This window comes from Chrysemys picta, chromosome 5 (genome assembly GCF_011386835.1).
Source record: "Chrysemys picta bellii isolate R12L10 chromosome 5, ASM1138683v2, whole genome shotgun sequence".
In the NCBI taxonomy this organism is placed as follows: Eukaryota; Metazoa; Chordata; order Testudines; family Emydidae; genus Chrysemys; species Chrysemys picta.
In genome coordinates this window covers 52,418,286-52,490,374 of record NC_088795.1, presented here as the reverse complement: position 1 = coordinate 52,490,374, position 72,089 = coordinate 52,418,286, and the positions used below count along the sequence as shown (strand labels likewise).

Below are 72,089 nucleotides of genomic sequence, written 5' to 3'. Positions count from 1 at the left end.
TAAAGGAGCTGAGGAACGCGTACCACAAGTTGAGGGAGGGAACCTGAGGGAGGGAAACTGTCGCTCCAGTGCTGCGCCCCAGACCTGCCATTTTTATAAGGAGTTGGATGCTATCCTAGGTGGCGACTCTACCTCCCTGTAAAAAGCACAGTGGAAACTTCAGTGGGTCTGGAACCAGTGGAAAGTGTACCTAACCCAGAGGAGGATGTCGTTGATGAAGAGGTGGAGGCTGAAGATGGGGAACCCAACTGTCAGGAGCTGTTCTGTACTTCAGAAGTGTCTAGCCAGTCTCTGCAGTCGCTCTCAGGCGAGCCAGAAGCAGGAGAGCAGATCCCTGGTTTTGCTTTGTGAAGTTCTGAAGTGGGTTGAGGGCAGAGACATGTGGAAGGCTGGCTTTGCTTGTATGTGCTCGGCATTCCCCCACACGGCTAGGCAGTATGGCAGAACAGGGAGTTGATGCAATCTGAGATTTCAAGGGAATCCTCAACAGAGATCTCTAGGAAATTTTCCTTTAGGTACACAGCAATCCTCTGCCATAGGTTCCTTGGCAGAGCTGCCTTGTTCCTTTCCCCATTGAAAGACACTTTCCCATGCCACTCTGCAATCACTTGGTCAGGGACACAAGCAAGCAATAGAGGGCCCTAGGTGGAAGCCACAAGCATGTAGCAGATGCACCCTTGCTTCCCTGCTTACCCTCAGGAGAGAGATATCTTCCATAATGACCACTACCTGTGGAAAATGGAACAGTTTAGAGTGTCGTCCCCCTTAAGTGACCTGCAACCTTTTCAGATTGCTTCAGTACAATAAAATATGCTCCTGCCCATATTTGGGGTCTTCTGCCTCAGGTGTGTTTGTCACTGGGAGGGTCACTGAGAGAAAGTGATAAGTATGTTACCAGCAGTGTGTTAATGTTACTGTTTCAATAATAGGTGTGTAGCTGACAATAGCTCTTCTGTTTATTGTGAACCATGTGTTTCCAGATTCCACCTTGAGAAACAACCGCCCTACAGCAGCTTCTGCGCAAGATAAGAAACCGGCCGAGACGGACCAAGGAAGATGTGTTCTGGATCGTGCTACAGCAGTCAGAGGCTGAAAATACTGAATGCAAGAAGTGGAGGGAAAGTGAAAAGCGGGAAAGAGAAGAGAAGGATTCTTACAACAGGGATGCCACAGAGAGGCTGATTAAAGTTCTGGAGCATCAAACCGACTCTCGTAACACTGCAGACTGAGCAGATGCGTGCCCGCCTGCCCCTTCACAGCATTGTGAACTCTTTCCCATGCACTTCCAAACTCCCCCTGCTCATTCCTTTCCACCTTCTAGCACTTCACGCTTTCCTCTACACTCCACCCCCACAGACAGCTGTTTCAATGAAAGCTGGAGCTATACTCAACTATGAAAATCATCTCCCTCCCATTCCTTCCTCCCCACCAACTATGTGGATGGCTGTATGTGTCTGTGTGTTGGTGTGGGTTTGTCTGTGAATAAAAGCAGTGTTTTTATTAATACACACTCTTTCTTTATTTTCCCATAAGGGATGATACCTCATGTCACCATGCAAATCAGCCCAAACTTCCTATTTCGTTGTTTTTATTATAGCTAATATTCACTGTAGGCTGCTATTATGTGAACAAGGAGTGGCACTGTGAATATGAGAAACCAGCCAGCATATGAAAAGCTATATATTTTTTTGAAATGTAGTCATGCTCCCAAGCCTCAGAGTGAGTTTGTTTGAAATTTTCAAGTAACAAAATTTCTCCAAAAACTCTAGTAAGTTCATTGCTCAAATTGTGTCTCTAGATTTTTACCACTAAGTCAGTGGTATGAATCTAGCTGAGATAGTGAAATCTGTTACCATCAGACAGCTGCTAAGTGGTTTTAGAGCTGAGGCTGTAGTCTCACACCCATGTAAATCAACAATGACTCCATTAAAGTCCGTGGAGTTACACTACTATAAAATTGGTATCTGAAAAGAAGTATGCCTCGAGCTTGTGGTTAAGGGTTAATGCAGTTGTTCATATTACAAAACAACCAAGTCAGCTGCTGCTAATTGCCATTTTGGCTGTTAGCAGTCTTAGTGTGGAGTCCTAGGGTTGAATGTCAGGGTGAGTTTGACTGTTGTTACTCCTGTATCTGTTCCCTATATGGAGGACTATGGTTTTCACTCTAGCACACTTCATTAGAATTAGATTGACTTGGTTGTAAGCTTTTTGAGGCAGGAGCCATCTTTTTGTTCTGTACTTAGCCTAGCACAGAGTGGAACCAGTCTATGACTAGGCTCCTAGCTGCTATTGCAATATAAATAATAAGAAAAAGAAAACCTCTTCATCAAAATTAGGTCTTTGCCACACCAAGATAGTGACTTACGTGATTGTAGCTTGGTTTCAGTGGGTGAAAGAAGTTAAGGAAATTTTGGTTTCAAGTTTTGCTGTTGAGCTAAATTTAGCGGGAAAACTTCAATGCGCCTATCACTGCAGTATCTAAGCACTGATCAGACGTTGCAAACTGAAATCCGTACTCCTTGAAGAAAGGTGGAAATGAATGGATGTTTTAAAACTAAAGCTGACTGGAAGAAAAAAACATTCCGTTTGGTGGCAATTTTTGACATTTTGAAACTTGGTTTAATTCCTCATTTGAAAAAAACAAAACAAAATCTTTTGAGCATTTTCACAAAATATACGTGTTTGTGCATGTTTTCACAAGCATTTTATAGTCTAGTCATTAGGGTTCTATCATGAAATTTGGAAGAGCCAAGTTCTAGTCCCTGTTTCTGCCTCATTCAGCAGAGTTTTTCATTGTAGGGGGTGTTTCCTTTTGGACCCAAGCAATACATGATGAACTGAGAAGGGGCTGAGGAGAGAGTGCAGGGCTGCCTTCAGAATTGGTGCTGGCTTTTTCCTGGCTTTTCTTTTCAGGGATGGGTTTTGATTTCCATCCAACTTTTGAAAAATTGGCCCTAAGTGAAGAAATAAACTGGAAAAGGGTAACTCTCCACCAGTGCTTATCCCTGCACATGATTTTCACTTCTGTTCTTCTGCCCTAAGACCTTTTTGAATGATTAGCTGATCCCTCCTTGCTGGTGGCATTGGCAGTGGTACAATTTCTACCAGAGGTAGCCTCCGTGTTTTTCTACATGGGGAAACTAACTGGTAAAATGTGGGGTGTGTGTATGTGTATAAACTCTCACTCTCAGGGTTAAGGGGTACCGGCGAGTCCAATTAGCCCATGCTCTGGCACCTGGGGAGAAGACAGGTAATTAAGGACCCAGCCAGAGAGAACTAGACTGTGTAGTTTCCAGAAGGGAAGGAATGCAGGGCCTAGAGGGGAGGACTTAGAGAAGAGAGGTGCAGTGGGCAGCTTATACTTTGGGACTGACCCTGAAGGCGGAGAGGGCAGCAGGGGGAAGGGGTTCCAGGTGGCTGCCAGAGAGGCTAAGAGCCACCCAAAGAAAGCTCCTCAGCAAAAAACTGGGAAAAGCCACATGGAGAGAGGAAGCTCCAGGGAGAGAGACTTGGATAATGCAGCTCCAAGGCAAGGGCCCACAAGCAGGTAAAGATACAAAGCAGCCCAAGGAGCCAATAAGGGAACATAAACAGACCTAGATGCTTATCACTCGGACCTTGGGCTGGAACACACAGGAGAAGGCTGGTCTGGATTCCCTACCTTCGCCCTGAAGAAGGGGCACTATAAGCTTCAGGAAAAAAGGAGCAAGGTCTACTTAGCCCAGATCAGGTAGGTGGACAGGAAGGGGTTGCATACATGGTATGTTATTGCTTGGTAAGCCTGGGTGTGAATCTACATTGCACCAGCTTGTCGCACAGAAATGTCCTGTGCAGAAACTGCTGCAGTCTAGTGAAAGTCTAGGAGTGTAGCTTGGTTTACTACATTTTCAGGTGTGTTATAGCTGTGTTCACATGGGGAATTGCTGCATGGCAAGTTGGTGTGCTATAGATTCACACCCTGGCTTGCTGCCTAATAACTTGTAATGTAGACAAGCCCTTTAATTTTAGGTTGTAGTTTGGACTTTTTGTTACTCCAGAAGGAGTGATGTTCTAAGGATATGTCAACACTGCAATTAAAATCCTGTGGCTGGCCCATTCCAGCAGACTTGGGCTAAGAAGCTGTTTAATTGCAGTGTAGATGTCTGGCTCAGGCTGCAGTCAGAGCACTGGGACCCTCCCACCACCCAGGCTCCTAGCACCCAGGCTCCAGCCCAAATGTCTATGCTGCAATTAAATTTCCCCTTACCCTGAGTCAGCTGGTACAGACCAGCCATGGGTTTTTAATTGCAGTGTAGACATACCCTAAGTGGCCTAGCTGGAGGGCTGAGTCACAAGAAGGAACAGACCACTGCCAGCAGGGGGCAACAAAGACAGAAGGGCTGCCATTATGGGGCCTCCAGCCAGTGGCTGAATCTTCTACACAATTATAATGGTCTATATGCTGGTATAATACCCCATTTGGATACTGTATTCCAGGAAATGGACATACATGGTGTATCCAGTCTCTTTCTACCCTCCTTACCCTAATAGAAGATCTGTCTTTTAAAGATACTGAGTGATCCTTTAATAATCATCCAGGCAGAAATCCCTTGTGTTTGAGAACTGGGACCTAAAGTCTATGCTGGCCCCACAGCTGCAAATGGATTGTTTATGTTAGACATGAAATTAATGACTGTGTACTTGAGGTATGCCTGATTTTTATTTTAAAACCTAATCCTCTGGTTGGCCCCTTCCGAGAATGGGGAAAATATTTTTGAATATTTAGTGGAAAGTGGTTACAATGAAGATTCATTAATGCAGTACAGATTAATATTTAGATGCATAATCTGCATGGAAATTAGCAAAATGATGCTTAGGGCCTCTGTAGCAAGAGTTCTCTGTGATTATAGCTATTGTTACATAAAGAAAAACCGTTCCATTAAAGGATATGAGTCACAGGTGCTTCCTTTCTAAGACCCCCCCCCCATCTCTTGTTCATTACAGAAGTCTGCTTTTTATTCGCCTATTTACTGCCAATGATTGTGTGGGTGGAGCCCATTGATTTCACTGGAATACTTTGAGGGTGCTGGAATCTGTCCATTTGGATCAATTGGAGGACTGGGGCCGAAGGGCCTGATCCAAAGACCATTGACGTCAATGGGAATCTTCAATTGACTTCAATGCACTTTGGAGAAGGCTCCAATAGTTGCAGAAAGCCATTAAAAATACTGTTTTCACTGTTGTTCTCATTGTGAAGATTGGTAGTTTTGTGTAATATTTCAAGAGCAATGCAAGTTTCAGTAATTTTTCTGATGCTTAATTTTATCTAATTGTATTTAATAAAGCAATGTGCAACATGCTAATTAAGTGCATGTGGAGCATTTTCTTTGAATGTGCTACTGTTCTATTGAAGTATAAATAGAAACTTGTAATGTGTATAAACCAAAAAGCAAAACACCTGCTGCATACAGAACAGAGAACTGTGTGACTACTTTCCTTGTTGAAACCAAGTTTAAGAAGCATTGGCTTGATGGCCAAATGGGTATAGGCCATGGGAGAGACCATGGTTTTCTTGGAGATGGTGAATAATCAGAGCACCCTAAGCAACAGAACACTAGCAGATGTTGGCTGCTTCTATTCTTTGTCCAAGAAATCTTATATATTTTTAGACTGGAAATAACTTGGGATCCTCTGTATCCATATAATAGTAATGTAATACTTAATGTAGCACTTCTCATCCATAGGTCTTAGTTTGATGGATCTATGGTAAGTATAATGATAAGTATCATCTCCGTTTTGCAGATGAGGAAACTGAGGCACAGAAAGGAGACATGACTTGCCCAAGGTCACCAAGGGAGTCAGTGGCAGAGCAAGGAATGGAACCCAGGTCTTTTCACTCCTAGTCAGCTTCCCAGCCAAGGACGACCACACTGTCTCCCTACATTTTTCATCCTGTCCAACACACTTTGAATAATTTGGATGGCAATAAGTGTCTTATGGCTATAGAATTTGATTCTACCTAATCTTAGGCCATGTCTACACTACCAGACTATGTCGACCTAACTTACATCAGCGAACAGCCACCGCAGTTATTAAATCACTTGTGTGTTAGCACACTTGGCTCCTTGTGTTGGTGGTGCATGTACTCACCAGGAGCTCTTGTATCAATTGTATTGCCAGGGTAGGGCATTGTGGGACAGCTCCTGAAATCCAGTAACAGTCTACGTAAGCAATGCAGTGTCTATACTGATACTGTGTCGACTTGATTACATTGACCGTAATTTTATGCCGCTTGGGGAAGTGGTGTTACTTAATTGGCGTAGATAGGCAGTTAAGTTGGCGGGAACCAAATTTAAGTGAAGACACTTCCATGGCTAGGTCTATGCAGGCAGCTTACACTGACCTAACCATGTAGTGTAGAGCAGGCCTTAATCCTTAGGCAAATGTCATAAGCACTAACGTCACCACTACTAGTACTAATGAATGTAACTTTATACATTCAAAACTCAGCTGAGTGGAATTTCCCTCTCTTTTTTGGAACTTCATTATCGTCAATGCTTTCTGTGGGTCACAAATGAAATACTACAAATGTGTAACATTAGAAGAGAACTCAAGAGATCTTTCCATCTACTGTCACATCTCCAATCTCCTGTTTCTGGGCAAAATAATTGAGAAAAGTAGTAACCACCAAACTACAACAACATATAATAGATCAGGTGGGGAAGTAAAACCTTTTTCTTGGACTAACTTCTGTTGGTGAGAGAGAGAGAAGCTTTCAAGCTACACAGAGCTCATCTTCAGGTCTGCATGCAACAACATATGATATCAGCCAATATCCTGGATGCCTCACAGTCATGCTTCAGACGAGGGCACAACACAGAGAGCTCTAGTAACACTCAAAGATTAGCATCTCCTCATGAACAGGTGGCAATGTTAGGAGAGGGAAAGTTGCTTTTGTAGTGAGCCAGCCACTCCCAGTCCCTATTCAAGCCCAAATTAATGGTGTTAAATTTGCAAATGAATTTTAGTTCTGCAGTTTCTTTTTGAAGTCTGTTTTTGAATTTTTTTTGTTCAAGTATGGCTACTTTTAAATCTGTTATAGAATGTCCAGGGAGATTGAAGTATTTTCCTACTGGCTTTTGTATGTTATTATTCCCGATGTCCGATTTGTGTCCATTTATTCTTTTACATAGAGACTGTCCGGTTTGGCCGATATACATGGCAGAGGGGCATTGCTGGCACATGATGGCATATATCATATTAGTAGATGTGCAGGTGAATGAATCCCTGATGATGTGGCTGATGTGGCTGGGTCCTCTGATGGTGTTGCTAGAGTAGATATGGGGACAGACAGAGTAGGCAATGAGGTTTGTTACAGGGATTGGTTCCTGGGTTAATGTTTCTGTGGTGTGTAGTTGCTGGTGAGTACCTGCTTCAGGTTGGGGGTCTGTCTGTAAGCGAGGACTGGTCTGCCTCTCAAGATCTGTGAGAATGAGGGATCGTATTCCAGGATAGGTTGTAGACCCTTGATGATATCCTGGAGAGGTTTTAGCTGGGGACCAGTGGTGTTGTTTTCCTTGTTGGGCCTGTCCTGAAGTAGGTGACTTCCGGGTAGCCATTTCGCTCTGTCAATCTGTTTCCTCACTTCCCCAGGTCGATATTGTAGTTTTAAGAATGCTTGATAAAGATCTTGTAGGTGTTTGTCTCTGTCTGAGGGATTGGAGCAAATTTGGTTGTATCTTAGGGCTTGCCTGTAGACAATGGATCATGTGATGTGTCCTGGATGGAAACTGGAGGCATGTAGGTAAGTAGGTGGAAATTGCTGAAATCCAGGTGGAATTCTTCAAGGGCCTCCTTCTCGTGGGTCCATATGATGAAGATGTCATCAACGTAGCACAAGTAGAGGAGGGGCGCTAGGGGACGAGAGCTGAGGAAGCGTTGTTCTAAGTCAGCCATAAAAATGTTGGCATACTGTGGGGCCATGCAGGTACCTATAGCAGTGCCGCTGACTTGAAGGTATAAGTTGTCCCCAAATCTGAAATAGTTGTACGTGAGGACAAAGTCACAAAGCTCAGCCACTAGGTGTGCTGTGGCCTCATCAGTGATATTGTTCCTGACAGCTTGTAGTCCATCCTCATGTGGAATATTGGTGTAAAGAGCTTCTACATCCATGGTGGCCAGGATGGTGTTTTCAGGAAGATCACCAATGCATTGTAGTTTCCTCAGGAAGTCAGTGGCGTCTCAAAGATGGATAGGAATGCTGGTAGAGTAGTGTCTGACGAGAGAGTTTAAATAGCCAGATAATCCTGCTGTAAGAATGCCAATGCCTGAGATGATGGGGCGTCCATGCTTTCCAGGTTTATGGATCTTGGGTAGCAGATAGAATACCCCTGGTCAGCGCTCTGGGGGGGGGGGGGGTGTCCATGTAGATTTGTTCCTGTGCTATAGTAGGGAGTTTCTTGAGCAGATGTTGTAGTTTCTTTTGGTATTCCTCAGTGGGATTAGAGGATAGTGGCCTGTAGAATGTGGTGTTGGAGAGTTGCCTGGCAGCCTCCTGTTCTTAATCCGACCTGTTCATTAGACTACAGCACCTCCTTTGTCAGCCTTTTTGATTATGATGTCAGAGTTGTTCCTGAGGCTGTGGATAGCGTTGTGTTCTGCGCGGCTGAGGTTATGGGGCAAGTGATGTTGTTTGTTCACAATTTCAGGCTGTGCACATCTGCAGAAGCACTCTATGTAGAAGTCCAGTTTGTCCACCCTGATTGAATTGGCCCTGTCAACACTGGTTCTCCACTTGTTAGGTAGCTCCCTTCTCTTCATGTGTCAGTATAATAATGCCTGCATCTGTAATTTTCACTCCATGCATCTGAAGAAGTGGGTTTTTTACCCACAAAAGCTTATACCCAAATAAATGGGTTAGTCATTAAGGTGCCACCAGACTCCTCGTTGTTTTTGTGGATACAGACTAACACGGCTACTTCCTGATACTTGACATCTCCTCATGGCTATTCATAGAGGAAAGATCTGGATGCTTGTACTGCTGAACTTCTCTACAGCCTTTGACCCAGTGGACCACAATATATTAACTGTTACATGACCCAGCAGGAGTAGATAATCCAGCCACTACAGTGGTTCCAATCATCCCTCACCAGCAGAACTCAGAGTGGTGATGGGTAACAGCTCCTCCTCTCTGTAGGTCCTCACCTGTGGCATCACACAAAGATCCATACTATTCCTGCTTCTCTTCAATATCTACATGAGATGCCATGGATTTAGCTGCCAACAGCATGCCAATGACATTCAGCTACATATCTCATTCTCAACTAATGCAACCACCACTGCTACTAAAATGTCAGAATGCCTACAAGAAATCAGCTCTTGGATGAAGAGCAGCTGGCTCAGGCTGAACCCAGGAAAGACCAAAGCGATGCTAGTTGGAAAGGGGAAAACACTTGGAGACATCTTGACCAGTTCTTCTAACTTCCATCGAAGGCATGCAGTTACTATTCTTCAAATTGGTGTGAAATCTTGGGGTCCTGTCTGACTCCTCTCCAAGCGTGGATGACCAAGCATCAGTTTCCAAAATGCTTTCCTTCATTTCTAGCTTAGTATGAAACTTTGTGCCAGGCTACCTATTGGCAATGTCCCTTCAAGCATTACCCAGAGGAAAGACACCAATGTCACAAGTTTAATTTTTTTTCTGATCTTCAAAAGAAAAACTTTAGCTAGGCTCAGTCAGTAAATGGTATTTATTGCTGAACTGCAAATTAGATTGGAACTGCTCTGGGCAGGCTTTGTAAATTATACAGCTAAAACTGAGAGCTGTAGTAAATGCTTTGAATTTAATTTGAATGTTGGCAGTCATCAGTGGCTGAAAGATTTCAGGACATCTGAGCTTTAATTCTTTTAATTTTTTTAGGCAAATGAAAGAGAAGGAAAGAAGGGTGCAGTGGAGCAAAATAAAACACTGGTCTTCTGTAGGGTATTCCAAACAGAATACATGAATTTAACACAATTTAACACATGAAAATGAATGCAATATTAATACCATAATCAAGGCGAATAAGCATTACAACTGTGCAAGTTTCACTTTTTTTCCTTAGGACTCATTACTTATAGAAATCGGCATGGCCATTCTGCAGTGTTTATTCTAGAAATGCTACTTTCCCCTGTTGTGCTGTTTTGCGTCCTTTTGCATGCTAATGCAATATTCTATTTCTAACCTGACTGTAATAGATTAGTGGATACATGAGGCTATCTTTTCTCTGCTAATGTGATTCCAGCCATGCAGAGAACCTGAAGTTTGTCTTAAGCAGGGCAACTCCTGAACATTCGTCATATACAATTCAATTTAAATAATTTCTAATTTAAGGGTCTACTCTGTTTTCTATCTTATAGCTTTGATGAAGTGTTCTCTCTTGCAGGAATACTTGGAAGTTTTCCTTTTAGGTGGGGAGGTAGAAATCTGCTGTTTGGCTTATTCAGCTAATTGTCTCAATGTTTGTTTTTCTCCCCTTGAAGATGAGCTGTAGTTTAATTACTGTATGAAAGATTTGTCTTGATTAGATGGGGAAGCTTCAATGCTGGTTAAAGAGCTTAAAATGAAGAGTTCTAAAGTTATTTTGTTTTTTGGCTTCCGTTTCTTCTTGCACATCTGCAGAGCTGAAGCAGAGGTACAAAAGGAGAGGCAGGAGGAGATTACGGTGCATCCTGAAGCCTTGACAAAGAAGCATGTGTGCTGTGCCTCTACTGAGTTGTCACTTCCCTTGTGCCTGAACACCAGATGGTGTCTGGCGCTGCAAAACTCTTAACGGACTGGGTGTCAGATAAGCATACTGATGTGAACAGGTAGCTTCCTGTTCTACTTTAAGAGGCAGAAAATAACAAATATCAATGGTGTGTAACCCCTTAGGTTCCAGCTACACAATAACTTTAACCACCATAATGTAATTCCATTTTGTAGCATACCTGGGATAGTAATTGTGTCCCCTAAGTGCACTAAAGCCTTGGATGTGACCAGAGGCTTTTGTGTGGTTTATGGACATGGTTAAAACATCATTTGGGCCCTTTTGCAGTACAGAATGGAACTAACTGAAATCTGGCCCCTTTATGCTACTGAAGCTGTAGAGCCAGATTTAGGTGCCTAAATGTGAGATAAGCAGTTCTGAAAAATCTTGCATGTAGTTCATAATGGGCCTTGGTGGCAAATATAAGAAATTCAGGGCCTGGGCCTCTTTCTATTGAAGCCAATGGTAAAATTTCCATTGACTTCAGCAAGAGCATGATCAGTCCCCTGTAGTCTAAGCACCAGGGCATCCAACTTCACATATGTATTTAGAGAAGATGCATTTATTTGCTATAGGTTAGACTTACGATGAGATATAGTGGCTTACTTGTATGAGGACTGGAAAAAAAATGCTATCCTTCAGTTGCACTATACTGTATAAATAGAATCATCTCATTCACAAAACATCTTTATACACTTGTATTTTTAAGGTGACTCTCTTTGTCTATTTCTATTGTTCATATCTCTGATATCTGGGTGTCAGGAACGTTCCAGAAAAGTTTACCTTACAGCTGAAGCCAACCATATAAAACTTTAGCTCCAAAAAGAGAATTTTTTTTTTAAGTTCTGATCAAATAAAAATATGGATTACATTTGAAACTGTCCTGCAAATTTAACTATAGCTTTAGCTACCAAGTGAATGATAGAATCAGTAATGTCCTATTTAGTCACTATCTACAGCAGGAGCCCAGCTGTGTTATAACATGACTTCTCCTTGCCCACGTGGGGAGAGAGTGCAATGTTAAGGAGCAATGGTTGAAATCCTGGGCCAGCTGAAGTGAATGGGAATTTTGCCATTGACTTCAATGGGGTTGAGATCCTACCCTATATTTTGACCAGGGTATCGACAGGGTTTAAACACTGTTCTCTACCAGGTTTGCAACATTTAATTTTTATTTATTTGGATTTCTACAATTATAAAGTGATGCCTATCCAGAGCTCTAAGTATTACAGAAACAAATACAATTAAACAATGGCTTATTCCTCCCCAGCAGAGCTGAACCTCTGACAAAACATTAAGATGAAACTCTCCTCCCCCATGTAGATCTAACTCCTGTCAAACCTCACTCCCTACAGCAGTCCATGAAAATAGATATACTTTGTAGCATGCTCTGAAGGCCAGCAGACAGGGGCTGTTTCAGTCGGGGGAGGATCTTGTTCTTGAGCTGAAGGTCTTTTACAGAATACATGATACCCCCAAACTCCTGTCTCTCATATTGAGAGGGTTCCAGCTCAAGCACCTATGCTGATTGCAGATGTGGCAGCGTGGGAATGTCCACACAAGCCAGGGGAAAACAATTATATCAGAGCAAAATGTTTCACAATTTGTGTTTAACCACATTTATTGCAGGGTCAATGGGCTTTGAGAGTGGAATAGTAGAACACTGTGTCTGCAGCAAACTTTAAGCGGCCTATTCACATCTTAATTTAGAAAGAGAAAACATGAAGAAAAGATGCAGAAGCCACTGAATTAAAAACGAATGGTGTGTATTCCACGTGGTGTGTATACTCTCTGGACAGGATGTTGAAAATGATTTTGCCCTGTTTACACTAGTGAATAAACTGTTTTCAACCCACAGCCCACACTGAGGCAGGGCTATCTTCCTTTTATGGACGGGGTCTAGAGGTCAGCTTCCTGCCTGTCTGCTAAGTGGAACAAAGTGACAATAGCACGTAACTATTGTTCTGTGTCTTACATTGGTTGGCAGCCAGTATAAAGTTTACAATCTTGTGGACAGATCCTCAGCTGGTATAAATCAGTGCCACTCTGATTCAATGGAGCTAAGTTGGTTTACACCAGCTAAGGATCTCTCCCCGACCTTTCTTTGAAAGACCTGAATGGGCTAGGAGCAAGTATATGAAAGATGGCTTGTCTCTGCCCTTCTCCATACAGCAGCATTCCACAGAAACAGTATGGTTAATAGGTTTCAGAGTGGTAGCCGTATTAGTCTGTATCAGCAAAAAGAACGAGGAGTATTTGTGGCACCTTAGAGATTAACAAATTTATTTGGGCATAAGCTTTCATGGGCTAAAACCCACTTCATCAGATGCATGCAGTGGAAAATACAATAGGAAGATACATATACACAGAGAACATGAAAAAATGGGTGTTGCCATACCAACTCTAACAAGACTAATCAATTAAGGTGGGCTATTATCAGCAGGAGAAAAAAAAACTTTTGTAGTGATAATCAGGATGGCCCATTTCAAACAATTGACAAGAAGGTGTGAGTAACAGTAGGGGGAAAATTAGCATGGGGAAATAGTTTTTACTTTGTGTAATGACCCATCCACTCCCAGTCTTTATTCATGCCTAATTTAATGGTGTCCAGTTTGCAAATTAATTCCAGTTCTGCAGTTTCTCGTTGAAGTCTGTTTTTGAAGTTTTTTTTGTTGAAGAATTGTGACTTTTAGGTCTGTAATTGAGTGACCAGGGAGATTGAAGTGTTCTCCGACTGGTTTTTGAATGTTATAATTCTTGACGTCTGATTTGTGTCCATTTATTCTTTTGCGTAGAGACTGTCCGGTTTGGCTGCAGAGGGGCATTGCTGACACATGATAGCATAGATCACATTGGTAGATGTGCAGGTGAACAAGCCTCTTGTGGTTAGGTCTTATAATGGTGTCAGTTTAATAGATATGTGGACCGAGTTGGCAACGGGCTTTGTTGCAAGGATAGGTTCCTGGATTAGTGTTTTTGTTGTGTGGTATGTGGTTGCTGGTGAATATTTGCTTCAGGTTGGGGGGGGGGGCTGTCTGTAAGCGAGGACTAGCCTGTCTCCCGAGATCTGTGAGAGTGAGGGATCGTCCTTCAGGATATGTTGTAGACCCTTGATGATGCGCTGGAGATGTTTTAGTTGGGGGCTGAAGGTGACTGCTAGTGGCGTTCTGTTACTTTCTTTGTTGGGCCTGTCCTGGAGTAGGTGATTTCTGGGTACTCTTCTGGCTCTGTCAATCTGTTTCTTCACTTCAGCGGGTGGGTATTGTAGTTTTAAGAAAACTTGATAGAGATTGTGTAGGTGTTTGTCTCAGTCTGAGGGATTGGAGCAAATGCCATTGTATCTTAGAGCTTGGCTGTAGACAATGGATCAAGTGATGTGGTCTGGATGAAAGCTGGAGGCATGTAGGTAAGTATAGCAGTCAGTAGGTTTCCGGTAAAGGTGGTGTTTGTGTCCATTGCTTATTAGCACTGTAGTGTCCAGGAAGTGGATCTCTTGTGTGGACTGATCCAGGCTGAGGTTGATGGTGGGATGGAAATTGTTGAAATCACGGTGGAATTCCTCAAGGGCTTCTTTTCCATGGGTCCAGATGATGAAGATGTCATCAATGTAGCGCAAGTAGACTAGGGATGTTAGGGGACGAGAACTGAGGAAGCGTTATTCTAAGTCAGCCATAAAAAGATGTTGGCATACTGTGGGGCCACGCGGGTACCCATAGCAGTGCCACTAACTTGAAGGTATACATTGTCCCCAAATGTGAAATAGTTGTGGGTGAGGCCAAAGTCACAAAGTTCAGCCACCAGTTTGCCATGACGTTATCGTGGATACTGTTCCTGACGGCTTGTAGTCCATCTTTGTGTGGAATGTTGGTGTAGAGAGCTTCTACATACATAGTGGTCAGGATGGTGTTTTCTGGAAGATCACCAATAGATTGTAGTTTCCTCAGGAAGTCAATGGTGTCTCGAAGACAGCTAGAAGTGCTGGTAGCATAGGGCCTAAGGAAAGAGTCTACATAGCTAGACAATCCTGCTGTCAGGGTGCCAATGCCTGAGATGATGGGGTGTCCAGGATTTCCAGGTTTATGGATCTTGGGTAGCAGATAGAATACCCTGGTCGGGGATCTAGGGGTGTGTCTGTGCAGATTTGTTCCTGTGCTTTTTCAGGGAGTTTTGTGAGCAAATGGTGTAGTTTCTTTTGGTAACCCTCAGTGGGATCAGAGGGTAATGACCTGTAGAATGTGGTGTTAGAGAGCTGCCTAGCAGCCTCTCGTTCATATTCCGACCTATTCATGATGATGACAGCACCTCCTTTGTCAGCCTTTTTGATTATGTTGTCAGAGTTGTTCCTGAGGCTGTGGATGGCATTGTGTTCTGCGCGGCTGAGGTTATGGGGCAAGTGATGCTATTTGTTTACAATTTCAGGCTGTGCACGTTGGTGGAAGCACTCTATGTAGAAGTCCAGTCTGTTGTTTCGACCTTCAGGAGGAGTCCACGCAGTAGTAGTGTTGATAGGAAGGTTTCTGTTGATTAGTGTGCTGTTCAGAGGTGTGTTGGAAATATTCCTTGAGTCGGAGACGTGAAGGCTGTGAGCCAGTGACAAGGCACTGCTGGTGGAAGCTGTGGTTGTGGGATCAAGTCTTACAACCTTCAGACTGTTATACAGACCCTTCTGTTCTGACAGGATTTCCTTAACAGCCATGTTATGAAGCAGTCCAGCATTCATCTGGACTCTGACCCTTAAATACAAGTGGCTTGATGAGGAAATTTGACTCCTCCTGAAGGATCACTGCTGCCCATTTGAATCTATGTAATGAGTGCTAAGATACTATGGAGATGCATATTATAATAGTAATAGTATGGGTTGTAGCTAGAGCAGGGGTCAGAAAATCAAGAGAACTGGGTTCTCTTAACCAAGTCTGCCACTGATTCACTATGTGACTGTCCATGCTTAAGTCACTTGAAATCTCTGTGCTTCTGTTTCCCTAGCTGTAAATGGCTATAATTATATCCATTTCATGGAGGTGCAAAGTATTTTCTCTCCTGCTAATTATAACTTATTTTCCCATGAAATGCTTTAAAATTATTACAGTAAGACATTGTGATAATAAAATACAGAGATATAGTAACAGATGGTCCTGTGGCACCTTTGAGACTAACAGAAGTATTGGGAGCATAAGCTTTCGTGGGTAAGAACCTCACTTCTTCAGATGCAAGTAATGGAAATCATTGATTCTCAGTCTCTCCCCCTCTGTTGTTTAAAGGCCTATTCCTAACAGTTACCATTGTCTTCAAAGGAGCAGAATGAGCCTTTACTTTTGCACAAGTGGACAGAAAGGAAACTGAACAAAATTTAAAATAAGATCAGTCAAGGATTGCACATACATTGAGTGACTCACTGTATAACTTTCATTCATCCATTCACTTCGCAATGAATTCTAGTTAAGAAAAGTTCTTAAAACACTGAAATATTTATTCACATCTATTAGTCCATTCAGTGATTTTTATAGCTTAATTGTTAGTGTCATACTTTTAATTAGGGGTATATTTTTATATTGACAAACTGATTTTCAAATTGCATTTAAATGATGAATCATATAGAAGAATTTTGGAACTCACAGATGTTATCATAAATAATAAAATACTTTATTTCACTGTTTTAACTGGTTAGCTTTTTAGTAGAAATAGTACTTTTCAGAATATGTTCTTTGCTCAATCACTCTTCCAAGTGGGATTTTTCTGTAATATTGCCTTGGCTATTTTTAATTTCCCCTTATTTTCCTCAATCTTTCCTTCTCTGAAACAGGGATGGTCTAGGTTTCCTTGGTCCTGCCACAGCGCAGGGGGCTAAACTTCTCCCCCTACATTTCTATGATTCTACATTTTTAAAAGTTTTGCAAAAGTGAGACTAAAAGTTCTATTATCTCAATGAGCACCTTTCACTTAACTAAGGCAGATGAATCTGTTGTGCCAGATTCTAATCTGATTGGCAGAGGAACAGGAAATATTTTGAGCTGTACAGTGATGCATGCCATGCATCTGATACAAGAATATGGGCTTGAGAGAGTCTAGATTTATTACTTGGTGATATTCAATAAAACATGTCAGAGTGGATTTATTTTTTAAGAGTTGATATATGAACACTAGGTCTGGGTTTTGTAGCTGTTTTATGAAATACAGTGATTTGAAAGAATATTAAAAAGTTTATGTAGTTAACATTTCCCTCAGTCAGTTTATAACATCTCAAAAAATAAATGCAAGTTTAATAGAATGACATTTCTCATAAAAACTGAAGTAATCTTTCTTGATTTTCAGATTCAGAAATGAGAGCTGACAATTCTTGGAGTGTCAAAAGCATCTGAGTTAGTTCAGACTGAGAAAATTCCTTCTGTGATTTTTTTTTTCCATTTTGTAGGCATGGGAAGGCAAAAGGTCACTGGAAGGACAATATTCTTCTCCAGCAGCAAGAGCTAATATTTTCTTTAATTAGGAAATTCTGGTTAGATTTAGATGTTTGCATATGAAATGCCAGTTGTTGGGTTTACTACATTCTAAGCCTCTAGGTGGATGGTGGGTAGGCAAGTAGGCTATATGAGGAGGGTGCATTCTTTCTCTGTTTGGGGACAAAATCCGAAAAATGATATTGGAATCCAAGAGAATCACTTGGTGCTTCACCATGACATTGAGGTACAGACTATTGCTTCTGATGTAGTCTTTCTACTTGGTAGTTCTGGCCTGAGTCCAGATGATGTTCTAAGATTCTGTCATATGGCCAATGATCAACCACTCTTAGTCTTCTGGCTCCCTAGCTGTCACCTTTCTTGGGCAGAGACCCAAGAGTCCTGGAAGGGGAACACATAGTGACCTGGCCGGAGGGATGAGTCACGAAGAGGAGGCTCCAGTTCCTGGAGTGAGAGGGGTCCGCAGGACAAGAGGACAATGGGAAAGACACCGCTGTAGGGGATCACAGCACCTGGAAGAGCTAATCCCCAGGATGGCCAGTAGGAGGCCCCACCAGGGGTAAGTGGACCCCATGACAAGGTGAAAGCAGTACTAAGAGTCCCCTCCCACACCCTGAACTTTTCTTTCTGGTCCTACTCGGGAGCCCGCATCCCCAGCCGGAGTCCACATCCCCAGCCGAAGCCCTTGCCCCCTTCTGCATCCCAACCCCCTGAGACAGCCTGGTGAAAATGAGTGAGTGAGGCTGGGGAGAGTGAGAGACAGAGGGGAGTATGGAGTGAGTGGGGGTTGGGCCTAGGAGAAGGGGCGGGACAGGGGCAAGGCAAGGGGTGGGGCAAGGATGTTTGGTTTTGTGCGAATAGAAAGTTGGCAACCCTAGCTGCAGGGGCCAGGTGGCAGGGCAGTGACAGCCCGGAACCCGACCCTGGACCCCCGCTGTGTGGGCTGTCCGGCTGCCTGCCCCGAACCCCTGGTGTGCGGCAGCCCTGCCTCCAGTGTGCTGGGCGGCGGGGCAGCCCAGATGCTGGGCAGCTGGGAACTTGGCGGGATCCTGGATTGCAAGCCACTCTTTAGCATACAGCTAAGCTGGGCCCCAGCTGTATGCTAATTGGGCCGCATGCAGCCTGGGGGTTGAGAGCTGCTGATCTAGAGGTATTACAACCTGAATTAATTTGCCTGATCATTCCTTGCTCTTCTTAGTTCCTGGACAAGCTGTGGTCACCCTCTCCCATGGAATTACAGACAGTCTCTGGCCCACAATGATAGATAAACTTAATGCAGTAAGATCTCCCAAAAACATTTCAGGAAATTGCCCAGTCTATCACAGTTGGAACAAAGTGTTTTAACCAAGTTAAAACATTTTGTTTAGAAATGGCTGAAATGAACCGTTTTGACTTTTTTTGAAAGAAATCCATTTTTTGTCTGAAATTATTCACTGAATTCGATCCTAATTTGCGAATACTTTGGGTACTCGAAAAATGCATTTTTGGGCAAATTTACTATTCACTGAAAAAACTTTGCCTAGTCCTACATGCATTATCTAACAATACAAAATGGTATCAATTGATTTCTTACCTCTCTGAACTGTATGAAAATCAACCAGGCCTACATAAATTGAAAGCAAAAGGGTAATATCATCACCTAGGGCATAATCCAATGTTTATTGAAGTCAAAGGCAGTCTTTGGATTTTCGATTAGGCCCCTAGTATGTACCACTTTTTAAATGTATAGCACAAAGTGTTCTTTTAAAAAAGAAAAAAGCAGAACTAGAAATCATTTGACTACAAAGAAACTTTAGCACACACAAGGTTAGGTCCTACTGTCTTTAGTCAATGGGAATTTTGACACAGTAAGGGCGGCTGGATCAAGCCAATCATTCCTATGTAACATATCCTTCATTTGTTTAGCATTGCATAACATTGATCCATTCAATATGTTCTTTCTGATGCCTGAAGCATAGAACCTGGCACTCCCACGCTCTGGAAGTGGATTTTTTTTTAGACTACTGCCAATTTACAGTAATTAATATGATAAAGGCAGCATCTGTAGCAGTCCCTAATTCTTTAATCTTAGAGCAGAGATAGAAATGGATTAGCTAGAAATAAATATAGCTCATGGCATTTTTCTCATGAGAACAAGCCCTTTAAAAATATTGCATTCTTGTAGCAGGACTGGGCAATGCAATGATGAAGGCAATTTTCCTTTGCCTCAGGGAATTATCCATGCTGGACTGAATGGAAAGAAAAGCTGTTGATTTATTTTAAATTAGACAGAAATAAAACTCTGCCTCCAGGCAATGGATATAGTTCTGTAGGTTGTTCCCATAGCACTCTGACCTCTGGAGTAAAGAAGTCTGTACATTCTAGTGCAGATGAATTTCCTGCACATATCAAATCAGTGATTAGGAGAGCAGGATAGAACAGGACCAGAAAATTGGTCCACATTCAGTTTTACTGACTGGGGATGCTGATTTTTAAGATGAGAGGTAAAGCTGCTTCAAGAAGTGAATGGGAAACTTTTGTAAACAAAAGATGAGAAATGTCCTTATTCAAATGAGCTAGTTGGCTGTAAAGATATGTGGGTTATTTAAATATTTCCAAAAGTTACCAGGAAATTACATTTCCTTTCAGATAAATGATCTGTTTATTGCTTGAAAATGTTTCTTGGATTATTTTTTTTAATGTCAGTGAATTTAAGGCTAGTGAAAGCTGCAAGACTGATAACACTGGAGATTGAAGTGTTTTGGGGGCACATGTGACATAGTCAGCACTACTGCAATCACCTCCATGTTAACATGTGCCTTAAATCTGACCTGGGGAGACATCAGATCTCGGTGAGAAACCAGTCTCTGTGCCCACTGAAACCTTGGCCCTTGCTGAGACTGCCACTGAGAATGCCGGTTGTGATGGTGGTTTCACCTGAGGTGGACAACTGTCTTCTAGGACAGGGGTTCTCAAACCTTTTCTTTCTGAGCCCCCCCCCAAATGCTAAAAATGTTCCACAGCAAGGGTCAGCATTAGAGGGTAGCAAGCAGGGCAGTTGCCTGGGGCCCCTGAAAAGCTACATTGCTCAGGCTTCAGCTTCAGCTGGTGGGGCTCATGGGCCCAGGTTTCAGCCCCATGCAGTGGGGCTTCAGCTTTATGCCCTGGGCCCCAGCGAGTCTAATGCTGGCCCTGCTTGGTGGATCCCTGAAACTTTCTCACAGCCCCCCAGGGGACTCCAGTCCCCTGGTTGAGAACCATTACTCTAGGAAATGGATTGAGACTGCCATCTCAAATGGATGAGCAGCCATCAGATGGTGGTGACGTCCAGTTGCTGAATGAAATGTTAAAGGGTGATCTATGGGGGAAAATTTCAGTAAATTTTCAGTCATTTTCATAAAACCAATTTCTCCTTGGTGGTTAGAATCAAGCCTAAAATGGCTGGTCCCAACTGTTCTGACAGCAGTCTAGGGCAGGGTAACCCCAGGCACATTCAGTGTTGATGTCTTGTCCTGATATCTCCCAAAAAGGTCAATTACATTTTATTGTCCCCAAATGTCAAATATAATTATATGTTAACCAAAATGTCCCAAACTGTCATGTAGTAATGCAAGAGAGGCCTGCCCTATTAGTCAATTCTCCAATGGATGCCATCAGAGAGCTCTTTCCAATGGAGTTCCTGCCATCTGCAGTTCTTAAGCAGCTATGGGCTGCTATTTCACCAATAGCTGACAGTATTGAGCTCCCTCCTTTCCAAGGCTTTGTGCCATATGGCTTACAAGCACATTACTGTTTCCTAGCATGCTCCTTTTTCATTGCTGTTACAGTTGCTGCAACCAATCCTTGGCCACCTAGGAGTTCAGGGCTTTAACTGCACGGCACAGTGTGATGAATGGTGAGGGTGGAGGTAGAACTTAGATCATCATGCTCCTAAATAGCAGGCCCCTGCCACCTGATCTAAAGAAGATTCTATGGGTATGTCTACACTTTGAGCTGGACGTGTAAATTTCAGCTTGAGGAAACATGCCTGCGCTAGCTTTGATCAAACTAGTGCATTAAAAATAGTGTACCCGTGGCAGTGGAAGTGGTAGGCCACCCCAAGTATGTATCTGTTCAAAGGTATGTACTCGGGGAAGCTAGCCCCTTGAGCCCCCATGGCTATGCTGTATTTTTAGTGAGCTAGATTGATTAGAGCTAGTGCAGTTATGTCTCCTTCAGCTGGAATTTATACCTCCAGGTCAAAGTGTAGACATACCTTGTGTTAGCTGTAAACAGTGTAGATCCTATGACAAATGCTTGAAAAATTTTGATTCTATCCAGTTAACAGCTGTGCTGTTTGTACATGTGTACTTTCACCTCCATCCCCACCATTACGGTATGTTATAAATGTGAGAGTTGGCCTATTTTGTGGAATGGTATAGATCGTTTTCACCATCCTGTAGGTAAATAGACTTAAAAAAAAATTCCTATTCAATTGTAATTTAACAAAGCATTTCAGAAATAATGTGCCGAAACATTGCATTCTTCCCATTAACCCTCCCTTTGTGAAAAGAAGTCCAGCTGTTACACGTTTGATAATGTTTATAGTAAAGATTTTGGACCTGATCTTGCTGTTCTTTCTCTGGGACCAGTTCCACTGAAGTATCACACAGCATGAGGTAGGGTAATAGAATAAAGTTATGAGTTATTGTCCTAGCCATGCCTTATACCAATACGTTTGCTGCTGTGCTGTGGCAGAATACAGGAGTGCCTTGATTGCAGCTTCAGCTTTTTAAAGATGCTGGCCTGCGAGCATATGGTTCTTATGTAGGGTAGAACTGAAAGCACATTATGTGTGGTGTACACGTTTGAGGCAGCAGCAAAGCAGTTAATGTAGATGGGAACCATGTGGCTAAAATGCTGTACTTAATTTGAAAACTCATTCAAGTTATTTACAGCCATGAACTTCTTTTTAGTGCCATCCCATAGGGCTTCAGCACAGTTTGTGAGAAACACAGTGTATACTGCTGATAGAGATACATCCCCCTGCCTTTCCATCCCAATACCAAACAAAAAGGAATAGAAACCAAATAGAATCAGACTGTCTGTTCACTGATTGAAAAATGTATGGCTATTTGTAAAAATACAGAAGAACTTGATCTTCTGCTGAGAAGCAAAGATAAGAAATAAACTGGCAGTGTTTCCCAAGGATTAGACTTCAATTAGACTGAGTCCTTCACTAGATGCTCATGGTGACATGTGACAGGTAGATTCCTTTGTGACTATCTGACCAAAATCTCCTCCCACTTTCCTCAGAGGAGATGCTTGTGACTTGTGCTATACACATGAGAGCAGATTCAGACCCTGTGTTAGCTGAGAATTAGTGGAACCAAGATTTTTTTTTTCCCCACAAGGTAGGGAAGGATTTGGGTTGTCTGCATGAGTTTTGCAAAACTATTATTATTTAGTAATGTTTGTATTATTTAAGCATCAAGTGTGAATGCTTAAGGAGAAATCGTGGTGCATTTCACCAAACAAGATATTTGTAACACACTGAAAGCTTTTAAAAAGTTTATTAAATCTTGTTTTCCTTTTCTTTAAAATAAAACTTTTCTAACTTAAAATCTAAAAATACGTTTCTAAAATAATGGAAATCTCTCTTTATTTATATTACTGTAGTGCCTGGGAACCCTAGTAATGGATCAGGTCCCCATTGTGCTAGGTGCTGTACAAGCACAGAACAAAAAATGGTTCCTATCCCAAGGAGCTTACAATCTAATTATAGGACAACAGACAGCAAATGGATACAGACTAATGGCGGAGTTCCTTTTCTCTCTCTATTCTGGGTGGCCCATTTTGAAGTTCTTGAAGATTTCAGCTAGGTCCGCCTTTGGATCTTCTTTAGCTAAAGTGATTATAGGGGAGTTCAAATGGCTATGAGCATGTGGGCCATTTGTCTTCATTGGGAATTTGCCCTGATTTCAGCCACCAGTGTTACTGCACTGGTGCAAACCCCTACTACAAACAAAACAAAGGTATTTGCACCTGTGAAGCTTGCCCCAGTTGGCAGTCAGTTTGCATCTTTGCCTTGTCTATGCAAGGGATTTGCACCGGTGCAGCTACAACAACGGCTAAAATTGGTGCAAATTTCCAACGTGAACAAGACCTTACAGTGACACGAAAATGTCCTCTCTGCAAATACATGGACATGGACTGCATTGTGCCCCTGTGATTTGCAGACCAATGGCAAGTGGTGTGTGTAGCTTCCATTCGAGCCCAAGGAAGTAAACCTTCCTGAGAGTTAACAATATTTTACATGAGGCAAGAAAGCTGGAGTGGGAAGGAGGGTTGTTGGCCATTAGGCCCCAGGAAGGGTATGTGAGGGCCATCTGCACACTGCATCTGCAGACTGCTGTTGACTTCCTTTTGCCTGCCCAATGTAGCAACACATACCTATGTTGTTAAAACACCTAACAGTCCCTGGCTCCCCTTACCGTCATGTTTGGAGAAAACTTGACATGTTTTCCCATGTCTGGCATTTTTGGAAGCAAGAGTAGAAGTTTTTGCTTCCCCTCTGGCATCTGGCAAGGGAGTGGATTCCCTTGCCACTCACTCACCCGCTCTGATATTCTGTCACCCTCACTTCCCTTTTCCTCCTCTTGGAGTTCTCTCGTCAATTCCCCACACTTCTTGCCTCCTTCACTCAAAGATGCCCCATCTCTCTTAATACCTGACTATGTGGTCTGTTCTTTGCCCCTCTCTTTCCTTGTTCTCTCCCCCACCTCCAGTAATCTCCAATTAGTATGCTGAGGTTGTTTGGGTGGCCCCATAAAGAACAATCACCAGCCTGACTATTTGTTGAGTGTCTAAGAAAAGAGTAACTTGATATATTCCATAATTTATAAGGAACAACAAAGCAAAATGATTTTGGTGCTCACATGGCAACCTCCTGTATTCGGCAATGCAGCGTGCTCGCGTATGGATATGTGCGTGTATGAATGTTGTACAGTGGACCAAATTCTGCCCTCAGTTAAACAGCAACTAATGAAAACTCCAAAATTACACTCTGAAGCCTATAATTATAATGGGCTAGAATTATAATACGCTACTATTATGTGGCTTTTAAATTTAGGTAATGCCTTTTGTAATCAAACTATCCAAAAAGCACATTAGGATAATGACTTGGATACTAGTAGTGCACTGATTGTGTAGGCAAATAGAGCAATCACTGTGTACTCAGCAGTAGCTCATACAACTTTGGACACACAACACTGGGTTATCTGCTATTCTTTTTGAAAACTGCAATGGTATCTTTAATTTTCATCTGGACAGGCCACCAGAGACTGGCTGAATGGAACTTAGTTCTGTATCTCTCTTGAAAAATGGTACCTTTAATATTAGTGGCCTATCTAGAGTCAGCACTAAGTCATGCAATGGGACTTGCCTCCACCACCTGACTCACAGACTACTTGGTAAAGTATTATGTCAGTGGATTACAGTTATGCCATGTTATGTTACCATTCCTACTAATATGGTAACTATATTTTAATCCCTCACTTATTCTTTGAATTATATGTGTGTTTTGTTTAGAACCTGACCACTTCAATATTCTTCCAATATATCCTCCCCTCAAACCAGTTTACAGTCTCACCACCCCAAGGGGAAGGGGTGAAAGGCCAGCCAACCAGAATAGAGAATATCAAAAAGGTCATTGTATTAGAATACATTACTGTTCACAAAATATATTAGGCAAGAAAGTCCTGATACTTGTTTTCATTGCAAAGATTGTACTAATAATATAGTTATTACACAAAATTAGTCTATTCTTTTAACAATGAACATGATATATCGAAAACCTTAGCTGGTTCTTCTAACAATGTCAATATTAAAAGTTTATAACCTCTTTTAATAGCTATTATACCAGTAGCAGGGCAACTATGACACAAAGCTTATGTTTAATTTTCATTTTAATGTGCTAATTAAAAACATGGGAAGAACAACTTAAATCAATGTAGTTCTGCAGACTTTAAATTTGGTGGGCCTGACCAAAGTATTTGGTATAGGTCTTGAATTAACTTACCGATGTTGCATTTCCTTGTAATAATCAATAAATAATATAAATATTTCTATATGTTAATAGGTTAGGGTTTTTTTTTTTGGAGGGGAGGACAAGTATCTGAGAAATTTAAATTGGGTTTTGGTTTTTCAAATAAATGAGGTTCTACTGACTGAAAAATGAGTGTGTGTAGGGGGGTTTAAGATTGGGGAGAGGAGAGAAAAATGGGAAATAAAGTATCACCACAAGAATCAGAAAACAATGAAGAAAACATTTGGAACAAAAAAAAAAGGAAAAAAAATCACTAAAATGAATGTAACTACAAAAAGCATGAAGTTGGTCCACTGTTTATAAATTAGTTGGAGCGATGTCTTTTTGGGGAATATCCCTTTTTGTTTTAATATCTTATATGAAGAAATAGATCAAATGTGGGGGAAGTTATTTTGATTTCACATTTTTCGCTTTTAGTATGAAACATTGTACAGATGGGATTGCTATGTGCCATATAGAGTTATGTGATGTTATCTAGAAATAAATGGGATAAATATAAGTATTTGAGTACTAATTCTCTTGAAAAGTCAAGCATGCATACACCCACATCTTGCACTAAAATCAGATCACTTTTAATCCTCCCTTTAAAAGGAAGCTCAGATGTATACTTCCTTGCTTTAGTTGTTCAGGATGCAGGCCATGTCCAGTTATTATAGGGAGCTTTAACAACCAACACAGCCTTTATCTAAACCTCCATATGGCATCCCAGTGAAGTACCTAGATATGTGCACTTTTGTCTTTGGTCATTTCATACTAAAAATACAATTAGATTTGGCTGTCAAACAGATGAAATCTGTCATATTCCTCCTATAGGACCTGAACTTGGTCCAGATCAATAAATACAAAAACACTCGCCCATAAAATTACAAGCTAAGCCTGTAATTTCAATACATGTGGGTTAGGATTCTGTGGAATCTGGCATCCTCTGTTTGCTGGCTGAACAGTCTGTTTCTGTGATTAGTATGGTTTAATTGCTTTACCACAAAACAAGGCTGAAAACAGTTGCAATAAAGTAGCAGATGGCTTTGCTACACCTTCCCTAAAAGGGCAGTTCCCACAGAAAAAGGGACTTTTGTTGCTTTCTGTTGAAGACCGCTTTAAAATCGAGATAAACTCAAATTATTTCCCAAGTATAACATCACAAAGTTATGTTTCCCCTTCCTTCCTTCCTGCATTTTTATACTTTCTTTATTTGTAACATGCTTTGTCTGGACATGAACTATCACGGGGGAAAAATATTTATACATAGTCTTGGCCAAACATTTCATACTAGAAAAAATATGTATTCTTTAGATTCAGTCCATTTTCCTGTTCTTGAATTATCCAAAAACAGATAATGATTTTTACAGATTTGATCACTCTCCTTGTAATTATTCACATCTTCTGCTTGACCATCTTTAGTTGGTGGATTATTACCCTCAAATGAACAGTGATAATGAATTCGATACTTGGAATTTACTCTTTGAGCTGTGTGGATCACCTAACTCACATACAGGTGTGTCTGCTCCCTGATTGGATGACCATTGGGTTTTTATTTCTTTCATTGTGATAGATAGGAGCATTTAGGGAAAGCTTGGCAGGGAACAGGCCTGGGGAATTTTAAGATAATTATCACCATCTATTTAGCGAACTGAACATCCAATTTTCTCTATGACAGTCACAAAAACAAGTAAGTTAATATGAACATACAGTCTTATTTACAAGGGGTGCAGTCATGGGCCCTGGTTTCTATTGTTCAACGAATTGCCTCAGTGTCCAAGCCCCAGCCGAGGTGGTTTGGGGAACTGTTACGTATTCCTCATCTCAAATAGAATATGATATTTCATATAGTAAATTGAACAAGTGCATGGGCTGAATTAATTGTCCTTCATTCTCTATCATCACTACAGTTAGTAATTGCATGTGCAGATGCAGTCAGTTTGTGCAGGGTGCCATCACCTTTCTCATTTTGGGCCCAGCAATGTATCATTTAATGTCCTGACCCCATTCTATACTGTAAACTACAGCTGAGCTAATAACTGACTTATTTTTTGGTTCAGTTGCCAAACAAACAAAAAATTTCTTGCCAACAAGAAAAACTGAAAAATTGTGTTTTGGCTCAAAATGAGATGGGTCACTTCAAAAGTGGTATTTCGAAATGAACAGCTGCATTTTTTTTTGAGTTTTTATTCAACTGAAAGCATTCACCAAATTTGACCCAAATTTGCAGAGTTTGTCAGCCTGAAACTGCATTTTTTTTTTGGTGAATTTACTATTTGACTGAATTTTTTTGCCCAGTATCAGTATACCTACCACCTACCTGGACTTGAATTTGGTGGTTTCTGTTTTCCACTTGCTTCTCTACAATCGCTCTGCTATAGAAACAATTTCATAACCACGTATGCTGGATAGTTGCAGCAGTTACATATCTTTGCGTGTTTCATTTGATTAATTACATCAGTGCATTGCCTCTAGCCAGAGGAATGGGAAATACATTGTCTCCCGCTTCGCATATGGAAGTACTCGATACATCTATCAAGTGCATTTTTAGAATATACTTGGGGTGACCAGATGTCCCAATTTTATAGGGACAGTCCCGATATTCGGGGTTTTGTCTTATATAGGCAACTATTACCCCTTACCTCCTGTCCCGATTTTTCACACTTGCTATCTGGTCACCCTAAATATCCTGCTCTTCATCTTCTTTTACACCTGTTACAATCCACCAATTACTTTAAAGAAACAATTTAATCAAGTGCATGTGTGTGCTTACTTGGTCAGAGCAGTGAAGGATGGGGTCAGAGCTCTGTGATAGCTTGTGTGTTAGGGTTCTGGGGCACGAGTCCATTCCCTCGCTGTGATATTTGTAATGCATTTGATTGCAGGTTTGTATCTAGCCGAATTTCTGTATGTATATAAGATCTGCAAAATAGTGTGTGGGAGAGGACCCATTTTTAAATGTTCCAATTTATTGTCTTTGGTAACCTATAGTGCCTCCACTTTCACTCACAAATCCTTCAAGGCATGATAGGTGCTAGCACCTGTGAAATGTTGCTTTTATCTCCCAATGCCCAGTATCTATGTTTGAAAAATTTGACTGTAATATTTTTATTCTCACGACACATCTGCAAGGTGTTGTTACTATCTGATGGCTTTTTTTTGAATGCCCTTGTAATAGGAGTTTTGTCTTAGGGCTTGTCCGCACAGAGACTTAGTGTGCAGCAAGCCCGGGTGTGAACGTACAGCTCTCTAGTTGGTCACGCACTAACTGGCTGTGTGGACCATGCTGCTCTGCACTACGAGTTACAACAGTATGTCAAGTGCACTATGTAACTTGCAGAGCGCAGAAGGGTCCACACAACCAGTTAGTGCATGGCAGGCTAGAGTGCTGCACCTCCCCACCCTGGCTCGCTGCGCACCAACTGACAGTGTAGACAAGCCCCAAGTTCAGTTCCAGCAACCAAGTGTCCACATCACAGAAAACCACCACTACTATTTGTGATTATTGGACCATTTTCTGTCAGCCTTTCCAGAGAGGCCAAGGGCTGACTGGGCATGTAGAGGGAAGGACCCCTTCATCTCTAGATATGGTCCATACACATTTGGAGCTAAAACACATTGGAAGCACAGCATAGAGAAGAACTGCTGCTTTCTGTGCTATATCATTCTGTTCCATAGACTGAAAGCTTTAATCTCCAGGGCTGCTGTTCCAGCACCTTTCATGAACACCAAATCCACTAACAAAATCAGAGGAAAAAAACCCCTGTGATAGCTTCAGAAAAATACATGGGGTTACTTCCGTGTCTAATGTCATGTTCTTATCACTTGGCTACGTCTACACCATGAGCTAGGGATGTGACTCCCCTGCTCGTATACATGTTCTTGTGCTAGTATAAGTGTAAAAGTATCAAGTATAAAAGTGGTGTCACTATAGTGGCATTGGAGGCATGGCTGAGCTGTGCTGAGTCACCTGCCCACCAGTTTGAGGCCATTTTGTACTTGGCACGGTTCAGCTGTGTCTCTGCTACCATTATCCATGCTACCATTGGCTATACTGCTATTTACACTCACGCTAGCTTGATGAGAGCTGGTGTGAGTATATGTACACAATCAGGGGAATCACACCACTAGTTAGTAGTGTAGATGCAGCCAAGCGGTAAGAACATGACTCCAGGCAAGGGAGTGGCCACATGTTGTATTTCTTGCATTCATGCTGGTGACTAATTAGTAAATTAATTAATTAGTAAATCGTTCTCTGTTCATATTTCTCATTCAGCTATGAGGCATATAATTTTGTCTATAAGAAAGGAATCACATTCAGGCTTTATTGTTCTGTCAAGGAGGAAAATGGAATCTAAGAAATAATTCACATCTAGTATGCCTGGAATGTTGACATGGTTAAAAGCGGAGAACAGCGGGATGTTGTAAGATAATGATGCATGCAATTGTGGCTAATTCACAGCCCAGTACTTCCTTCTTTTTATAACACAGTATCATGAAACTGAAGTCCAGCATCCAGCCATCACTAGAGAACTTTGCAACCTGTATGACAACAGTATCAACAAAACTGAAGGGCTGGGAGAGTCGAGTCCAATGATAAGCTGTGAATACAGCATAGCAAACAAAACCAAATGTGCCTAGCTGACTTTCTCTGATGAGAGCGCTTTGCATTTTGCTTTGCACTCTAATTATTACAGTTGTAACTTGTGTCTTCTAATTTTCAGTGGTATCAAACCAAAGGCTTCTTTCTGATAAAGGAAACAGAGCAAAGAGTTGCTCTCTTGTTTTTTTTTTTTTCTGATGCTGGAAACTTTTTTAAAGATTACTAGTCTAAGATGCTATTTCAAGATTCAGACATTCATTCCACGCACCATTACCCATGGAAGAAGGGAAAAAAATAGAAAGACTATCATAACGGTAAATGCAACTTTCAGTAAGCTAATGGACAGTATAAGAAATTGTGTACTGCATACACATACTATTCATACAGAGGAGAAGATGCTCATCTCTGACAGGCCTTACTCTAATGGAAAGGCAGTTAATAATATATAATACTCTCCCATAGGAGACGAGACATGATTGCCACCCACATATTTTTATGTGGGAAGAACAGATTGAATAGGGTTTGTGTGTGTGTGTCAGAAAGAAATACCTATAGGCTTCACTTAAGGGACATTTTGAAACAAGAGGGCTAGCAGGAGCATCATTTGTGTTTTACTGCTGATCAATTGAGATGGAAAGTGTGTGAATAAAATGAAATGTCCTTGCAAGAAAACAGCTCCGGTGTGGTAGCCTTAAGTAGCTAAAAGCATCTAGATTCTTGTCGTCATCCTGCCAGTAGTTTCACTTGTTTTACTAGCTGGCTTTCAGGGCAGTAGTGAACATGAAATATATACAAAAACTTTGTAGAGGCTTATGCTCACTTAGGACTTGGCTTGTTTAAAATGAAATAAAAAGAGCTGATTGAAGAGAGACCCATATTTGGCCATATTCCTATCACAGTTGTGTGAGATTTGCTTTCACATATTTAGCTTTTCTTCCCATGGCTGTTTTCATTGTACCTTTCCTTAATTCAGAATAAAGCTATCCAGATCCAGTCCTTTGTGTATATTTTTTTTTAGTTACCAAGCTTAGAAGATGCATTAAAAAAAAGACTTTATCTCGTGTGAAAGATGAAGGTAATTCTTCTTAGCTGTGCTTGGAATGGGCTGCCTTTAGCTAATGTGTATGTGCTGGGGCAGTAAAACTAATAGCCTCTAGGTTTAACAGTCTGAGGGCTGGTGGCAGGGTGTTCTCAGTAGACAGTCCTTGACTATGGTATTTATTTTCCTCATTGTTCTACAAGAGTCAGTCTGACAACTACAGTTTGATGCAAGTCCCATCTCCTCTCTCAGGTGATAGATCATGTCCAACCACTCTGATAAATATCATATATGTCATATCTACTTGGAATAATAAGCATGTAATGGAAACATGTCTCCAGTCTGACATTAATTTCAAATCCAAAACTAAGCAGAGACCAATCAGATATTTATCTTCAATGGGAGTTGTGGTTGCTCAGCAGCCTTCAGGATCAGGCCCAAAGGATCTGAATAAAAGTCTGCACATTTCAGAGGCAGGAAATGAATCAAAGCAGGTGCACAGGTCTAGACTTCCTGACAGGTGAAGGCAAGCTGGGTTTTTGGACAGAAAACCTCTCTCCTCACTTGCACAGCCCTCTCCAGTGGTGACCTCTTAACTCTTGATATTACCATTGCCAAGTGACATGCACTTAATTTTCAAAGGATTAACTCCAAGTGACCCTAGTAATGATAAGCAAACTTAAAGTCTTTGGAGATTTGGCTCACATAAGCACCTTAAAGTCAAAAATGCCTGTGGAAGCATGCCTCCCAGGCCAGGTAGATGGACTTGTGTTAGCTCAAGCTAGTTGTGCTGAAAATAGGAGTATGGATGTTGCGGCTCAGGTGCCAGCTTGGGCTCTCAAGCTCACCTAACCACGGCTCTGAGCTAAGTGTCTAGCCCAAGTTTCCACAAGTGCTGCAATGACCATACTGTTATTTTTGGTGCGCTAGCTTGAGTGGAGCTAGCTCGTGTCTATCTATCCAGGCTGGGAGGCATGCTCCCAACTACAGTGTAGACATACCCTAAGTGACTTAGGTTCCTAAGTCCCAATTTCAAAAACCACTTCAGAAAATTTTACTTTCTCTCTTTCTCTTACCTTCTTTTCCTCTCAATTTCTTGGCCTTGTCTACACTGGCAAGTTTCTGAGCAGTAAAGCAGATTTATGTGGTGTAACTCCCTAGATATACACACTGCCAAGCCACTTAGTACACAAAAACTGCGCAGTTGCAGTGCTGTAAAAAACCCACCCCAACGAGAGGCGTATCGCTTTCTGTGCCAGGGCTACAGAACCGCTGTGCCAGTGTAGACACCCTGGTCAATTACAGCACTGCAATTGGCCTCCTGGTTGATTACAGCACTGTAATTGGCCTCCGGCCTCCCACAATACCTGTTCTTGCCTCTCTGGTCATTGATTTGAACTCTACTGCCCAGCCCTCAGGTGACCAACCGTGAGCCCCACCCCTAAAATTCCTTGGGAATTTTGAAAGTCCTCTTCGTGTTTGCTCGGTGATGCGTGCAGTGGTCTCAGCGCATCTTTCCAGGTGACCATGCCTGATCCACATAACAGGCGATCCCCATGCTTGGAGCAATGCCGAGCTGCTGGACCTCATCAGCATTTAGGGAGAGGAGGCTGTCCAGTCCCAGCTGCGCTCCTCCTGTAGGAATTATGATACCTAAGGACATGACCGGGATACACTGTAGTGCAGAGTGAAAGTGAAGGAGTGAAGAAGCTGTGGATCACCTACCACAAAGTAGGAGGCAAACCGTCGTTCCGGTGCTGCGCCCAGGAGCTGCCAGTTCTACAAAGAGCTGGAAGCATGCCAGTTGAGAGTGGACTGAGCCAGGAGGAGGAAATCTTGGACAAGGATGGGGAGGGGGACCCAGAGGCAGAGGATGACTTGGAGGTCAGAGATGCATGCAGGAGCTCTCCTCTACCCCAGAGGAGGCTTGCCAGTCACAGCTGTCGGAGCTTGGCGGAGCTTGCCCTGGTAAGTGTTTTTTGATTTTAGAATCACTGAAGCGAGTTGTTGGGGGCAGGAGGGTTGCAGAAAGCAGGCTTGTGTCTGTATGATACACGTACCACCACGTGCCTAGTCTGAGCAGTGGAATAGGGTGTTGATTGACTCCCTCACTTCATTGGAATCTGCCTCAGAGATCTCCACAAAACTCTCATGATGAGAGGCAATCCACTGCCACAGGTTCTTTGGCAGAGCTGCTTTGTTTCTTGCCCCATTAAGGGTAACTTTCCCACACCACTCTGCTGACACTGGGCTGGGGGACCAGGACCATTGCTTGCACACAGGCAAGCTGCATAAGGGCCAGGGCGGAAGCCAGTCTTGGAGAAGAACCTCCCTTGATTCCCTGCTCACCCTCAGCAATGAGATATCTTCCCACATTTTCCACAGGCTGTGTTCATTATGGAACAGTAATGATTATAAGAGCCTACAGTGCTGGCTCTCCCCAAGAGCCCAGTATATAGCACAGTCCTGGAACACTGATTTCCCCTGCCCCTGTGGTTACTCACCATTTGGGGGGTCTTGTGGCTCATGTGTGCTTGCCTGGGGTCAGCCAGTTAGTGACAGATATGTGAATAGTGGCTATGTGTTAAATCATTGAATCAGTGGTCTGTGTGTTGCAAACAATACTGTTTCTGTAAAATGTTGCATTTTGGCTTCACGGATATGACCTTGGGAGCCCAGCCTCCCTCTTCGTTATTGCTGGCTGAACTGCTGCGCAGAATTAGGCTTGGTCCACACTGGGGCGGGGGGTCGATCTAGGAAACGCAACTTCAGCTACGAGAATAGCGTAACTGAAGTCGACGTTTCCTAGATCGAATTAAGCTTACCTACTGTGGGTCCACGCGGCGCAGGCAAGCTCCCCCGTCGACAGCACTTCCTCCTCTTGGTGAGCAGGAGTTCTGCAGTCGACGGGGGAGCGCTTCTGGGATCGATTTATCGCGTCCAGATGAGACACGATAAATCGATCCCAGAAGATCGATCTCTACCCGCCGAATCAGGCGGGTAGTGTAGACCAAACCTTAGAAAGTGTCTATGAAAAACTAACGAGGACTTTCCGCGTGATGTGATGATGCACTCCGTGGCCAAAAAAACAAGAATTGAAAGAGTGGTGGGACAGTGAGAAGAGGGACTGAAAGGAGAACATGGCATGCCAGACCAAAGCCATGGAGTGGCTCTTAAACGTTATGGAGCACCAAGCGGACATGCAAACCGAGCAGCTCCGCGCCCCCCTCCCCTGCAGCTGCTGTTGCAAAACTCTTTCCCATGCACCTCCCGGACACCGCTAACACACTCTTATCAACATCCTGGCTCCAGTCTGTACCTGCTGCATTCCACTCCTGCCCCATCACAGTCCAGCCCTGCGGACTCCCAGTACCCACTGTACTCAACACCCATCCCTCTGCAGTTTAGCCCTGCTGAAGTACAGTACCCGCTGCACTGTACTCCTTGTCCTTTGGATATGATACCTGGACATACACAAATATTTAACCATCGTGGGACCCCACCTCCTCCTGGGACCCTCCCTTCCTCCATCCTCCCACAATGCTGATGTGTTTTTTTTGTTTCTCTCTCCTCTGGTTCTTTTTTAATAAAAGAATTGTTTTGGTTTGAAAGCAATCTTCATTCCATTAATTGAAAACAATCAGAGCCCTGCAAAGCAACAGGCAGTTTCCCTAAAGCTTCATAGTGCATCGTCTGCACCAGTCACAATCACCTCCTAGCATTACAAGCACTGCACTCCTGAGCATCGTAATAAATATTAGTGGCTTTCAGCTTCAGATTGCTGCCTCAAGGCATCTCTGATCCTTATGGCCCCACACTGTGCCCCTCTAATAGCCCTGGTCTCTGGCTGTTCAAATTCAGCCTCCAGGTGCTGAGCCTCAGCGGTCCAGCCCTGAGTGAAGCTTTCATCCTTCCCTTCACAAATATTATGGAGCATATAGCACGCGGCTCTAAGCATAGGAATATTGTCATCGGCCAGGTCCAGCCCCCCTTATAAGCAGCACCAGCGGGCCTTTAAATGGCCAAAAGCACACTCAACAGTCATGCACTTGCTCAGCCTGTTGTTGAAATGCTCCTTGCTGCTGTCACGATGCCCCAGGTATGGCTTCATAAGCCACAGCATTAAGGGGTAGGCAGGGTCTCTCAGGATCACAATGGGCATTTCGACTTCCCCAATGGCGATCTTCTGGTCTGGGAAGAAAGTCCCTGCTTTCAGCTTCCTGAACAGGCCAGTGTTCTGAAAGATGCGTGTATCATGCACCTTTCCGGACCAGCCTGCGTTAATGTCTGTGAAACGCCCATGGTGATCCACAAGCGCCCGGAGAACCATAGAGAAATACCCCTTCCAATAAATGTACTCAGTGGCTAGGTGATCTGGTGCCAGAATTGGAATATGCATGCCATCTATCGCCCCTCCACAGTTAGGGAAGCCCATTTGTGCAAAGCCATCCACAATGTCATGCACATTGCCCAGAGTCACAGTCTTTTGGAGCAGGATGCAATTAATGGCCCTGAAGACTGCCATCAAAACTATTCCAACGGTCAACTTTCCCACTCCAAACTGGTTAGCGACTGATCGGTAGCAGTCTGGAGTAGCCAGCTTCCACAGTGCAATCGCCATGCGCTTCTCCAACAGCATGGCAGCTCTCATTCTCGTGTCCTTGCGCCGCAGGGCTGGGGTGAGCTTATCACACAGTCCATGAATGTGGCATGAATCTGAATGTTCTGCAACCACTGCTTGTCATTCCAGACGTGCATGACGATGTGATCCCACCACTCAGCTTGTTTCCCAAGCCCAAAAGCAGTGTTCCACTGTGGTCAGCACCTCCGTGAATGCCACAAGCAATCTCATGTTGTAGCTACTACGCATGGTGAGATCAATGTCAAACTCCTCTTGCCTTTGTAGTTTAAGGAATAACTCCACTGCCACTCATGACGTGTTAGTGAGAGCGAGCAGCATATTGGTCAACAGTGCGGGATCCATTCCTGCAGACCGAAGAGGCAGAGCGCGCAGTACACAAACCATTGACAGATGGTATGATATCATCAAATGTGGATGGGAGCCCAGGGATTGCTGGGATGCGAAGCAATGAATCATGGGGCATTGGGACAGGGCCTAGGATGCCCTGCGAGCCCCTCCGCCTTCCCACAACTCTTAGCAGCAGAAGAGGAAGAGATGCGCTGTACGATAGCTTCCCAGAGTGCACTGCTTTGAATATCGATGCAAGTGCCGCAAGTGTGAACACACTATTGCACACAGCTCATAGTGTGAACACACAACAGTGGTTTCCCTCCAGTGCTCTCTGAGCGGTGATGTAACTCTGCTAGTGTAGACATACCTTTTGTTTTCTGTTCCATACTCCTAATCTCCCAATGGCTGGCTGGTTCTTGCTCACATGCTCAGTGTCTATCTGATCGCCATATGTGGAGTAGGGAAATAATTTTTCCCTAGGTCCAACTGGCAGTGACCTTGGGGGTCCTCTGCAGCATGTAGGTGCAGGTCACTTGCCAGGATTATCTGGGTATATCTCATTTAATCATTTCTCTGCAGTGTCAGGGAACTTGGGCACTGAAGTATATTGGCCTGTGGCACATAATATTCCAGTCTCCTGAGGGTCCCATTTCCATTGTTGGGTTTAATGGGCAGGTGCTTGGAGTGGTGCTGGCCTGTGATATATAGGAGGTCAGACTAGATAATCGAGATAATTTAAGTGACATTAAGCTCTATGATTCTACAATCAGACCCTGCCCTTCTCCCCTTTCCTTCAGCCTACCCTTGTTTTCTCTGAAGTTCACCCCTAGTTCCCTCTTCCTGCATCTTCCTCACCACAGACTCCTTAATCTCCAGTTTCATTTGCTCATCAACCAACAGGACTTTTGGTTTCCCTGCTCAGTCTGCTTGCAAAACAACCCCCTGGCTCCCAGCCACGTCTCAGACAGGTATCCTCTTGCATCTGGGACTTAGAGATGTCTCAGCAGGTCTCTCACTTTCTCTATAGGGCTTTACCTGACTATTTAAAAAATAGTGCAAGTTCTAGTCTTTCCCTAGGTCACAAGGCCTTCAAATTAACTGTTTTCTTAATTCAAGGTGCAATCTAGAACTCATACAATATGAAGAGAGTTGGTGACTCAGCTTTGATTGCCAAATCGTACTGAGACCTTGCGAGAGTTTTCTTCCAGGGTGAGCTGGAGGCAGGAACACCGATGAGCTTCAGCCTGCCTGAATCCCTGAGTAAGGAAGGGAGTGTTCCCACCCTGGACAGTGGAGGCACAGGAGCCTGCGAGGAGACGTGGGGAAAGACCTTAGCACTAGAGGTGCAACTGTGAGGCAGAGTTAGGGTGACCAGACAGCAAGTGTGAAAAATCGGGACAGGTGGTGTGTGTGTGTGGGGGGGTAATAGAAACCTATATAAGAAAAAGACCCAAAAATCGGGACTGTCCCTATAAAATCGGGACATCTGGTCACCCTAGGCAGAGTCAGCCCCTTGAGCCTGACTGGACTGAAGGTTTGTTTATTTCATATTTTTGGTTGGACTTTGATAAAAGACTCTGAAGTCCCAGAAGGGGTTGGACTCTGGTGGAGGGCCAGGTTGCTCCTATGGCCAGAGTAGGTCTAAGGACAGTGGCAGAAACTAAGGCAGTAGTATCACTACATCTGGCTACAAAGAGGTGTGCTGGAGTGGCAACTGTACTACAGGTGTCTTAGGGGCTGGAAAAAAGGATTTGTCTAAACTTTTTTCCAGCCTACTGTGTGCATAGGTTCAGGTTTAGTTCAGTCTCAGGTTTGAGCTAATTTTTATTTTATCTGAATACATTCACCCATTTTGTTTATTTCACAACTGTAACAGAATTTAAGCTCAGCTTTTTGTGTAGAATTTAAAAGTGAATGACAATGTGACTTTAGAGTTTTGACTTTCTACAATACAGTTGATTTTTGAATCAGATGTTCAGGGCTTCTTAATGTATTCTTGTATGATATCGTCAGTAGTTTAAATCAGAGATGCACAGGGTTAAATACAAGTTAACTTGATTGAAAATTTTGTAAACTTCAGTAATCCTTCCCCAGGTTGTTTTCTGTGAGTAGTGCAGGCACTGGGATCTGATCATGTTTATATGCAAGGGAATAGTTCTTTTGTGTTTAAATTATGTTATCCACAGCCATGGCAATAGCCACTTGAAATCCACACATAAACATGCTTTGGGGTTTTTTTTTTTTGACCAAAGATATGAGAAACTGACTTGCAAAATTTATCACCGTAGTTAAGTAATAACGATGGTATGAATGCTGATCATAACACACAGGCTGTAGCATCTGAGAGCTTTGTATATCATGTTAACTAATTGCACAGTATATTAATTATTTTCTTTTTAGACTTATGTACATCATCTCCAAAATTATATCGCAGTACAAGAAAACTACATTCAGGGTGGGATTTTCCAAAGTGCTCAGGGTTGGGTCTGCTTCCATTGACCTCAACATTTAAACTATTGACTTCAGTAGGAGCAGAGATCGGCCATCGAGTGCTTTTTGAAAATCCAACTATTAATATTCAGCATGTGAGTGCTGAGGAAAAAATCCAGGAAATGTCAGAGTTAATATTGAGGTTGCTTCACTTACTTATGTGGCTGGGCCTTTTTTTTTATGACAGTGGAAAGTTAAATAAAGGACCATATGATATTGGTTATTTACACAAATTATGTGTGTGCGGGAAGCTATAGTTTCACCAGACCAATGGTGCTGTTTTATTCTGTGACTGTGACATAATGCACCCAAATTTTGAGAAGGGTACAATACAACCCAAAAGTACTTATATTCAAAGATTACATAGTTTTAATGTTTCCAATGTATTTTTCTCACATGGGCTGCTTTTCTATAGGTAACCATTACATTTAGGCAAGAGAAGACTGTATTAAAACAGGGGCTAGGTGACAGTTAATTAGAGAACTGGGCTTTCATTTCTTGGGACCTGACTTCACATTCTGGTTGACAACACAATGATGATAACCAGTGAAAAGTTCTCAGCCTTGTCTCTCATACACACTTGTGCATGCTACAGATCCAACCATATCATTAACAGGGGATGAGCCGTAGTAAATTCAGAGGCTTGATTTGATAGGCCCTCTAAAGTTTGTGGTTTTATGCATAGTCAACCAAATATTTAAAATGTTAGGTTTTTCTCTGTCCTCCCCCGCAGTCTCTATTGCTGATTGCCTACACTGTCTCTGTGACCACAACAGACCTCTGCTTCCCTCTCACTGTCTTTGTAATCTTACCACAATCCTCTCCTGACCCCTGCCCTTAGGTGTTGCCCAAAGAGAGTACACCAAATCTCACTGTTTCTCTGCCAAACTCTAGGCTGCTGCACTATTTGCATACAGTACGATGAATGATAGCTCTGTTCAGGTGTCCCTCACTGTATTTTGTACCTCTGACTGTTCCTGCTGTGAAAGCCAGGGGGCTTTGCACTTCAGGAAGGCACAGTCAATCCCAGAGCTCCAGTGGCAGGCCCACAGCTGAACCTGTATTAGGGGATACAGTGTACTTCCCTCTGCATAGGTGGCCCTGCTAACCATTGCCGATTTCAGGGGGCCTGGCCATCCAAACACATGAGCACTAAGAGAGAGCAATTCTTGTGTTTGAAATGCATTGCCTGCAATTATGCCTAGCTGCTGCATGGGGACTAAAGGGTAATGGGGGAGGACATAGTCCAACTTTATGTATATGAATGTTTCTATATACTGTAGTCAGGTGTGCACTTGATCAAAAGGAGTCGGGGTGGTGGTTTTATTACACCTTTTAAAAAAATCAATATTTCAAAGTAACAACTAGAAGAACGGGGGGAAAAGCAACTCTATTTTCTTTAAATGTACACAACGTTTTAAAAAAGCAATATTAAAGGTCAGTTGCATTTATTTTCTGTAGGATCAATCCGTCACCAGCTCCTTATAATACACTGTGGCACAGTTCTGTTTACAAATCCATAAATATTGTAGAGTCATGGCATGCAATATCATTCTATTTTTCTCAGTCCCTGGCAGATTGCATTTTTTAAAGTAATGTACTTAATTTACGCAAGCAATTGCCAGTGCAAGTTAGAACTCAAATTGTTAAGCAATGAAACATAAAGAGAGAGCTGGAGAGATCATTTCAATAAGAGAAATAAAAGAATGAATACTATTTGAATTCAGTGGAGAAATACAGCTACAAAATGCAGTTTGGTTCAATTTCCCTGGATTGATATAAATACAGCCCACCCTAAGCCTTTAACAGATCTGTAGCCATGACATTTAATTGCCAGCCGCCTTTAAACCTTGAGCAGGTCAGCAGAGACACAGTGCTATCAGGGATAATTTGTCATTTATGGATTTCTATGCTGTGATATATAATGCCCCGCTGAGAAGGGTCCTTGTGGGTGTCAAATTCTGTTGCTGCCTGTAATGGAAATAAAGGAAAAAATAAAAGGCTGGCAAATAGATGTTTCTGTAAATGTAACTTTTAGTTTGCCAGTAACCTTGAGGCTAAGAGATAATTCCACCTCTGCTGGGGGGCAGTAATGAGGTTGCAGGTGAACAATTCAACCTCTGTGTTATTTATTGATTGAAAACAACTACTGACATGTGTGCTTCTTCTAAAATATATTGAAGCCCATTTAACATACAGTCAGTGATCTACATAGGCTTGCTCTTGTCTTCCCTTTCCTCATCTCAATTTAAGTTTGTCCCAGAGACATGTATAGGACCAGTCATGTCTGGTGGGTGGTGTACAGTTAGGGCCTTAGTCAAAGCCTACTGAAGTCATTGGTTGTCTTTCAATTCACTTCAGTTGGCTTTAGCTGAAACCATTAAAAAGGGGGTGTAAATTATACTCTTTTAGGGACAACTGTGTGTAAGTTTCATGAAAAAAGGTGCTTCCCTAAGTTCCCAATACCAGCAGGGGTAGGATTGAGGGCATAAAGCAGTGCAGATGGCCTGGTATGTAGTAGCAGTATCTGTCTCTACACAATCACATCTGAATTAGGCCTGGTCTATATGCAGTTTTTATATAGGTATATATCTATTCTGGCTAGGGATGTGATTATTTTTTTAAACCCAAAATATTCCATGCAAGAACGAGTTATACCTATATAAACACCTTCATACTAGTATAACTGCATCCATACTTGGGGGGTGGGGCGGGAAAGGAGGGCTGAACTGCCTTAACTGGTATAGTTAAAATGGTACAACTTTGTGTGTAGGCAAAAACCCTTAGGGGAGTATTTCATCTCAAATGCCTGCTATTTACCATATTTTTACTGGTGTCTACCTGATTCTGCTGATGCCACCAGCTGCCACAAACTCTGTGCTACACATAATGGAAATCTTTCACATCTAAGCCAATTATGTTGGTCATAGGCAATTTGCTCTTCAAGAGCCACAAAGGAGAGTGTGTTTACAGAATTTAGGTAAATAATTGCCTCTTTTTTATATGGAGCATCTGCCCTTACTGAAACTATACATGCTGGTTGAAGCTCACGTGGCAAATTCTTATGGATTTGTCTGGATAGGGTGCAGTTTATACTCTGCCTTTTCATATCTTGTTCTGGTCTCCAATTTTTTGGGGGGGTGGGAGAAGGAGTTTTTAAAAATGATGGGGCCCATTTTTTAATCAAGAGAAGGAAAGAGAGTGACTGCAGTTCAAAACCTCTGTCTTTTCACCTGGATTTTATTTAGATTATGATTTTTCTGAGGGGTCCTCAGGCATCCCTCCAAAACCACCTTTTAGTTTTCAAGTTTCCATCTCCACAGCTGGGCATGATGTCATGGCAACACTAGTTTCAGCTGAGAAGGGCTGTATGCAGCTCCTACTGGAACAAAAATGATTAAGGGGCTGCAGGACTGATTTACAATGAGAGCCAAATTTCTGCTAAGTGCTCAATCAAAGGAAGGGCACGTGATATCTGGCTACAAACGCAGGAAGGGTGTAAACACCAGGGAAAATGGTGTTCAGGCTGGGAGTTATGGGTTGAAATTAAGAAAAGGCTGAATATCAGGAATATCACAGAGTGAGATGGAAGTGACAGGTGCCATATTGCACGAGATATTTAAAACTGTACTGCAAAAAAAATGCTGGAAAATATATGTTAGAGTACCTCTTCTTTCCTATTGCTGGGGGCAAGGGGGAGACTAGAAGACCTAATATAGGAGTGATTTTTTTATCTAATCTTTTCTTTGATTTTTATAAACCCACCAGCAAGATCCTATCACAGCATGGAGTTTGTGTCTTGTTCCTCTCCCCCAGGCAGAACATAACTGTTTATCCCAACAATCCCAGCCAGGCCAGGGGTCTGATAACCATTTTTGGATCCCCAGCACAGACACTGATGTTACCACTAGATTGTTGGGCCAGACCTAGATTATTAACGAACAAGAGTCTTCAGCCTAAGATGTACTGATCTTTTCTGTGAAGATCATGAAGATTTCAGTTACTAAATTAAAAAAAAACATATTTCTATGAATATTGTCAGCACACTAGTGATGACTATAAGTAATTTATTTCTCTTAATCCCTAATGGGATTGATGCTACATCATCTATTTATTGTTCCAATAGATTCAAGAAATTGATCTTTTCCTGAATCTTAGTGACAGAGAGGATGTGCTATACTGATTCTGTACTTGGCAGGTTGTACAGGACATAAGGCTTTTGCATTGCCTTATTGCTGCTGGCAAAGCAGAGCCAAAAAGATGGATGATTTGTTTGTATGATTGCCTTTCCTTCATTTCTCCCCCACTTTCCTGCTCCCGCCCCCACAGTTATACTTGAACTTAAACTCCTTTTCTGGTAGAGAAATTTAAAATACTGTAAATGAACATTTCCTCCAGCATTTTTAAGGGGATTTTAAAAGAGGGTGAAATGGGTCTTGAAAATTTTTCTGATTTTTTCCTGATTATAAAAGTGTGTGTTTGCATATTGGTAGGGCAGATATTGTATCAGTTGAAAGGATGCGACCTCTTTTAATGTGATTTTTTTTCCAGAGGAGGAGGATTTACCTCTCAACCATACTCAATTACAAGCTATGTTGCTTCTGTGATGGCCACGTTTACTTTCGTCATTCACCAGCCTGCTGTTTTCTGACTGTGCATTACTGTAATTTATGGACACTAGAAATGCTGAATCTTGAATCTATGGCAATATAAAGCCTTACACTTACTAATATATATTAATCCCACATCATTTCAAGCTGTCTCCTCTGCTCTTCTGTGTTGTTTTTCTCCTTTTGTGCCTGTCACGCATTACAAAAGCACAATGTCACCCATGTGAGTCTTTGTAGGCTTAGAGGTACTGTATGAATGAAGGAGAAATTTGCTAATAGTTAACTCCACTTCATTACCTCCTACAGCATTCATCACTTTTAATCACTGGGAAGGAGTCTAATTGCCCTTGTGTTGTGCTATTTTAGTCCTCTATAACTTTTCTCCTACTGTGGTGGTCATTTAGGTGCAGAATTCTCTCTAGAGAGACCAGTTATCCGCAAATCCTATTTACAGGCTACAATAGATGAAAAAAATCCCTGTTGGATGAATGGACAGTGTGGATACAAAACTGTCATTATAGTCTCTCTTGCTTCCATCTTCTTGCAATATTTTTTTCAGTTTTGTAGTCTATATTTACTATATGATTTGAAATGACTTGTGGCCTCAATCCAGCTTCTATTCACATCAATAGGAGTTTTACTTCTTGGTTCCATTGAATTCAAAGAGATCATTATTGTGTCCTATGCTGGTGAGGTGCCACTCATAACAAATAAAAGTAGTGAATGTGGTACAATGCACCGATCGGTTAGGAAACCGTTACGGGTGAGAGCGTTTCATTTTTCATTCCTCCTTATCATTTGACTGTGTACAGTATTTTCTTTAAATTCCAGACAGCCTATTCTGTTTTGGGCATAGAAGGGGTTGATTTCTTTGTCCTGTCACGCAGTCTAAGTGACGGTAATCTGTGTAGTTGTGTGTTTCACTAGTACATCTGTATTAAAACTGAGAATGCTAACATCTAGCTACTACAAGGCAACAGCAGTGTGACTTTATTGCCCTAAGCTAAAGTGATAATTTTATGACTGCCCCAGTTAAGCAGTCACTGACCATTCCATTGCTCCCCTGCCTTCTTTCTTCCAACCTCGGTAATACCCTGTTTTATCTGTATCATTTCCTTATCAGTCACATGATACATAGATGCTTTTATACTCTTGAGTTCCCAAGCACCTCTCAGAATGCTTTGGTCCAGTAGCATTAGCGGTGATTCTACGGTATTATTTCAAACAAATAATTCTAGAGACTTAAAGGTATCTTCATTTGCATATGACAAAGGGCAGGTCTACACTACGGGGCTAAGTCGACAGTGTAGTTATGCAATAACATAGCTGGAGTCAACATCGACTTATTGTAGTGTTTACACTGCGCTGCGTCGATGGGAGAAACTCTTCCATTGACTTACCTTATGCTTCTCATTCCAGTGGAGTAGCAGAGTCGACAGGAGACCCACTGAATCGACCCCTGGTAGATCAATTGCCGCAGCGTCTATCCACAGTAAGTGGAGAAAAATCCAAAGGAGTAAATGAAGCTTCCTTTGGGAGTAGGATTAAGGCAGCATAAACTCCATAGCTGGTTAAAGTATCTTATAAGTGACCTATTGATGAGTGACCATAGCAGTCTCAGTATTATCTCCTTAGTTATAGTTCCCTAGGTAATTACTCACTTCACCTATGTCTAAATCCTTTTGAACCACTAAAGAATCAGTGGAAGCCTCAGATGCAAAATGGAATGTTGTATGCTAAGAAAAACTTGTTGCAAGTGACATTTAGTGTCCAAGACACAGAATGTTGCTCTGGAGAAAGTATTTTTAGAAATTTTACTATTAGCTTTTTGAAATGGCCTGGACGTTACTTGATAGCTCCCTCTTTTTGGTGGGGTTAGTGTGCTACCATACTTGCTAATAGAAAATTGTCATCTAAACATTTTGAATTATTGTAGAGGTGCCAGTAGAATGAACTCTTTATTTTTGCTGGTTTGAAGTGATGTAAAAATGAAGTGCTTGGGTGGGTCGAGGGAACGGGGGTGGATAGAGATTTGAGGCCTGAATTCTACAAACTGCTCTACTGGAGTCTTCTGACATGGAAAAATTTACGCACTGGGCCTTAATTCTTTAGCATAATACCAGCTTAAATAAAGAAGAATTTTCTGTTGGCTGGATCATTCCCCTCAGATGCAGTTTGGCATTTTGCAAATACCAGAGTTTTGTGAAAAAAACCACTGCAATATCCTCTAGTGAGGGGAATAGGTAATTTGGCTATAAAATTCCACCATCTGGAGACAATCTGAAAAATTGGCCTTAAAAAAAAAGAATAATAATTAAAAAAAAACAAACCTGTCCTCTGTTTTTCAACCCCAACAGTTGTTCTCAATAGAGTCCAGGCTGAAGTATGGCAAAGATTTTAATAGAATTCTAGTCCTTGTATGCTCAGCAGGATATACTTGTTTTTTTTGCGTGTGATTTGTGGTATTGCTGAAGGCAAATTTAACTGTACAGTATTTCTATGAAAGGTCATATATCTCATACAAACTTTAAAAGGGGAGGGAGAGATTTAAATGTTGTAAAAATTGTACTAACCATGCAAAAATTTAAATTAAGTAAAAAGAACAAAAAGCTGTATTGGGAATGACCATTAGTGAGCATAGTTTAGTATTACAATTATAAAAAGGCTTCTGTCCATAATGCTATCAAATCGATATTTTGTCCCATTGCTAATGCTGTACAGGTAATATATATCTATATGATATATCTTAAAATATTTATATTGAACTCAATGTTTTAAAAAAATTCACAATTTTTGGATCAATTATAGCTGCTGAAAAGTAGTAATATGCAGAATGAAACCTCTGGTCTATAATGTTTAGGACTAAATGTTCTGATAGCCCCAACCAGACCTTCCATTCCCTCATTTGTCCATGCCAAATGATAGCTTTTGAACCTGGAAAGTTAGACTCCACTTTCCATGAATATTGTGCCTAGAGTCCAACTCCTGAATGAAGTACAGCTGCTTCACGATGCTAATCAGAAGATGGAAATGCTTCAGAGTAGTAGAACAGTCTCCACCCTTTCCTTCATAGACACCCACCCCGACTTATCAAAAGGGTGTGAAGTCAGATGGTCCAGTTCAAATAATTACTAGCTTTGGATGCATCATTAACACCAGTGGTAAAATTTACTTTCTTCTCCCTTCAGCTTGTAAGGAGACATCACCTCTTCCACCAGATAAGGATCTAATCACATCAACTCATGTGTTCACCTCCTGACTAGATTCTGTAATTCTTGGGGTGTGGAAACCATGCAGAGGCTCTGTCTTACACAGAACAGAGCTACCTGCCTCTTCAATGGGATGGATTTCTGAACACATCACCCCCTTCCTATGACTCGCAGTTCACTTCTGCTTTCAGTCTGAGGCATTGATTCTGACCTTTAGAGCCCTCAATGGGTCAGGATCTGGCCTACCTAATGGCCAACATCTCCCTCAGTGACCCACAAAGAAAGTTGCACTTCTTTAGGACATTCATCTCACAAAGCACAGGACGAAGTATACGAGACTCTGCGATCATAAGTTCTCAGTTGAAAGGACTTGACTGTGGAAGAAACTTCCTTTATATAATGAGGCTAATCTGGCATTTTACCTCTTTTAGGGCATGCTACAAGACTCTTCTCACGCACCAAATGGAAAACAAAACAACCCTTCCCAAACTACCAACTCCAAGCAGAGGCTCCTATAATTAGGGAAGGGAGAGCAATACTTCATGTGTTCCATTGGGTACCTTATCCGTGGATCAAGTTTACTGGCAAAGCACTTCAGCCCAGATTTTCAAAGAAATTTAGGCATTACTGTATTCAGCATTGCATCGCCTAACTGATTTAGAAGCCAATGTTTCATTTTCAAAAGGGATTTGGGCACTTAGGAGCCATCAACAGTCCATGTAATTTAAGCTCCTAAATGCCTAAATTCCTTTTGAAAATGAAGCCCTTTATAGCCCTGCTAGTCTTGTTAGCCAGGGCTATAAAGGCTTGGAGGAATCCAGAGGAAGGGGGAGAGAGAAGGGAGCCTTCTGGTTGGTTGCTCGCCAGGCCTACACTTGGCTAAGTTGGCTGCAAAACCTGTACATAGGTGGAAAGTTGTGGTGAGAAAACAACTGTAACTAAAGAACACTGGTGTTGCATCAAGTTGAGGCATTCCTGATTGACTGGAGAGGGCAATGGGCTGAAACCAGAGGGGCCCAGCGTGCGCCTCGCTACACTCTTATTTAGCAGTTTTCGTCCAGAAATCTCAAAGTGCTTTACAAATATGGACGAGTATTATTCCCATTTTTGCAGATGAAGAAACAGACACACAGAGAGATGAAATGACTTGCTCAAGGTCGCACAGCGGGACAGTGGCAAAGACTAAAATAGATGCTGGGTCTTCTGGCTCCCAGTTCAGTGCCCTTGAACACATTGCCTAGTAAGGAACCTGTTCTTTTATTTCCTCTTTATGCAGGCATACTATGAACAGGTGACTCTCCCAACATTCACAACCCCCTGTACAGTGTCAAAACTCCCACTCTTCATGAAGGGCTCACTACACGAACAAGCAAATTAACAATAAGACAACATAAAGTTTAGCCTAAGCCTTATCCCCAATCTTGGATGAGTTGGTAGGACTCCTAATTCAGTGTTGCTCAGCCCACCCCCACAGGCCTCTCTGTTGCAGACCCAAGATCCCTTTGCTAGAACAGTCAAGCTCTGACGCTCCTGTCTTTCTACTCCCTCAGTCTGAAGGGCTGTGCATCCAGGCTTCAACACCAGTTGCTCAGACAGACCATCAACCTCTTCTTGCACTGTACAGTGTGGGGTTTGTCTAGTCTATCATACATCATAAACTGTCATTTGACATAAAAAGATAGTAAATAGTCCCACTGAAGTAACTTTACACTGATATCTGTTTGTATCATACTCAACTGTTTAATTAGACAAACTCTTTGGGAAAGGGGCCTGTTAAAGGTCTTGGCACAGATGTGCCTACTAAAATCTAATCAATGTTGAAGGAGTGAGAATCCATTATATCCTTCACTTAATGCTTGATAAGTGCACAGGTGCTCTGGTGATGGGTGTTGGATAAAACCAAGACACAGATGCAGGGCCAATTATGTTGCTATGTAAATAATATTAAGGAAACCTGAGATTGGGTATCTAAAGAAAATCAGAGCCTTCATATTATTGTCTTCTCCTTTCTCAAAAAACATACATAACTTCCACTTCAAACAAAAGTTGTATAGAAAAGAAATAAGGAACTAGTGAAAGAGGATGTAGGTACTCACCCTGATCAGGATATTAGGGAGCCTTGTTTCCTTCACATTGTAGCTTCTTTTTGGCAAGAGACATTGGGTCAGATTCCCACCTTGTATAAATTGGCATAGATATGCTGAAGTCAGTTTATTCATACCAGCTGAGGATCTGGGCCGTTGTATTTAGACTACCACCGGGGACAGGAAGGAGTTAACAATGTCTACAGAATGAGGAAAGAACTAAGCAATAAGCTCCAGGGTAGATGGGGTTATGAGGAGCTGGCAGTTGCATACTGTTCAGTCAGAATGAAAAGGAATCAGATGCTGTTTGTTTGGAATTTTTACTTTTGTGGACTGTTTTTTTTTAAAGAGATGGCCCTGAACCAAACCTGAGTAACCCTGAGCTCTGGTGAGTTTAGAGTTGAATCCAGACCTGAATTTTTATGCTGGCCTCTAAATCTGTACTGGGATGACTAGAAATACTACATCTGATCACCCCTGACACTCTTTTGTAGAGAGGGAAGGTGTTTTGAAATCCACATTTGTATTGTATTTTGAGGCCTAAATCCTTCTGTAGGGATATTTTTTGGTCAGACTTTCATTGGTGAAAGAAAACAGTTAGGAAATCACAGGGTTGTTTTTTCCCTTGGAGGTTGTTAGAAGATATTATTATTTTTTTAAAAAAAGTAAAAGGCAGTCGGCTGTATTTGTGTTGCTGCATCTTTTAAGTTGAAGAAAGCTGCTGACTAGGAACCCTTTGCAATAGAAAAAGAAAGCCCTTTATAAATCATACATTATGTCTTTATAGGTGATCAGCAAGGGAGCTCTCGCAGGCAGCATTTTAACAATACTCACTCCAGTTATGCTCTTTTTTTCATAGTAAATTATTTGAGTAATTTTATCATCAACCTATAGCCCAGATTTTATCCAGCAAGAAAAGGGACCTTCTGATATGACACATCACCAGTAATATTATTTTCAGGGATATCAGTGTAAGGTCTATTCCCAATATCAAGATTAAAGGATGATCTAAAACCAAATACATTTGTCTGGTAGACGAATAGCTGTCAGACCCAAACATTGATTTCCTTGAGCTTGGCTTTTCAGTAAATGTCTTTTGATTGAGCCTCCCAAATAGGATTTTAAAGGTTATATGAAACATTGCTTATTTTGGGTGTCTGCTGGGAGAGATGGTTTAATTTATAAAGGGGAAGCTTCCCCCACTCAAGAAAGATCCCTTTTTGTTTTGTAATCAAAGCGCAGGTCATATGTTTGGATAGGCTGCCATAATGATTATCAGTTAACCAGGCTGAACCAGACAACTGCTCTATGTGAAGGGCCTTTCAGTCTAGAGAATAAATACAAGACACACTACAGAAATCTGATCAGAGCTATTGGAGACAAGGGGTGATTCTCAACTATTTTTTTGTGCTTGTTGAAAAGATCTTTCTTTATTACAACTCTAGAGGGCAGCAATGCACTTTGGAAAAAGGTTTGTATTTCAAGCTGTTCCTTAATGGAAAATATGAAAAATGAGTAAAGCTAAGTACCAGGGCATTGGTCAGGCTGGGGAGAGGCTTTGTTACAGTGTATAGGCTTTGACGCTCATGGCACATAGTGTTTAATATTAAAGCATTAAGATACTCCAGGGCATGTTTTACTGATCCATTAGTATATACCTTGGGTGGTGGAAAATTTAATCATTTTTTTCCTTTCCTCTTCTGTTTCTTGAAGCTCCAAACAGGCAGCTGGGCTGGTCTTAAAAATGCTAAATTGGGAGTGTACTGTGCTCCAGATTTAACTTTTATAACAGTATAACAATAATGAAAGCAAGGCTGGTTATGGGGGCTGTGGGAGGAATGGTTCAAGGCTGGAGTGGCAAGTTTAAAAGCTGTTACTTCCCCCCTGCCCCAACCTCACAAGTAGTGCTACTTTGGGTGCCTCTTCACTCATTACAGTTTGATTCATATTTTCTCAGGGAAAGTAAAAGTTAAAAGGAGCCTATTGTGCCAGGTTAGAGCTGTGGGAAGTGCGAGAAGCCAAGTAGTCAAGAACAATAGGGTGGTGGATTTCCTGATGGCTGTCACACTCATCAGCAAAGGCTTTCCTGATGGTTAAGCACTTAGATTATTCTGTATTCATTATTTATTTTGGTTTGTAGATGTAAAGAGCAGTACTAATGCAGAAATGTGTGCTAAGTAATATTCAGCATAATACTAGAAAAGGATAAATTGTGAGCTGTTTGATTTAGAAATTATTAAAAATAGAGGGATACATAAGTCTATTAGCTTCCATCCCACCATACCTTATTACCCATTTTATAAATGTATAAATGCTGCGTCTCCTGAAGTGATCCAGTGATCTAATTTAAACTGCAAGTTATTCTTTCCCCATTTTTTCTTTCAGAAAGAAACAGGCAACACGTGGAATTGCTTTTCTTTGGTTAAGAGTACAAGTATACACAAGGAAGGGGATAAAGACCCATATGAAGATTAATTACTCCTGTTGGAATTTAGCTTGACTGCACAAGGTGAGACCATTCAATTATTTAAGCGCTATGATGCTTTTGGCTTCAGAGGCCAGGAATACAGTGATTGTGCTCCCCTCCCAGTTTAATTAACATAAGTACTTGTGCTTAACCTTACTGTTGTCTGTTAAAACAGTAGGGAGGGAGAGAAAGGTCATTCCTGCATCTTTTGCTGTCCAGTTTCTTATGATTCTTTTTAATTGATGGGAAAGCATTCAATATTTAACAATTGGCTGCTTTTTGGAGTGCTGTGATTTACCACAATTACTAGCCTCAGTAGTCATTTTTATTATTTAAATTCCAGGAGAGCCTAGAAGCCTCAAAGAGGGATCAGGGCCCCATTGTGGTAGGTGCCGTACAACAATGCAGTAAAGTTTTGCCCTAGTTCAATATTTTCCCTCTTGTTAGGTGGACATTTTCTTCCCCAACTTAGGGTGGCCAGATAGCAAGTGTGAAAAATTGGGATGTGGGGTGGGGGAAGAACGGGTTGCCTATATATGACAAAGCCCCTAATATCGGGATGGTCCCAATAATACTGGGACGTCTGGACACCCTACCCCAACTATTATGATTTTCTCTTGCTTTGAGGAATGCCTTACTTAACTCCTTCCCCATCACTGTTAAAATGGTGTATATTTTTAATTCATGTAAACCCAATACAGAATTAGGGAATGGTCCAGCTCCTGTTGATTTCAGTGGGAAGTGGATTGGGCTTTTAGGGTGCATGTCATGCAGATGTTTAATAGCGTGCACAATTTTCAGAACCAGAAATTGGCCAGTCCTTGGTAGATTTATACTTCTGGAAGATAGCAAAGGCAAGAAAGAAAACTTCTCTTTTGCTGCAATGCTTCCTTCCTGTCACTTAAGCTATGAAGGTTAAAAATACTGCTCTAGCTAAAAGAAAATGCCATTTTTCTGCCATCAGCATGATGGGAAGGGGGCAGGCAGCAAAGAAGAAAACTGGAGATGAGAATAAAAGAGGACTAGAGGCAATTCCTCTACTCCAGGTAAACTGATGATAAATCATACATTAGGAAATCAGACACCCTTAACTGAGGCTGAGGTTTTTTAATCTGCAGAAAGTGCCCTAATAGCTCAGTAGCCACTGTACTGAAAGCATTAGTGAGAAACCTGCGCAGAGTGTTTCCTTTTTAAAAATGATGCTTCCTTAAAACCTGAGCCAAGTTATTTTTCTGGTACATTTTTCTGTGTCCTATTTTTAGTTAGAAAGTGTAGAGATTTCTGGAAGCTAACTCCTTAGCTGCCTGGGATTTCTGGGTTGCTGCATTACGTGCACTTTAGCTGGACATCAAGTCATCTTTCCACACTGCCACCGCTCCACCTCAACAAAAACAGCGACAGCTGTATATAAATGTGGACCTCTGAATTCTGTATATTTGGTAGTAAGTAAATCATTGTGGACCTGGGTGGATAGTTAAAAAAATAATTTTAAACAAATGTGCTTTGACTATGTTTGCATGCTCTCTTTGAGTTTGCTTTCTGTGAATATATTAGCATAGTTTACTGGCAGGAATGCTCACCAAAGTAGTGAATTTTAAGTGAATATTATAGAATATTGATGAAAAGTAAGTTTTGAATACATAAGTGTGCATAAGAAAGCTGAGTTACCCAATCAGTGATTAGAAACCTACCAAGCCACCTGTGTCCAATCAAAACAACTTGACTTTTGAATATTTGACACAAACAACTGCTCCTGAAGAAGATAGCAAATCATCTTTGAACAGTGAATAAATTCCAGAAAAAGGTCATGTGTTGGAATACAACATGCCAAGATTCTTTCTCACTGTTTGTGTTTGTATGGTGTATGTGTGATTGTACTAGTTTTCCAAAGGAATGCATAACCCTCATGTTTATACTGCAGTATTTGATTTTTTTAAACCCACAGAAAGGGAGAGAAGCAGTAGGGAGGAGATCCGGATGTTAGTTGAGTCTTTAATCTATACAGAGACAAGGGCAGGGCAACTTAGTTAATATAGGAGCCCAGAAACACCCAGGAGTAGTGGCAGTTACTAGACATGCTCAGTAGCTGTTTCTGAAGCTGTTCAAAAGGTTTTCATTGAGGACAAGCAGTCTTGCAGATTCCACACATTCACCTTCTGAAAACTGTGCTACTTGGAGCGCAAAGAGAAGAGGTTATAAATATGGGAGATGGACAGTCATGTGCACTCAGTGGTTGATTGATGCAGGGCCAAAGGATGTGTCACTATGGAAGCAGCATCCCAATACCAGGATTTATTTTGGATACAGGCTGTACATTCCCAGTCCTGCTGGAATTTGAGGATGCCGTTAGCTCTGGCTGCTGGCTGCAAAGATCTTTGGATTGTTTTTGCTGAAGAGATTCTGGAGTGTAGGGAGGGGACTGAGAGGATGCCATTTTCCTCAGGCTCAAAGGGAAATTTTGAGGCCGGCCTGTAGAGACTGAGAAATAATCTCTGCGAGGTCATAGGACGATGTGTCTGTATGTGCGTACCGAAGTATAAAAGTGTATATATTTATAAAAACTATATATAACAGCAACAAAATGGGGAAATCTGTATAGAGAATGCCAATAGGTTTACTGCCTAAAAGCTTTTGTTTAAAAGCTATTTCTAAGTAGTTCAAAAACTATTTACAATAATTTTGTATGTATTAAGTGTTGGTTTTGTTTACTAAGAAATTCTCTCTCTCTGAAGCCAGGAATTGTATTAATGACTACTTTCAGGGTTTTTGCATCTCATAGTTCTGAGAATTAACTCTTGAGTAATACCACTTTGAACCCCCTTGAAAAGATACAATTCTGGCCTATGCTTCAGCAGAGGGGTAAGCGGACTTGCAGAAAAAGAACAGTGTGACAGTGATCATAATATTACTTCAGCACCCCCTTTCCCATTACAAAAGCATAGTGCCACCTGACCAAATCTTTAACAACCCAAGCAGCCTTAGCATCTTTAGCTTTTGTTTCATGTTTAAAATCAATGGGGAAATTTTGTTTAATGAAGTTAGATCCAGAAATTCAAAACTAGAATTCTGGAACAAGTCATAGAGGCAGAAAAAGCAGCCATAGTAGTGTTGCAATATCACACAAACATCATGTGTAGGTGCCAGTGGAAATTAATATTGCTTTGAAGGCCTGTTAACTGAATAACAGTTTCATAGGCAGCAGCAGCATTGACCTCAGTGACAAGATGCCACATTCTCTAAATGGTCTCTCCTGGGCTCCTGAGAGAACCATAGCCCTAATGATTTATTTATAAACTTTAAGTCAGCCTATCCGGAAATAGAAACAATGTCATATGACTTAGCTGACCAACCACATAGCTTGAACTGTGAAGTTCAGATACTCCAAGGAATAGCTGTAAAATTAATAAGTGATGCATAGGCTGAAATTTTTTCACACATAATCACATGATATTGGTTGAACAGTTGCAACTAGGGAACATATTCATAAAAATCAGTCTGTGAACAATTAATGAACTGAAAAAGGGGGTAAATGAACCAAAGAAGTTATTTGTTGTGAATTGTCTAACCATCTCTAATTGCCAAGTAGTTTAAAGATGATAGGAGTATGCTAATCTGTTTTTACATTTACGTTTCCTACTGTAGCCATGGCCTTTTCAGTGTAAGGGGTCAAGAGAGAAAAGATCATATTCATGTATTCAGGTCTTAGAGACATAAATACATAGTGCTGTGTAATGTATAGATTCCAGTACAATGTTTGCATATGTAAGCTAAGCAGCTGTTGTTATGAGCCACATGGACATATGTTTCCAAGTGTCAGCAAGACCAGTCTTTAAAAGCATTTTCTCTACTGCTCTGTTGTCTAATGGAATCACCAGCAAACTTTGTCCTTCTGTGTAGCAGAGGCTCTTACTTAGAGGTGCTGGCATTTCAATGAATCTGATGAATCAATCTACATTCTACTCGGAGCATGCTGAGCCATCTACTCTGTTTCTCAGCTTCTGTGGTAGGCAAGATAAACTTTAAAAAAAATCCCATTATTCAGTCTATGGTATTGTGATGGCAGTTTCCTTTGGGCCTCTCAGCAATATAGCATTTGCTTTAGAACTGTACATCATATTGGAATCTATTGAGAGCCATTATTTGTCTGACAGAATATTTATAAAAGCCAGCATTAGCTGTAGCTCCAAGTCAATATGTTTTCCTCTCATTGGCACACAACAAACCAATAGGTTTGAAATATTTAAATACAATACTCCCTTCAAGAAATCATTAATATTTCTATCACTGCTAGGGGTGATAATTTGATGAAAATTGATTCAAATGGAACAGCAGGAGCTGGCTGGAATTACTGCTTGATTTTTGCTATTAAATTAGAACAGAATGAGAGAGAGAGAGTCATTTATACATACACTGTCCACGGAGAGGATAGTGCACTTACTTCAACTTTGAAATACCTACACTTCCTGAAGTCACAATTTAGCATCCTGACAAGGTTGATTCACTCTTCAAGGTACTCCATACACGTTACTACATGTGGGTCTTCCAAATGGGACCTCAAAAGCTGAGACCCTGACCCTGCTGACATTAAAGGCCACAAACCACTTTTTGAAAGGGCAGGAGTTTTGCTCTTGTTTCTTTGAGCAGTATTTCCTTTCCCCATGTTGGTATACAGTGTTTTGTTTTCCATTTTCTGCCCCAGAGGTGACTGCCTTTCAGTGATGCTTTATTATTTGTAATGCTCTCTGGGATGAAAAGCAGCTATACAAATATAAAATATTGTTTCACACTGGATAGATTTCTTAGTTACAGGAGAACAATGAGGGTTGTTAGTTTCTTGCATTTAAGGTATTTGCTGTTTGATCTGGACAATTGGAGTTCACATTATACTGCAAGCCCCAGGGAGTGTATGGCTTCCTCATAGTTTATTGCTCTGAGTTGTGTTTTGGCCACAGTAATTTATCCTTTCTTATAGGGGACAGAAATATTTCCCTACTCTCTCCACAGCCAAGGAGTCAGATGAACTTTAGCACGAACTTTGTTTAATGCTATACATGGTTTCTCTTAGCAGCCATTCAGCCCTATCCCACAAGAGAAGCTGACTGGGCTTTCTCAGTTTCAATTTTTCAATTCTATTTTTATGTTTGTTAATTTTCTTGCGGAATATACAAGCCACATTTGGAATCAAATAAAATAATTGGATGAGCTCTAGAGAAAAACATGATTTTTACTTCTAGTTTCTCATCATGGAATGTGAGCTACTTAATACAACCTGTACCACTAGGGTTGTTTTTTTTTTATTTTATTTTTTTGAGAATGGCACAGAATAAACTCTCTCATCTTTGATCGTGTAAATTATCCCATGCTGGAAATCTCAAGAGAACATTTAACTATTTGCTTAGCTGAAGGTAGAGTTAGTTATGTTGAGCCATAATATTTGTAGTGTTATGGCAGCTTAACACTATAAATATTATTTGCAAATAACGGCTTTATAGTTACATTTTCTGCATTTATGCCCAGAATGGCAATCTATTTGTTTTCAAAATGCAGTAAAAACATATTGTAACTGCCCCTTCTAACAGTGAAGTAGACATTGTATGTCTTTTTGTAGTGTTATGGTGCCACCACCTTTAGTTAACCAAATCTGAAGAAATGGGATCATTAGGGAAAGGCCTACAGATCATGAAGAAAAATTGGAGATATATAGATATATATATATATATATATATATATATATATATATATATATATATATATATACCTTGTTGTGAGACTACTTTAAATATGCAAGTTGGTATTTGGTGATGAGGGTAGGTATGGTGGGAAAACTAACTATTAGCACTCCTATAACTCAGGTTGAGCTTCTTCCAATTCTAAATGAAGACAGATATAGATCTGTGGTGGAAATCTTTTCGGAATCAATTCTGATGGCATGATTCAAGCCTGATGAAAGAATCTAATTTTCAAGATTTGTAAATCTAACCTATGGCTCTATAAATATACCATGTACAATGTATGTGTCCAGCCATGTTTGTAGCTAGGTTTTGTATTTCAAACTTGGTCAAAGGTGCCTAAAACAGTATCAATGCTGACTAAACTCCCAAAGTCCTGTTCTAGCATGCATCTGACTCTGCGTGTAAATCTGAGGAAAGTCTCTGTTCTTCGGTTGTCTGAGATTCATGCCTGGGAATCTGGTGAATGTGTCTCCATGATATTATGCTAGGTCCTTAAGTCAGATCCTATATTAGAGTTTAGGAATGCCTAGTGTCAGAAGGCAACAAATTCAAAAGTTAGAGATGTCACTGGTACTTTAAAACTTTAAACTAAATGATTGGAAAAACGAGTGCTCTTGGTCAACGACTTATTGTATATGAGGAAGAGAGTGTGTGGAGTTAAGTTTAATATTGGGGTAATACATGTGAATCTTAAAAAAATATATATATATATTGTTTTTGTATATTGCCATTCCAAATATCTGATTTGTCTATTTATCCTTTTACGTAGGGACTGTCCAGTTTGGCCGATGTACATAGCAGAGGGGCATTGCTGGCGTATATTACATTGGTGGACGTGCAGGTGAATGAACCGGTGATGGTGTGGCTGATCTGGTTAGGTCCCGTGATGGTGTTGCTGGTGTAGATATGTGGGCAGAGTTGACATTGAGGTTTTTTGCGTGGATTGGTTCCTGAGTTAGAGTTGCTATGGTGCGGTGTGTAGTTACTGGTGAGAATATGCTTCAGGTTGGTGGGTTGTCTGTGGGCGAGGACTGGCCTGCCACCCAAGACCTGTGAAAGTGAGGGATCGTTGTCCAGGATGGGTTGTAGATCACGGATGATGCGTTGGAGAGGTTTTAGCTGGGGACTGTATGTGATGGCCAGTGGAGTTCTGTTGGTTTCTTTCTTGGGCTTGTCTTGCAATAGTAGGCTTCTGGTACACGTCTGGCTCTGTTGATCTGTTTCCTTATTTCCTCATGCAGGTATCGTAGTTTTGAGAATGCTTGGTGAAGATTTTGTAGGTGTTGGCCTCTGTCTGAGGGGTTGGAGCAGATATGGTTGTATCTCAGTGCTTGGCTATAGACAATGGATTGTGTGGTGTGTCCGGGATGGAAGCTGGCGGCATGAAGGTAGGCATAGCGGTCGGTGAGTTTTCGGTATAGGGTGGTCTTAACTTGACCGTCACTTATTTGCACCGTGGTGTCTAGGAAGTGGACCTCCTGTGTAGATTGGTCCAGGCTGAGGTTGATGGTGGGGTGGAAGCTGTTGAAATCATGGTGGAATTTTTCCAGAGTCTCCTTCCCAGACGTGTACCAGAAGCCTCCTATTGCAAGACAAGCCCAAGAAAGAAACCAACAGACGAAGTGGGTATTCACCCACAAAAGCTCATGCTCCAATACGTCTGTTAGTCTATAAGGTGCCACAGGACTCTTTGCTGCTTTTACAGATCCAGACTAACACGGCTACCCCTCTGATGCTGAAAAGCTGACATCAAATCTGTGTCTCTTAGGTGCTATGGTAATACAAATAATAATAATAATAATTTATAATCTAATAATTAGCTAAAGCAAAAAGATAGTGGAACGCTTAGGACTGACTTGTTTGGAAAGAGTGGAGTTAATATCTCGGTATCAATCAGTGCTGAATTAGCTATCTCTGCTTTCTGGATGGAAGCTGCTCTTCCTTTTTAAAGGGCCAGAGTATAGTTTTGTGTTTGGTATTTTTTTGATGTTGTGGATCCATGTACGATTGCTCTGATTTGAAAAAAATAAACTAAGTTTGTAAACCAAAACTGAACAATCCGCTGGCCCTTTAAGAATGGTAAAGAGCAGCTGTGATACTAATTTAGCATTTTCTTACGTATTGACCTATCAGCTTTTGTTGGATTTCAAGTTACATTTGACTGAGCAGAGAGAAACCCCATAGAAAAGGACCCAAAACAGGCTTAGATTCAAATTTGAAAACGTAGGGCTATGCACATAGGTCCAAGAAGGAGCTGCTTTAATATGCTGTTTTCTTTAACTAACAAACAAGGAAGAAAACCTGCCTTAGATCTCAATTCATACCCCTGCCACTTTTCTCATTTCAAAATTGAACTTTTGGGTCTAGTTCAAAAGGTAACGTTCATATTTATTATTTATATTCCTTCAAAAATAATTGTCGTCACCTGAGTCGTTTTCATTAATAGGTGTGACAAATTCATTAGCGCTTCTAAATCTTTTCCCTATTAATCTCTGACAGATGGTGAAACTGGTTTTGATACAACTAACATATGAGATAATTCATCTTCCTGCATAATTAACAGGGGGCCTTACATTTAGCCTTTGAATATATATTGTCAGATAGGAAATGAATTAATGATGAGTCATGTATACTGTAGTTCTGATAAATATAATACCATATTATGCTGAAAATCTGTATGCTGGCCACTGTATCCATTACAGCACATGTTGAAGTCTTAAGGAGAAAGATTGCAGGTGAGTACTTCCAACCTCTGGCATAATTCTCTTTTTCTTAGCTTTCCATTCTCAGAGGCAACTCATGTTCTAGTAATTACTGTAGTGGTGTGTTGTCTAATGTAATATGTCTTGTTCTTGCATCATACAGAAAGTCACCATTGTGGAGATTAACATTCATTAGATACATATCTAATAGCAGAGTAATGAAAAACAAACCAACCCTTCCTACCCTCAATCAGCCTATTATTATAGCAAATCTATCATCTGACATTCCATATAAAGAGGGCAGAGAAAGGAGTGAGCTATGCAACAGAGCTGGCTGGGCATGGAGTGGCTAGTACAGGGGTCGGCAACGTTCGGCAGGCAGCTCGCCAGGGTAAGCACCCTAGCGGGCCGGGCCACTTTATTTACCTGCTGACGTGGCAGGTTCGGCCGATCGCGGCCCCCACTGGCCGCGGTTCGTCGTCCCGGGCCAATGGGGGAGTGGGAAGCCGCGCCCAGCACATCCCTTGGCCCGTTGCCGACCCCTGGGCTAGTAGGTCTAAGGCATGGTGTGGCTTGGGTGCTCCCACCATATAGACCAAAGTGTTGGGGAGTGATTGTAATATATATGCACAGATCCGTATGTTGCATAATACAGGTTCTCTACAGACTTCAAGAAACTTGCTCACATACTATTATGGGTTCACAAATCTACATCTTAGAAAACTAAAATTGCTGGCAGTGCACAAACTGCAAATACTATTAAGGTTCTATTTATCCATAGTTAGAGCTGATATTCTGAATTTATTCTGAATCTCTATTGATCATACAATATCCATCATTGGCTTCTGAGCACCTTACTCAACTACATATCTCCATATGAATGGTCTGCATATACAGCTAAGTTATAGTCTCTCTCTTGTCCTTTGAACTGAATGGGTCTGGTCACGTACAGATTGTTACACAAATGATTGTTTTCAGGTTCATGGTCATAGTTGGGAAAAGGTTTGGGTAAGCATCCAAACCTTTTGATGCGAATCTGAATAAAACTTTTTAGAGATGTAGCCATCTCCATCTTCTAAATAATAATTCAAAGTTTCTCATTGATTACTCTTTTTTTCCCCTTTCTTTTTGTGTTAAATAATGGTTTTCATAATGGGGTAAACAAAACTCCCCCCAAACTTTTCTTTATTAGCAATTTTTCATAATTATCTTTGTAATTTTGGAGTCTTTTGTGTCTGACTAAGAGCATTCTTCTTTACAATCCAGTGTTGCCTTCTGTTAAACCTGCAATGAAACCTTAATCCTATGTTTGATATCCTATAGTATTGGGAATGATTTTAAGGTTATAATCACCTTAGTAAGTGTGCTATGGCTACAGAGTCAAAGGTTTGAGGCTACTGGGATTGGGAATTGAGGGTGTTTTAGCATCTCAGAGAATAAACAAGGCAAGAGCAACAGTAAAAGAACGAGAACTGTATGGGCTTATTTTGTCCAAGATATGCTACAGTTTTAGCATTCGCCATCATTCTTTAAGGGTTCAATCTTGACTTCAGTGGAGTGGGTCTGGCCTTTAGCTGAAAACTTCCATACTTCAGATGTTACATAGACATGTAAACTTCTGCCACCAGATGCACACTGTGTTTCAAATGAAACAACAGCACACTTACACTTAATCTTACCTTCTCATTTTATTTATTTTGTTCTTTTTGGAGAAGTAGAACTGGGCAAAATTTTTGATCCAAACCCTTTTTTTCCCACCAAAAAATGCATATTTGGGACGACCGAAACATTTTGGGGATTTGTGTAGATTTTGGTGGAACTGTTTTGGTTGAAATGAAAAGAGAAAAGATTTCAGAAATGTCGAAATGAAACGTTTTGACATTTCCAGAACGAAACGTTTCTATTTTGAGGGCTAGATTCACAAGGGGATTTAGGCAAATCTGCAGAGGAGGAGGTGGAGCTGATGTCCCCCTCCCGCATTGCACTCATCTGTGTTATGGGAAACCCAGTTTGAAATCCTAGGAGCAGAGACTTTGAACACAGATCTACCCACTCCCAGATGAGTGCCCTAAGCAGCAGGCATAGGGCAGTCTGACATGGGTCTCTCTCAGTCTCTCCTGTTGAAGCTGTTCCACTTTCTATAAAATATTTGAATAGCCATTGGCCAGCGAGAATGATTCCATAGTCCAATAGCTAGCTGGGAACGGGAGACCCAGTTTCCAGTCCTGCTCCAATGAATAATTAATTATTTATATGAAGTACAACAGCTTCAAGAGGAGAGATTCAGAGAGCCCTCCCCCTAGCAGCTAGGGCACTCACCTAGGCATGGGTAGATCTGGTTCAAGTCCCTGCTCCAGAGTGGGGATTTGAACCTTGGTTTCCCACATCCAGACAGAATACCTTAACAACTGGGCTATTGAAGATAAGGAGTATGCTCCCACCTATCCCTTGTCCATTGTTTTTATGAATCTAGCCCTCATTTCCTTTACCTTTTTATAAAAATGCCTGAGATGGAATGTTTTGTTTCAGGTCGAACAAAACATTTTGTTTGTCCAAAAAATCATTTTTTTTCTGACTTTTTTTGATTTGCTGAATATTCTAAAAAAATTTGGCTTTGATTTGACCCAAACCCCTGATTTTTGTTGTTGTTGTTGAGTTTTTGGAACTGCCAGTGAACTAAAAAAATAAAAGAAATAAAAATCAGTTATACTCACAGCTTTACTGAGAAGAGTGTCACTCCTCCAGTGTCTCTTCCATCTGTGAAACTGAAGATCCTCCAAGTCAGTCTAAATTGATAAAACCCCATTGGTAATGAACATAGAAACAGTGGAGTGAGTTTATCAATGATCTCTTGCTATGGCAACTGTTCCAGCCTCTGGAGAGGCTTTCTCATTATGTCTATGTCTTGGTTTAGATTTGTTTCAGATTAGAAACGTTCAGCAGTGGGTGGAAAAAAATGAATTAAATTAAGTAAAGAATTCAGCAAAAGAAATTGTTGGCAGGTTTCTTGTTTCCAATACTGTTGCCCAGAGGAAAACACACAGTTTGTTTGGTATAGGTTTGAACTGTGTTATCTAGACAGTTTGCTTGCCAGTCTCAATTCTCACACTTTAAATGTTATGCAACATAGTCTTCTGCAGAAGTGATATTTAGGTGATCAGTTAGCACTTACTATTCTATACCTACCAACTGCAGTCCAGAATATGCTCTAAAGCATAGAATCCTGACTAGAATAATTAAAATTATTATACTGGAGTACATACGTGAATGAAGAGATTTAATGGAAACTATCTCCATTGAGTAGATTTTTCTTCTTTGGGAATGTACACAGGATTTACGCTTCCAACTAAAACCAGATCCAGGCACCCCAAAATACAGGAATTCTTTAATGAGCACATTTGACCACTTTTACAGTTTTATAACATTGAATGTACTTACAAGGAAATTTTTATAAGATACTGTGGCTGTAGAACAGATTTTGCTTTAAAAGCAGTGGCCTGCATTGGTTGCAGTATGGCGTTCCCTGCACTATCGCTTGGGCAGTGCAAAGATTGCAGCTCAGTGAGTTACAGTTCCCACCAACTCTTGGGTATATAGGATAGGAGTGCCAAAGCTACACCATCCTCTATGCCTGTTACTCACTCCACACGCAGCCAGCTCTGTTGCATGCCTTGCTCCTTTCTCTGTCCCTTTTGGGGTGGTTTGCACCCCAGGGAGTGATCACTGAAACAAATGGACTACAAATGTCCTGGCCCTTTTCTGAACTGGGCAAGGAGTCTTGATGGCCCTCCTCTGAGCACACAATGAGCAAGGACAATCTGAGCCTGTATGTACAGAGACAATAGCTGTGAAACAGTATCCTAACATTCCCTGTACCGGTCAGACCAGGGCCGGCTCCAGGCACCAGCCCACCAAGCTTGTGCTTGGGGTGGCACTTGGAGGGGGGGGGGGGCGGTGCGGTGCTCTGGCTCCGGCCGCCGCGGGGAGCGGGGCCACGGCCGGGCTCGCCGCCCTCCCCCCGGTGCTCTGGCCGCCGGGGAGAGCGGAGCCCCGGGCGGGGCTCGCCGCCCTCCCCCCGGTGCTCTGGCCGCCGGGGAGAGCGGAGCCCCAGCCGGGGCTCGCCGCCCTCCCCCCGGTGCTCTGGCCGCCCTCCCCCCGGCGCCCTCCCCCTGGCCGCCGGGGAGAGCGGAGCCCCGGCCGGGGCTCACTGCCTTCCCCCACCCCCACCCCCACGCCCTCCCCTGCCACGCTGGGGGGGGGAGGGGAGGGCGGCCGGAGGCTTTTTTGCCTGGGGCGGCAAAAAAGCCAGAGCCGGCCCTGAGTCAGACCATCTTATATGGGTGTGCTGATAATCAGTGACTCCTCTTACTATTGTCATCATCCTCATCAGTTCATCCATTTTCTAATTTCATACAGCAGGAATAAATGGATACACCCACATTTCCTGCAACTGAAGGACACATTGGAAATTTCCCAGGAGCCTGTGGGTAACATCTAACAGCCAGGTGATACTGTCCTATCAGCCAACTGCAACTTTAAGTCTCCCTATTCTACTTCTAGAAGGAACATTTAATTATTAATGCTGCTGCTATAAGTAACCCCTGATTTGTTTGTATACTTTGCTTGAGGGTAAGGGTTGTCTCTTTTTCTGTAAAGTGTTGTAATAGCATGTTTCAAGGGTGCTCATGTCAGACTGCTTACCTCCTCCTTTAATTAAGGTTTCTCATAGTAATAACGAGCAGGCGTCAGAGGATCAGGCGTGAATTCCTTGCACATCCAGAACTTGCACTTAAGTTAAAGGATTGGTCTGAACATGAGACGAAATTATGAAACAGGTTTATTCTTAAATCTAACATAAAACACTACAATTTAAGTGCTTACAACCCTCCCCCAAGGAATTTATAGAAATTAGAGGTGAGAAATTTATAAAGAGAAAAGTTTAGCTCCACTCAGCTCTCCTTTACATAAATAACAATGAAAAAGCAAGGTGAGCTGGAAATTATAACAGAAAACATAAAAGTATTTTGAAGCATCTTTTCTGTGTAAATAAAGGAAAAATGCTTCAAAATACTTTTATTCAAATATCCTAAATTATTACTAATTCTTATCTAAAGAAGAGATTTACCAACTCCTGTTTACATTCTTAGATCATTCAGGAGAAATCCTTTGGATTTCTTTTTTGACTCTGGTAAATTGCCAGCACTATTCCTTTAATTTTTCATATAGCTGCAGGGAAAAAAGGTGTCTTTTGTAAGTCTCTAACTTCTCCTAGGCTATTCAGAATGCTCTCCTCCCCCCTCTTTTTCTTATTTAATCATTCCAACACAGAGCAACCAAACACCTTCCTGCCCTGACTTGAACCTAGAAGCAGTTAGGCTAATAGAGAAACAATGCATAGACTGATCCTGAGCCCATTGAAGTTAATGGCCGTATTTCTCTGACTTCATCAGGCCAAGAATCCACATCCATGTGTTGGTGTGTAAATATCTTATTGAGTTACACACAGCCTGACTAGAAAACTCCAGCAAAACAGTGTGCATAAAATTAAGGAGATTGTCGTCCCCTGCACCTAAACCACTGAAAGTGTGGCCCATGGATAATACACTCGATAGCACACTTGATCTTCATTAACTTGTTTTGTATCTTAACATTGATCATCCCATGGGAGCTGAAGTCTTGAGGGATTGCACCACCATATGAAAGAGGAAAATGGCTATTGACTGTGTTTGATAGAACTTTAGTGAACAAGGAAATGTGTATACAGTATATACATGAGTAAATAACATGCAACTAATAATGTATTTGACTTTGGTCTCTTCTTGTTCATGGATTGCCTATGAATACATGGTGGTTTTCTCAAGTATACTTGTTTGAAATTATTCAGCCATTTTTCAATAAATGTTTATTATATGGCTTACTGTTTGAATAGTGTTGCTTAGCTGTGATTGGTCATGTAACTCATGTGATTTTATTCTATTCATTGGCTGGTGAGCATAATTTTTATAATCAGGCTTTCAGAAGGTGCATTGAAAACTTGCTTTGTCTGAGTAGTCTGCAAACTCAAACTTGGCTTTCCACAAACATTTCTGCTAATAAACTTGAACAGGTGAGCATTGGCAGAAGTGATATGAACATTGTGGCTGCAGTCAGTATATTTAGAAATATAAATGTGCGGGGGAGTGGCATTTTTCACGCTATGATAGCAAATAGGAAAGTAGAGATGCTGGTCCTCAGACACTCACTTCAGAACCCTTTCTGTACATGCCTTTTTAAAGTGCAGCCCTAAAACAAAGCCACTAGAATGAATGAGACTTTAAAGGATTTTTTACCCAAGAAAAGACCTGAGGAATAGGAATGTCTTTGGAATGTCTGTGGACCCATACTTGGAGCCTAGCTACTGACTGCTACTGCAGACAACTTTCTATGATAGTAACATGTGGAGGCCCAGTCTAAAAGAGATTAAAAAAGAAATTAAGAAATCTTAAATGGCAGTACTACATGAAGCTGGAGAACTGAAGTCTACTGTGGTCATCGATACATTCAGAACAAAAATGTCTGAGAAAAGGCTTGGTAACATGAAAGACAGAGAATTTAAGAGACAAAAATTTTCTGATCTTGGGGAAATAGATTTACATTCCCTTGGAAAAAATATTTATTGAAAACAGGAGCAGGCGATCTAATATAAAATTACTGGCATATAGAAGGGGAAGAAGGTGAGAATCACATTTTATTTGAACAGAGTTTTGAAAGGAGAGCAGGAATTTCCTACCAGGGATGCTGAGGAGTCTCCTGTCATGGAGCCTGGAAGAGTCCCCTGGGTACTCAGTCCAAAACTCAGGGAAAATGACTCTCCAAGAGTTGCTGTAGGTTATCCACTAACAGTTGGAGAGTTTCCAGTGTTGACCAGTGTAGACTCTATTTCTCCACTTTCATGTAGCACTTCCATTTGAGAATTCTCAACTGCTGTTTAAATTGATGGAATGCTTAGAATTCAGAACAGGAAACTTATTTTGGCGGAAGCAAGGAAAAAGGATCAAACTGCATATCTGGAAGGGAAAAGTTCCTTCTACCCAGATCTACGTTTTGGAAAGCTCAAGTGCAGGAGGGAAGGAAACCACTGTAGTCAACTCACCAAACTGAACATGAAGACTTCAACTGAGTGCCCTACCAAACCCCAATCCTTTTAGAAGGAAAAGGCCTCTTCGGTTATGCTTTACATCTCAGGCCGTGTCTACACTTGGAAGACTTTGCTGGTATAGCTATAGTATTATATTATACCAGCAAAGCACTCATACTGTGAATGCAGCTATCCTGGCAAAATTGCGCTTTTGCTGGCATAGTTTATTCTCCCCTGAACTCCTTTGTTGGAGCAAAATAAACCATACCAGCAAAAGCACAGTTTTGCAAGTGTAACTGCATTTACTTTTGCCAGCACAGCTATGTTGGTCACAAATCTCATCTCATCATACCCTGACTGATGAGGTATGCCAGCAAAAATTCGTAATGTAGCCCTGGCCTCAGAAGTCAAGGAGGAAAACAATGACTGACTTGATTTGTCATGCAGCTCAGTCTTAAATTATGGATTCCCCTTTGGAACTAGTGAATCAGCCTGTTTTTTCCTCTCTCTCTCTTCCTCCTTCGCTCATTAGTCTGTAAATTAAAAACTTGCATATACATTCTCATTCAGTATGTGAAGCTGGGTTGAGAGGCTAAAATTTATTTTTTCAATGAATAACTCACATTCCAGTGATGTGCTAAGCCAGAGTGCCCATGTTCATGGTAATTTTACTCACAATATTTTCTCACTCTGAATTATTGCTTTTGGATACCAGATTGCTTTGAAATGTATATAGTACTGACCAGGAAGGCAGTGCTTTAGTTTCTTCATTTCTTTCATGGGAAAAATGAAACCGTTAACGGTTAAATGATGCTGTTTCAGCACAACCTTGGGTTGTTGTGGATGGAGCCACATCATGCTTGGTGCAGCACCTCGGGCATTCAAACTACTCTGAATATGGGCCAGTATTGGGTGCATTGTCCCAGAAGTTGCTCTGGGGAGGAAATGTGACTCCTTTGCTCCTTGTGCAGAGTAATTTACTGTTTTTTCACTCTGTAATTGTTCCACTTGCTGTCTGTCTGGCTTGGTGGGAGGGAAAAATCCCAAACTCCTCCCATTCCCTGCCTATCCTCACCATGTATTGGAGGAGGGAGTATCAGTGGTGCTTAGCCCATGTCTTTCTTCTAATGCCCCAAACTAGCATCATGGGAATCCCTAATCTGGTTGTGCAGGGCTCTGTATATGTTACTTCTCTTTATTCCCCTGACAGGACTTATTAGGAGCACAATCAGGGCCCTTAATAAATAAAGGGTGAGGCTGAGCTTCTTGTTAGTTTAAGTTTTCCTCTTGAGTTTGTACTAGGGCAGATAGAAAAGGCTTTTAGTGTGGCGGTGCTATTCGCACTGGTTCTGCCTTCTCTCCGATTCAGTGGTAGGGTGCATAGCCGTACTTGCAATACATATCATGCTACCTTTGAAATAGACCAAGATCATTCTAGATGAGCTTGTCTGACAGAACAACATGGGATATAATTCTGGTTGATACAGAGTCAAAATGTAAAGATAAAGAAAAAATGGGAAAAGATTTTTAAAAAATCACTATTGAACATTTCTCTCTTCACTTCTCCATCTTTTTATTTTTGTTATAGCTAGAAGATACTGAAGCAAATGTTGCTGAATGCACACTGTGATACCAAATCAATAATGCGTATAGTGCACTCAGCCAAAAAAGCTCAATATTATGTTTGCTGGCTTTTTCCCCTCACAGTTCAGTCAACAGCAAAAATAGCAAAGAGACAAGAAATAAAGGGGAAACAAATAAACCTACAAACAAAAAACATTCACCATTCTCCCTCTTACCAAATACAAACCCACACATGAACGTGACATTAACTCCTTAAAACAAGCAGACCCATTTTGTTATGTAGCTGCCATTCTTGCATAAACAAGAAATTGTGCTTTCAGTACCATTCCCATAATATATCTGAATTTGTGCTCATAGTCCTTATTGATCAAATGATTTCGACAGCAATAATGCTGCTGCTGTAAGTCGTCTGTCCTGTGTTCTTCCCTCTCCTTTCAGCTCCCAGTCATTGAATGAACTGTAGCATCTACTCTGTCAAAATATTTGTGCCTAACTCATTTTCTTTTATTCACTTTCTCTTTTCCTAATGTGATGTTTGTAGATGCTGCAGTTTAACACTCTTTTATGAGTACCGGCATACTGTTTGATTTAGTGAGCCTTAAAACAGAAAGCTGTTTTATATAGTGGACTGTATTCATAGTGGCATTATCTTACAGTTGTTTGATCAATAATCTCAGTGGAATCTTCAGAGGGATTAGTAGTACTGACAATAGTAGTCATTAAAAAAATTATTGGCAATGATTTCTTTTGGCTTCAGTTGTCAGTGTTACTGAAAATCATTTACCTGCAGCAGTGAGGTGTAAATTAATGACTATATCACTTATATAAAGTTCCATCTGTTAAGTTTTTTTCCTCGAGCCTTAAAATTATCCTGCTATACGACGACTAAACATTTCAAACTACTCTTATCCAGTAATCACTCTTTAGCTTGAAGCTCATTATTTGTAATGCAGTCCTGTCGTGCTGAAAAAGGATATCTTGTTTAAAATATAATGTTGAAGGGTATTACTCCATGATGTGCACGGCTGTGTGTAATCTGTGACTGTTGACAGTGATCTGTAATAGATTGTGGAAGCTCACAAAACAAATGTTGAAAATGCTATTACTTCATTTATTTAAAATAGAACTGGGCAAAGCATTAATACCTATGCTATAGGAAACAATCCTGCACTGGCAAGAAGATGGACGGGATACCTTTTTCTAAATTCTGTGATAAATCTCATTAGAGAACCTGATTTAAGAAGATTTCTAGCACAATTTGCAGACAAAAGGATTCTGATGAATACTTCCAAATCTGAATTTTGGATGTTTATCCAAACTGAACTGAGCTTGTAAGAGATCAAGGAGCCAACCTGATTTGTACTGGGAACAAAAGTCTGGTCTCATGTTATTCTCGGGCATTGACCAAAACTGGTGACTGCACCAGGCAATTTTTACACTTCTTTAGGCTCATGTAAATCAATTCCAGTTAACAGAAGGTGTGTGCTGCATCCTTTTTCAGCACGGACTACAACTTTCTTTTCTTGTTTACAGAAACTATCACAACAAGCACAACAACCTCCCTTTCCCCCTTTGGAGTTGGCTAATCTAAACTTTCTAAGAATGGAAACAGAACTATAGGTCGCCAGCCAGAGATTTGATCAAGTTCAATTAATTTGATGTCAGATCTTGTTGTGGTTTTATCCCCTTGTGAGATTACTCTGAGCATGCTCAGAAAGGGGCCAGCTGAATGTTCCTTTGTTGTTACGGTTTGTGAGATTGTATCTTTTGAAGGAACATTTAGATGGCATAGTGTCTGTCAGGAGAGACAAGCTTTTCAGCTCTTGTCTATTGATCTTACAATTTTCTTGCAATGGAGAATAAAACACTGAGCATGTTTATACCCACAGAAGCACAAAATAGTTCCCCCACTCCCTCCTTCCTAATATGTCATATCTTGAAGGAAAGCAAAACAGAAAAGCAACAAATTTATTCTCAGAGCTTGGAGGACCATGAATTATTTATTCTTTGAAATCTTCCACTATCTTGCATGAAAGGAAGTCCTATTATTAAAAATAAGTGGTGTTTTTTTCTGCATGGCAATAACAGGGAGATCAACATGGACTGGTTATTAATGTTTTCTTCTTTAGAGAATGGGCTTTCCTAGGTAGTTGGCACCATGAAGCTGCTCTTAAACAACAAAATCATTAGGGTTGACACATTAACATTGAACAGGGAATTGTCTGGGAGACCTACAAAGAACAATAAATGAGAAAGAGCCATTAAATGTTCACATACTACTACTTAATTATAAATTTATACGGGTTTTCATAAATCACATGAAAATGCTCTTAACTGTGCAAATTTTTGTTTTTGTTTTTTAATTCATTTTTATTTCCATTCTGCTTGCTGGATCATTGAATTTATTAATGCCTACATCTTAGAGCATTTGAAAAGCAACTATTCTACACTGGGGGACAAGTAACAGGTTCCCTTGTGCCTCTCCTCTTATTGACTAGGGTCTACAAAATGGAAGCATATTTTTCTTGTGAGCATGAGATCCTCAGACCTCAGAAGGGATAAGATCTGAGCGAATTCTGGTGGATAGAGCTTTTCACTTCTGGACTGATCTAAAAGATAAAAGTGCCTTTAGGGTGTGTCACTTTCTGTAACTTTGTTCCTCTCTGTAATTTGTCATTAGTGGTTTGCCCAGGACCAAAATGCTTGACCTAACACAATACCCTGTTAAGGATATGCTGTACTTTTGGAGTGCGTATAACTTTTTAACATTATATGCATGTTTTCTTTTTGGACTGAACTTTGTAGTGCCTGGGTGAGGAGCAATGTGGGTGGTACAGAATACTGGAGCAACTTCAGTGATGAAACCTCCTTTGGGTTTGATTGCTTAAGCAGCAGGGGTACTAGCCTCCTCTATTGAAAACTAGCAGAACTTGTTAGGCAGGCTGTAAACTAGACAGGGAGAGGAGATGCTTTCATCTAACTCAAATAATCTGTCAGGTATTCCCAATACACAATGTAAACAGAACAAGGAATTGTTCTGATGACAGCTGAGAGCATTTGGGGTGGGGGGCAAGAAAACTGGACTCAATCTGTGGGGCCAAGCATGCTTCTACCCCTACCCCACAACATCACTCAGAGCTAGATAGCCGCTGCTAAGGTGCCCCTGCAGCAAACACTGCCCAGCAGGCCCCAAAGGAATTTTGATTGTGTGTCAGCCAGCCTGAGAACTAATTTATACTGAGCCCCTCTGCACATTACCTAGCAGGCTAGAAAAGTCAGAATCTTGCGCTGGAATAAAAATGATCAACTTGAAATCTAGTTAATAATAATAATAAAAAGTTAAAGTAGTTTCAGTTACTATTCCAGTGGTCAGTCCTTCCCCTCCCCTGCCAACCTTTTCCATGTGTTTGGTGGAATGGTATGTCACTGTCTAGTTTCTTCTGTGGCCATCTGGATATGTTTAGCTCTAGTTCTCTCCATAGTCTCTCCTCAGTTCAGAACTGCCAGTGATAACTCTGATAGCCATTTCATGTGAAATTTTAAATGTAGGACATTTTAAAGCAACAATTGGGTTTTGGGAGCCAATCTGTTGAAACACTTCTCTGCCCTCAAAAACTTACAAAAAAGTAAAAATTCAGGGACTCTGAAGAACACATGAGTTGAAAATGTCTGCCTGTGAAAATTTCAAAGTGAATGAAAAAAGGGATAGCTCAGTGGTTTGAGCATTGGCCTGCTAAACCCCGGGTTGTGAGTTCAATCCTTGAGGGGGCCACTTAGGGATCTGGGGCAAAATCAGTACTTGGTCCTGCTAGTGAAGGCAGGGGGCTGGACTCAATGACCTTTCAAGGTCCCTTCCAGTTCTAGGAGATGGGATATCTCCATTTATTTATTTATTTTTACTGTCCATAAAGGTGAGTGATGGGGGGGGGAGGCAGGGTCTGGGGGGGAAGAGGTGTTGTGAGAGTGGGACTTTGGGGGGAAGCGACAGCATGAGAGCAGGGGCTGGGGGAAAGGCATGGCATGGGGTGGGGCCTTGGGAAGGGGAGGTACAAGGGTGTGGGGGCTTGCAGGGAACGAGTGGTGTGGGGGACAGGGCCACGGTTTGCGTACCGGTGGCCATCACGCTTTTAGGGCACTTCCATTGTTTCTGGCCCTAATCACCACATCTGGCAGGGGTCCTGGGCCTCCACAGTCCAGGTGAGTCCCCTAGTCCCT

At 41.5% G+C, this 72,089-nt stretch overlaps 2 long non-coding RNA genes across 2 annotated transcripts in view; both read left to right on the top strand.

Annotated features, from left to right (window-relative positions):
• LOC135983641 (uncharacterized) overlaps window positions 1–1,504 on the top strand; it is a 111,127-nt gene extending 109,623 nt beyond the window's left edge. The window contains exon 3 of the long non-coding RNA XR_010601357.1: window positions 981–1,504. This is a non-coding gene — a long non-coding RNA (uncharacterized LOC135983641). The remainder of the gene's footprint in view (window positions 1–980) is intronic.
• A 46,755-nt stretch (window positions 1,505–48,259) lies between these two features.
• On the top strand, window positions 48,260–65,033 carry LOC135983639 (uncharacterized). The gene is made up of 3 exons (XR_010601355.1): window positions 48,260–48,660; window positions 50,658–50,781; window positions 63,590–65,033. It is a non-coding gene; the product is annotated as an uncharacterized LOC135983639 (long non-coding RNA).
• Window positions 65,034–72,089: the final 7,056 nt, after the last annotated feature.